Raw genomic sequence first — 72,089 nt, 5'->3', positions numbered from 1 at the left:
CCTAGCAACAAATTATAAGTTGATATCTTTGGATTTTAGTCACTTCTGAGTAACCTCTTTGCTTTACACCACAAGTTAGTCCCTCATGTTAAATACCTGAGAAATAACTTGTCCATTGTGCCTGCAAGAGGAATACCCAAGTCGACTGTGCCCATTCCTGTCTTACTTTGTTTGGGAATGGGGTATCACAGACGGGGGTGTCAGGGATCAGGTGTCTGGAACCATGATGCTAAGAATTATGGGTAGCAGAAAAGAGTAGCAGAGACTAAGATACCAGGGAAAGGGTAATTGTGACTGTAATTGCAGGGTTGCAGTGGCAGGATATTAGGTAGCAGCAACAGCTTTGCAGGGGTTGTGATAACTACTACAGACATCCAGAACAGTTTAGCAGGGAAAAGGAAGCATAGATAAACTGAAAGATAAAAATTGTGAATATTTGTAGGACACAGTCAGGGTAACAAGGTCATGGGTGTGCAAACTGGGTACCCAGTACTAGGGTAGAAGCATTTGGCATGGTGGGCTGATGTAGTGCAGAGCTCTGCGTTTGCCTTTCCAGTTTTGGCTGTTAGATCTTTAGGGAACTACCTCTAGCAGCTCATTATCAGCTTGTTGTGTTCAGGTACGTACCATCTATAAATGTCTATTCCAAGAAGATTGCATTCTTTGACATCAGCTATAGGATCTTTGCCCTAAGCATCCTGAGAGACCACACTCCACAATGCTGCAGAACTGGCTCCACATAGTGAGCTGCAATCACCTTATACAACTCTCGCTGCTCCTCTCCAGTGTCAATTATCATGGTAACAAGGGATCTGAGATGTGCTCAGTAGCGGTGGGAAGCTACCAATTCTTATCCTGGCATTCTGAGAGTTCCCTAGAAATGGGCAAGATCACTTGCTGGTCTGGTCTTCCAACCTCTCTCTGGCTCTGGATAGTCAGACTCTTGTAATTCAGATGGGTTACTTTGATGTCCAGTTGGCCTCAAACTTGCTCTGTCTTCTCTCTCTAGGTGCTCATCAGCTTCAGCTGCCTCTCCTTTTCCCTCCAGGTAGCTCACTTCATCGCCACATCCTTTGAATTGTGCTTCATGTCAACCTGTGTCTTTCACACCAAACGTTCCACTTTCTCATATACATCTCTAGCTGTGATTCTGGCGCAACAAGCTCATGTAAGGTCTGTATCTGTTTATCAAGATTTGAACTGGATTCCAAGGTGGTACTAGCTAACTGAGAACATGGGAAGCATCTTAAATACTCCACTGCCATTCACTGCTCATTGAGAAAGATGTAAATCTGTTGTGGTCAGTCTCTCCTTTTCCATTTCTGTTTCAGCAGAATAAAGTGAATTCACAGTGGAGCTACCAGACAGCTGCTCTGTCAGCAAGTGACCCAACCAAAGATAATTTAGTGAGAGGATACTTATCAAATATACTAGGGTAAATGCACATATTTGTAGGACACTACTAAGGGCTTTCATCAAACTAGTTATTTTATGTCCCAAATGGCAGACCAATCTTAGGCTCTCCCCTAGATCTTCCTGTTCTGAAGTCCCTGAGGACTTCTAAATACAACTCACACTAGTAACATGGGTGAATAGAAAAGTAAGTGAGTATGGAATTAGTATTCTGAGGGTGTGATAAGGTGTTGTTTGTCATGACTACCATGAAATCAATGTCCTTTCTCTGACTTTCACCATATCTCTTTATTTGGTATAAGTGGCAGGTTTCTTTGTGTGTCTTTTTACCTGTTAGTTCAGTGCACAGGTTAAAACATTAAGCATGCCAAACCATGGGTTTCCATTGTTCTAGTGGACATTTTGCATCCTAGGACCTTTCTTCCAAGTAACTCTCTTCTTGAGCCCTCATATGCATATCCTTACAGAAGTGAATGTCTCACAAACCATGGAATATAGTTGCTCAATGATGATTATCTCACACAAATACTCAAGCAGTTTTGGTCTGGAGCCTTTCTAAAAGGCCTTGGACAAGGTACTGTGGGCAACATTGACAGTAATTTCTCAGAGCAATACCACTGACAGCAAGTGAGCCTTGATTACTATTTAGCCCTTAGTAGTCCTACCTAGTGTATGAACACATGAAGAAACCCTGTTTAGCTTATTGCACAGTGTCCCCGTCAATGAAATCATTCTGAGCCTAGGAGAAAAATCTCCATTTGTAAAGCAGTACACATAAGAAGCAGATGATTCCCCATACTCAAACTCCAGGAGAACAGAGTATAAGGAGGTCTACACAGTTGGGAAATATGATTCTGAGGGGTGGGAAGGGATGAGTTTAGATAGCCAAGAAGTAATTATAAGTTTCTGAATTCCTTACCTAACTTCCGTCTTCCCCTCAGATTCAATTCAAGAAGTTGTGGAATGTTTATGATCACAAAATGAAGTTTTTAATCCCAGGTGCAAACTCTAAGCATTCTTGTTACTTCTTCCCACCTGCCCCTGATATAAAGGGTTAGAAGGGCAAAGGGGAAGGAAACCCATGCTCAGGAATATAAATGGAGCTTAAAAGCCACTGCAGTCTCTGACTTTCTTTGTTGAAGGTAAGATAAAAGGCAGCTTGAGTTTCTAAGAACTCAGTGTCTAGGCTATATGGCTCCTTCAGAACTTCTTTTCCTCCTCCTGTGTTTTGAGAGCAACAGTTAGTAAAGTGCTTCTGTCTTTTGGGGCAACCTTTCTCTTCACACAATGCTTAAAGTAGACAATAGGTGGAAGGTGTCATTAAATTTAAAAAAGTATGAAATAGCACACAGTGTGTGCTTCCCCTGAATTCCTGGACCTAACAAATTCCCAATTGTGAAGACAAAGTGATTATGGGTGAATACTAACAACCGCCCCTGAATGGTGAACCTAGAACACTTTTCCCAAAGCAGGTTCTGTCCAGTACAGTAGTTACCACCTATAATCCTGGTTATTAGGATGGCTAAGATCAAGTGGATCAAAGAACTTATAGACCATGCAAGACAGAAAAGCCTAAGATATTGAGTCCCAAAAGAAGAAACTGGGCCAAGGAGAGAAAACTTATCATTGCTGGAAAAGGAAGACTTAACTAGGAGAATGTTTCTCTGAATACAGACATGGGTATAATTATAACAAAGTTCTAAGTTGTGGCTCATCAGTAGAAACTATCAAGTCAAGCCTCACTAAGGCTAAAATAAAACTTACAAAAATAAAAATATCTATTTGCATTTCAGTAGTAACATCTTCTTTAAGGAGAGAGAGACAGAGAGAGAGAGACAGTGGGTGCTGTCTGAGATTATGTATGGGACAGAATTGGTATTTTAAAATCATCATATTGACACTATCCTTTAGTTTTCCCATTCAAGTCTGTTGGCAATTTTAGCTCTACCACTGGAAACACTCAATTCTCGCTTTCTCTGGTTAACTGGAGATAAACAGGTAATGTATACATCAACCTGGGTTGGTTTCAAACTATCATCTTCAGATATGAGCCATTATTCTCAGCCCAGTATTTCCAGTAAATTACTTAATTTTTCTGACTCTCAGCTTCTTCCTGTGTGGAAAGTGAAAAGAATTACTTTGTGGACCTTAGAATCCGGTGGGAGTTATGATTGGGTGCAGGAAGTATAAGTGTTCAGGATGTGTGGACAGAGTCTGACACTCTGATAAAACTACTGATGTTTATATTGAAATGAATTCCAGGAATTGGAAACAAGATGGATTTTTCTGTTCTTTATCCATTTATGGGCATTGAGGGAGCCACAGAAATTCAAGGAGAACAGGGAAGCAAATTCAGCAGTTGTACTCTGTAGATGATATATTCACAATGAGCTATACCTCTTGTGGACAGGGACTGGAGGAAAAATCAGAGAAAGCAAAGTAAGTGATGAGATTGTGAAATAAGAAATGAACTCATCGACTCATAAAATGGTGAACTGTATGTACACTACCTTAACAATAACAAATTTAAAAATCTGGGTTGATGATCCTCTCCTCCAATTTTTGTAGGGGCCCTTAAGTCTCAGGCCCACCTATGGAATTTTTAAAGGTCACATTATATGATAATTAATGTAGAGCCAGATTCTCTTAAGAAATGTTATAAAAAGTATTTCATTCTTAGTACTTGTTTCTCTTTGAGTGGCGATTCTATATGTTGTTGTCAGAGCTAATTTTTTTACTTTTTGTTTTTAGTACTTGTTAGATGTTGACATCCTTCTTAAAGCTTTACGACAAAGGTCTACTGTATCTGGGCACCCTGCCCCTCACTAAAATGGTAGTCAATCTATGAAATTAATGTACTTCAGTATGAGTTTTATTTATTTATTTAGTTTGTCGGAGGTGGTGAACTCTGGGCCTGATTGCCATCCCTCAGCTCTTCAGCTCAAGACTAGTGCTCTACAAGTTGAGCCACAGTACCACTTCTAGCTTTTTGTGCTTAGGTGGTGCTTAGGAATCAAACCCAGGGTCTCATGCATTCAAGATAAGCTGTATACCACTGATCCACCTTCTCAGCCCCTATGAGTGGTATTTTTGTGCACTGGTCTATCAAACAAATGAATAATTTGCTACTAGACATATTCAAAATTACGAATTATCTGATATTTTAATGAATAAAAATGTTATCGTTGATACTAGGAAGTGTTTGTCTCCCCATACTAAAAACATGGAGGAGGGTATTTTAAACTAAAACTACAAAAGAAATTTTAAGATCTTGTTGCTAACAAATATGTCCAGGTGTTATTACATTAAACAGAAAATTCAAAATGGTTTTTCTTCATGAATACAGAGATCAAAGGTCTTATAATACTTATTTCAAAATGCAAACTAAAGAGGAAAATCAGTCAGGAAGTAAAATTTATATTGAATTTTAATATTTTAAGAAGAAAAGGAGATCCTAGATGGCAGAGTAAAGACAAAGCAATATCAGAACCCTATATGCTCAGTACTAAATAAGAAGCTTTAATTGAAAAATTGAGCTGGAATGAGCACATCAGGCAAAGGCAAGCAATCAGAGCCTACCACCAACAAAGAAACACTATAATGTATATCTCAGAAAAAGGAAACAAGTTCCTTATACTTGATTTCAATGATACACATAATCACCCCTACACACACACACACACATACACACACACACACACACACACACACACACACACACACACAGACGAATGTGTATGCAACAGCTCAACCTACTCACATCCTTTCAACATGAATCAAAGATCTTCTTTTAATATTTGAAACTTTAAATGTTTCAAGTCTTGTAAATAATTGATAACAGATGCATAATCAAATATTTTTGGAATAACACTCTGATATGGAAATGAGAGTTCATGATGGTTATAACTGTAAGGTCTGCACAGGTACACCTCCCTCTCTTTTGGCTAAGTTTCTGCCCAGTATCTGTTACCTAGGTAACTGGCAGACTTGGAAGCAGTCACCTTCTCCTCCAGCTAGGTCACATCCAGATCCAGTGTGGCCACACCTTTCCCCTACCTTGCCACACGTCTTTCTGTTCCTGGCCTTGATAATCCTGGCCCAGAGTTTGGTCACACCACTTCCTTTCCCACCCTCCTTTCCTTTTTCAGCCATGCTTCTCCACCATGCATGGTGGGGGCAGCTGTTCGGTAAATAGACTTTTCCTGCCTGAATAGCATGTGGTGTTCTCTTCATCGGCTACCTAATGAAACCTACCTATTTAATATACCTTACAATAACTACTTAAAACATCTCTGAATCGCAAAAGAATTAAAAAAGTTTCAATCTGCATTTTGGGACTACATTTCTACCAGCTATTTTGCAAAGGCTTAATAAGAAGTTGCGAGATCCAATCTTACATACCAAATTAATACAATTAATATATGTGTAAGTGAAGTGAAAGACAGTGATCAGAGACCTATGGTGCCTCCAATCAGCCAGCTGCACACTGTGACACCTTTGATTCGGCTGGGCCAGGCCCACAGTTGTCTTCCCCTTGTTGGGGTTGGGGATGGTGGCTGTGTGGGGAGGGAGGAGGCCTCATGGGAGGCCAAGCAGGGGTTGGTGCTGGGAGCAGTGCAGCAAGTATGGGAGGCCCTAGCAGAGGCTTTGAAGGGAAGAAGGAGGCAGTAGGCCAGCAGCTCAGGCAGCATCAGCCCTAAAGGCAGTTGGGATCTGGGGAGTGTCTGTGAGGTTCAGAATTTGAGGTGAATCTCCTGGGGCCTGGTTGCCTGGTGAGGAGAGGAAGGAGTCTCAAATCCCACCCAAACAGACAATGAGAAATGAGACAACCAGTGCCTAAAGAATTTCAAGAACAAAGGCAGGGACTTATAGGTAAACTCTGGGGGCAGGGAGGGCAGCAGCACTGGGGCTATGGTTGTCATGCCCTGTGGACGCCCTTGGAAGTGAGTGAGGACCAGCTCCACTGTGGGCTAGGCCTCTCTCTCGCCTTGAAGCAGGCACCAGGAATTGCCAGCACAGCCTTAGCCCATGGAGCTGGCCTGTTTTGGGTGCTGCAGACCGGACAGCTGCTAGGAGGCTATGAGCAGGAGGGCAGAAAAGTATGGCTGGTAGGGGCTGCTCCAGCCCAGCCAGGCCCAGGGCCACTGGGGAAGTTCCAGCTCTGGATCAGGACCAGGCATTGCTCCCCAGACAATTAGGGCCTCTGGGGACCTGCAGAGTGGCCGCCACGTGCGGGTTGTGAACTTCCTTAGCATGGCTGAGGAGTCTCCATGGAGAGGCGCATTAGTTCCTGTGCCTCTCCCATCTTCTGGATTCCTGCTCTCCTCCTGCCATGTCCAACTACAGGAGTCAACTTCTCCAAGCCACTGAGAGGCCTTCCCAGAGTTGCTCACAGGGCTTTCCAGGCTGCTTCACCACACATGTAGGCTCACAGGGTGCCATCCTCCAGGCAAAGCTTACCCCCATTTCAGCTTGACTACCCCTGCTTAGGGGACCATGAACTGCATTCTTACACAGAAAGCCAGGGGTACACAAGGCCATCCTGCAGGCTAAGGCATCTTTTCCTTCCTCTTGCTCAGATGTAGGGCAGCTGTGGAGCCAACTGCAACATCACATTTGATTATCTAAAAGGAAGAGGATAAACGTGTCATTGTCCCAGATATAGCTGCCCCTGGGGTTCTCTGTGTACACTTGCCTTGTGTTGAGATAAGGATCACCAAAGTCCTCTTGGAGCCAGTTCCGATGCGAGCACACAAGAGTCATTTATTGCAAGCTCGAGCATGGACTCACATCTGTCACCACAGCAGTGGGTCAGAGTTGAGAGCCCCAACCCTTCAGTTAACAGGGATGTTTTTTTAGGGTATAGGGTTGAGGTAAGGGGTTCCTACCTTGGCAGTTACATGATTAGTTGACATTTAGTGACTGAATCTTGTAACAATCTTATTGGCTAGCGTGCACAGGCTAAGCAGTAAGCAGCAAACTGTTAACTATCTTAAGAAACATCTGTAGCTTTATGTACCTTCCTGTCATCCGCTGATGGCTATTGCTAGGGAAGTTATGGGCAGAACATTATTGTGACATTTCACAGTTTTTACAGGAACCTGAGTTTTTACTTTCAGTAAAAGTCTTTATTTACAATGGGCACTTTCAGTAAAGGCCTTCACAATGGATACTTTCGGTAAAGGCCTTCAAAATGGAGTCTAAGTCCAGAATGCCTGTACTTTGGATAAGGCCTCTCACTAGGGGTGTGTGTGTGTGTGTGTGCGTGTGTGTGTTTGGTGTGAAAGAGTCAGACACAGCAGAGGTTTGGGGTAAAACACTCCTTCCCTTCAGCATTGAGTTTTGGTATCTAGTTTTGGTATCCTCCCCAATTTTGAGTTCTAAAGTTGTCCTTATAAATATAAATACTTTTATCCGTTGATCTTCTTGATATTCAGATTCCTAAGGTCTGCTTGTGAACTTCAACATTTGCTTCATGAAGGTGTTGCATTTCTACTAACTTGTATGAAGCAATTTGCTCTCTTTAAGTGCAGTTTGTGCTGTGTTAGTGGTTTTACTTAGCTCAGACTGTTGTGGCCCAGGCTGTGACTATTAATTCTGAAATTAGTTTAGGCCAATATGAGATACTATCCTTTCAGTATATCTCGTGAAAGAAGTTAGGCATCTTTATTGGAAAAATTTCCTGCTGTAAATACAAACAAAAACATCCAGTGGTATAAATGTATAATCAGTTGTTTTTAGTTAATTGTACACCATTGTAATGAAAAAATCTTTTTACTGAAGTATTTGGAATGGGAAAATATCAAATATTATAAAACTTAAAAATTGATCAAATACCAAAAGGAAAGACACTTATCAGGAATGAAATACAAATGTAAGTGTTTAATGATTAAGTGAAATATTTGAGAGTCATATCCACATAGGAAATACATAGGAAAATAAAGAGGAAAGTCATTGAAATCCCATCTTACACACCAGAATATCTATCACCACTCAGATAAATAAACTTCTGTATTTGGTTTTGTAGCATTATAAGCTAGTGCAAGCCATAGGGAAATCATAATGGAAGTTTACACAATACCAAAAAGACACGTTGGTGACCTTTACCGCAACTAGATACATACTGAAGTAATACAAATTAACATGAACATCCATGTCCATGGCAGAAGCAACCAAGCTGTGTAATCAACCTAGATGCACCAGAAAGAGGGAATAAAGAAAATGTGCTATTCATAGCTTAAATATGTTCTGTTATATAAGAGAAGTGAACGTTTCTACTGTATCATTGGTAAATATTTCTGGATATATACTTAATCTTAATTTCACTGGGTTTTTTGGCATTGTGTTTTTGCTTTAATGAGGGTCCTCCCTATTTATTTTCATAGCAGTTACAATAGGTTGAAGATATTGTATAATATGTGGATATTAGATCAAAAATTAAATATATCAACAGAACATACAGGACCATCATATATAGTTTGTAAGTTGCAATTTTAAGAAGGCAACAGTTGAGGAAAAAGACAATGTTAGAAGCTTAATAACAAATACACAGACATGGAAAAATACAAAAAATGTGCAAATAATTAGTGATAATAGTAACAAAACAAAATAGTAACAAAATGTTTTAAAAATGAAACTATTAAAATAATACTTAATATCATCAAATAAATATGCCATGGAAGAAAATTTACCATAGACATATATTTCCACATAATTTGTTTTACTTGATAACAAATGGATTAGAAGAAAATGTAATTACATGTCTGAAGATGATAACACTTTCAAGTGTCATTGACTGAATCCAGCAAAGGAAAGTAAAAGATGTACAGAGTAAGAACAACCTGGATGAAGATACTCTGTAGAACTTTGTGAGGAAAGAAGGTGCTCAGTTTTTCTCATCAAAATAGAATTAGGACAGCTACCTTTTCACACAACAGTTGTAATGTAGAGTAGTCGAGTTACTGATTCAGATAGTAATTTATTACTTTTATTCCCTAATCTTATGATGTAATTTCCAAATGATGTGAGTGATCCTAGATTTTCTGAGCCCTTCTTTCCCCCAATATTTCTAATTCCTCTCCCTGCCAATGATTCTTCTGCTACTCTCATTTCTACTTGTTTCTGAACTCAAATCCTGTAACCTTTTAGTTCATGAGAAAGAGCTGGAGAAATATGAGGATGGCCTGGAGTCTGAGCTAACATACATTCCAGCTTCGAGGATCTGGTGAAGAACTTTCACCTGGGCCTTAGAATCAGATATTAATTGACCTCTTTGGAATTGGAGAAACTCATTCCCTCAGACAGAATCTGTCATTCCTTGACTTTCTCTGAAAATATTTGGTAGTAGGGCACAATTCAGAGAATGAGCTTTCCCAATGTCCGAAGGAACAGGTTCAAAACTAAAAGTGGCCTCAGTTCCCACAGGGCCAGTCAGAAGCCCAGAGATCACACTTTCACACTTTCTTCCTCATCAGGGACCTACTGGTAGGAATAGACTATGAGCAAAGTCTAAGATGGAGATTAAGTGAGACTGGGTCTAAGGAGGACACAAAAGAATTACCCTCTCTTTGACTAAAAGTAAGTTGTGTAGTGAAATATGACAACTTCCTTCATCTATGAAAATTCACTAGGTGAGTTTTCTCACTGCCACTTTGCAAGAGGTCAGTTTCTCCAAAGGAGAAGTTATTAAATGTTGTGACTGTCACTTTGCTCTCTAGGCTGTTGTCTCCATCACCCCTTCCCTTGCCAGGAATGAATTGCTTCTTTCAGGCACTCAACTATATGTCCTGACTCTTAGGCAGGAATACTATAGGTTATTATCTTGCTAACCTCTTGCATTTGAGGTAGAATAGACCCAGGCTCTGCTCATGCCAAGAGGTAGATGGAAGAGGTGAGTATAACCTCAGGTTTGTACTGAAGAACAATCATATTGAAAAAAAATTTAAATGAAATTAACAGTTGAGTGATTTAGGGTTTATAGCCACAAAATTTAGGTAATTATTAGTAACAAATCTAGAATCATGGATTAGGAAGAGAACAGTGAAGTTGTTTCAGGATACAATGGAAGAGACACACCATAGCCATAACAGGAGATGAGAGTTTGAAGGAACTATTGGCATAGGTGCATTTACTACATTAAGAGCGACCTTGGATAGGAGGCTTTTAGAATAATATCTAAAAGAGAGGGACTCGCTGGGCACTGGTGGCTCACACCTGTAATCCTAGCTATCCAGGAGGCTGAGATCTAAGTATTATGCTTCAAAGCAAGACAAGGCCGAAAAACCCAAAAGTAGTGCTGTGGCGCAAGTGGCAGAATATTATCCTTGAGCTCAGGGACACTGCCTACGACCTGAGTTCAAGCTTCAGGATCAGCAAAACAACAACAACAAAACAATAATGATAAAAGAAATAAAAGAAGGACTTAAAGATATGACATGAAATGATGATCGTGTGTAACTGTTTAGGGAACATAAAAGGAGACAAAATTTGGAGTAAAATGGTGCTTATTCATTACTAATCAAGGATGCAAAGCAAATGCCAAATTCCTCTTCTCAAAAATTTCCAAACTTTGGCTGGGAAGGTGCCTCAGTGCTAGAGTGCTTGACTTGCATGCATGAGGCCCTCGGTTCGAATCTTCAGCACCACATACACAGAAAAAGCCAGAAATGGTATTATGGCTCGATTGGTAGAGCACTAGCCTTGAGCAGAAGTGGTGAAGGACAGTGTCCAGGCCCAGAGTTCAGGCCTTTTGACAGGCCAAAATAAAAACAAACAAACAAACAAAAACTTCCAAACATCTTTTCTCATAATTGAGGAGCGCCTCCTTTTACAGGAATTCTCCTTATCTAGCTCAAGGTCATCAGAACTTCAGTAGATTTTCCTGTTGAGATGTAATGCACCTAACTCTACTGAACCTAATCATGACTAGGAAGGTATGGACATTGATACATTTGTTGTATTTTTTCTTATGAATATATAACACTGTCAGCTATTATATATAATATATATTATAACATACAATATATTATACATTATATATTAAATATATTATAACATAAAATATATTATATATTAACAGACTTCCTAATTTTAGAGTTAGGAGCAAGCAATATATTGAAAGAAAAATACTTGAATCTCTGAGTAATTTATCTTCCACAGGACAATACCAGGTTTCATTCTTATTACCCAAAGAGCAACATATAAAGCGATGCCCATGGATGTGGTTCTCTGCATTTTTTAAAGTGTGATCAGAATATACATATATATATGTATATATATATACATATATATGTATATATACATATATATATGAAATACTGTTTTATAATAGTGAATGTGTAAAACTATAGCAACAGATAAATAAGTGAACACCTATGTGCACACACACTCAATCACTTTCAAGTGTAAGAATTTCTATGCTCCCTATCCACCTACACAGAGAGTACATGAGGTGCCCTTGAATTGTCCAGGAAGTTCTTTATCTGGCTAAAGTCGCTTCACATCCTTTGTTCTCTAAGTAGCCAGATGTTATGTATTCAACAATACCTGCTACAGTCAAAAGTATCCACCCTCACACACAAGAGGAACTTGGATTTCAGAAATGCCACAAATAAGTAGGAGGTACAGCAGTATTTTTCAAAATTGAATAGATGACATATTTATTAGAAAGCTTGTAAGAAAAAAACGCTAGTGTAGAATAAAATACTTGAAGAAAAATACAGTTTAAATTATTTATAGCCAGGTGCTGCAATAGAAAATAAATAAAAATAAAAAAAATTACATATAATTTATTACCAAGTTTGTACAAGGAAAATAGGATATGACACGTGGCCACATATGACTTCAAGTTACAAAGTTCCAGGGCATTTCCCCACTCTTGAGAATTAGGAGTAATCCATATTAAAAAAAAAGACGAACGTTTTATACCAAAACATACTATATGTTATACAAAGGAAATGCAATAAGAATGTATTTCAGAGTCTAGTAACATCATATGGTATAAAGAATCTGATTAACTGATTCATAAAAATGGATACAATGCAGTTAAAACATCCAATATCTCGTGTCAACTTAGCAGAATACTTTCAATCTATGATGTCTATTTTGTATATTATCCAGCACTATCCATCCCATAATGGCAGAAGGATCTTCCTGAGAAATTCCAGAGACTTGTCTACTGTGAGTGCTCAATATAGACCTGTTTCCATTCTCTATTATTTGGGCATGTGATAGACTGAATATCTGATAACTTGCCAAAGGCAAAATTTGGGACTGGTTTCCAGTAATGATATTTTGGTTCTCAGAAAAAAAGGAAAATTGAAGACAGATTGAAAATCTACCAGATCCCTGAAAGATTTCTATCATTGTGCTAAAACTGTACCCTTCTACTGACACTTGAACAAACTGCAGTAATTGTTACTCCAACCACATGTCCAAAAATTGGCTTTCCAAATATTGGCCTGTTTTCACTTTGGTAAATCAAGACATACTATTCTGGCCCCGTTTTAGTTAAACTGTCAGCTATGGTTGCCCCAAGGGATAGTTGACCTTACCAATTTCTTAAATTTTAGGTCATCACACAATCACTTCATAGGCCTTAAACATTAATATTATCTATCCATATAAGTCCGCATTACATACTTCTTACTGTTTTTCTTCATTTGTCATGTTTTTCATATTTGTATCCCAGGGTTTAGTTCTATAATATTCCTTCTCATGTTTGTTACCACTGAGTATATGTAATTATTTGTTTTTTTCTCCAGCTCTGTTCTTTGTTTTTTTTTAAATTTAATTTTATTTTATTTGTGAACATACTGTACAGAGGGGTTACAATTACATGGGCAGGATAATGCGTACATTTCTTACCAAGCATTGCAGCCTCCTCCTTTGGTTTACCCTTCACATCCCTTCCCAGCCTCCCCCCTCCCCCCCAATCCCAATCCTTCTCCTTCCCCCCCTTCCCCCCCCCCCACCCCCGCACCGACATTGCAAAGCTCGTTTTGTACATGTCAACTTGTACTTCTTTCTTTAATTCAAGTCCTTAATAGCATCCTGTTTACTGACAACTCCTAGCTACTGATTTTAACAAACTCAGAAGATCCCAAAGTGAGCTTTGATCTTTATCTACAAATCAATCCTTCATTATATTAGATTAAGTGATAACACTTCCAGTTGTCTTGTCAAAATACCTCGGAGTTATTTCAGACTTACATACTTTTGCACAACTCATATTTAATCTATGACCAGGTTTCGTATATTTTAGGAACCATATAAGTATGGTATATGTGTCCTAGTACTATGATTTAAATTTGGGGCTTAGATTCTTTTACTTTTCTTTTCTGCTCAGGCTAGCAGTCTTCCATTTGAACCACAGCTCCACTTTGACCTTTTTGGTTCTTAGTTGAAGATAAGTGACTCATGGTCTATTTATCTGTTCTAGCTTGAAACTATGATCCTCTGTTTTCAGCCATCTAAATAGCTAGATTTAAAGGCATGCACCACTAAAACCACCCCTATTTTATTTGAATTAAAAATAAACTTAAAAAATTAATATTTGTAGTATTTTCAAATCAGTATGTTTTCATTTACCGTAAAGCATATTGCCTTAAATGTTTTTCATTATTGTAGCTCACTTGCCAAGAAAGGAAAGGAAAATTTCACAACCAAAGAACTTCTGATTGTACCAATGCTCAACCCTGCTAGTCACAATTTCTTTGCTGGGAAATAACAAAGGATGATATCATCTACAGGCTAAGCAAGAGAAAATGTCCTGCACTGAAGTTGCTGAAAGGCTGATGAGGATGAGGACAAGCAAATTTATCCAGAAAGTATCACAAAGTGTTTGCAGTGGTAAGCTGACTCTAGAGGATAAGTATAGCCAATCTTAGAAGATGTTCATAATGATGAAGATTGAACATGTGATTTCAGAGGTGTGCTTTCTTGAAGATATATGTTTATAGCATCGTTTTTCTACTGTTGAAAATGAGACAGTTAAGATAGGGATATTGTCATTCCTTGTATCCTTCACAGTATAATATTTAAACTAGTTTTATACATATATTATTTATAGTAATTATAGAATATCACTAATTATGCATGTATTATAAATATATCAGTCACATATTATGTAATATAACATATTACATATATTATGAACATTTAATTTAATTGTTCTACTTGTCTGTCCAGGAATTAAACTAGCAATATCTTTGAAAATTGATAGTAAAGTAGGGTCCTTACAATTTCTATTGCAACACATAGTTTTACACAATAAGTAGTTATTTATTATAAATTGGTTTAGAGATGGAACACTATAATATACTTGAACATTCAAAAATAATTATGTAAGAACATGCAAAGGATGGAATTAAAAAATATAATATGACTCATGTCTGCAATCACAGCTAATTAGGTGCTGAGATTTGAAGATAGATATATGAAGCCACTCTGAGTGAAATGGCTCAGGGACAACACCCAGACCATAGTTCAAGCCTCAGTCCTAGCACAATAATAAATTATGTAACTAAAACATACAAATATATTTATTTAAATAAAGTTGGCATTCCTTGTATCCTTCACAGTATAACACCAAAATTAGTTTTATACATATGTTAGTATAGTAGTTATAGAATATCAATAGTTATACATATAAATACATCATTTATATGTTATGTAATATAATATATTACATATATTATGCATGCATAATTTATGCTGACAACACTAATATCCATTAAATTGATATATGTTTTAGAATAGGGAATAGATTTTTCTTTGGTACAATGAGGAAGTAACTAGTCACAAAATGTATTCGTTTTGGATGATATATACATAACAAACTATTCCCTGTGTATTCAAGGTACTCAATGATAAAACCTGTGTTCATCAGCCCAGGTATATTTGACATGGATTTGTTCTCCTTAAGTAATTACTCCAGGATACTAAACAGTGGAAGCTGAATGATGTTCATTAGGGTATTTCTTTAGAAATGAAACCGATCTTTATTTGGTATAAAGATCACTTACAATGTCATTACCCACACCCTTTTCATTTAAAGATATTTATATTCTGTAGCAACGTTATTGCCCTTATAACCATAATTAGGAAGATAATGTGGGTTCAGCTCCTCCATAGGTCTTGAAAGATAATGAATGTGACACTTACAAAATATCCACAGATATGCCTGGTGGAAACACAGATTTGAATTATGGCTCTACAACTGGTCAGTATTAGGTACTTGGGAAATTTGTTTGGCCTTTTTGCCTACTTCTGTTATTAATAAAATACTTAATTCATTTCCTAACTTGAAGAACTGTCATGAGCACTAAAATTTCCCTAAAGCAGGTGCAGTTCTTGGAATGGTGTCTGCACATTGTGTATTAGGTTCCAGAGAAGTCAACTTCCAACAACATGGTCAGAGCATCCTTCCTGAAGGCCTTAAGAAATATATACCCAGTTGATGTTATTACCTGTGAAAATTTGTCTTTACTAATAAAAAAGTCTTTTCTTCATATGAAACAATGAAAGTAATGTTGAGGCTGTCCTGTGGCTTTTACTATGAAGTAGTTTTGCCTAAATTTCATTCTTACTCTATTAGGGGTAGCAGTAGCTTTCTTTAGTTCTACCCTCCATGTTTCTATTTCTGTGTTCCATTTGGAATACTATGGTAACTTAATTTATAATCTTTGTTATCAGAATAAACTACAACTGCTGAAGTTTTCAATAGTCAATTTTAGGTATGCATTACATTTTATGTGCTCAATAGTTTACTGAAATTATTCCTTTTAGGTTATATATACCTAGCAAACTATTTTTAATGATTTCTTATGTGATTTATGTAGATTTCTCATATTATTCTTATATGATTTCTTCGAGATCCATAAATAAAACAGCTTAGAACAGGAAAAGAGTAGGTAAGAAGTGATAAAAATGCTATTATGTTGGTCTTAATGGCTAAGTGTAAAGAACATATAACAAAACTGTTGAAAGATTCATTTTCTCTTTTTGCTATTCTCTCACCTTCCTTTGTAGAAAGGTTCTCACTATGAAGTGCCAAGTGGTCTGGACCTTTCAAGGCTTGTCTCAGTGACAGAAGTGATGGGATTAGGGACGTGTATTCCCATGATTGGCTTTTAGGAAATTCACAATAAAGCAATACCAGTACATATAAAGAAACATTTGAGTGTTGTGTATTCACTTCTTCAATTACCAAAATTAAACTCATATGTCAAAACATCAAAATGCTTACATTATAATGTATGCAGCGCAACTGGCATCATTAACACCTCCATAAATCAAATGCAAACTAAAGGCTCTACTTCAAAAAGCAACATCTAAGGAAGTTTTGTAAATACAAGAAGATACACAATAAATCTAAAGTAGTGAGATCTTTAACACTGGCAATGAGCAATGATAGCTGAATTTTTAACCAGGCTTGAAAAGTTCAGTTGTCCACTAAGTATGTGATTAGAGTTGCAGGGTTGACCTTGTGATCAAGATTGGAGGTAAAATTCAAAGGCAGCTAAGATTGCTGCAGTATTGTAGCACGATACAGGGTGACCCTCCCTGATAATGGTAAAGCATAGAGTAGAAGCTAAGTCAGTAAAATGTATGGGAAGGATTCTCCACTGAGAATAATTGCAGGGGGTGATCATCACTCTGGCGTTGAAAAGGTACAGCCCATCATTCTACTCTAAGCTCTAGCATATTTCTGATCTGAAGACAATTATAAGACACCAATGTGCCGTGAGTGCTAAGCAGTTTAGGTGTATATTACTGTAATATATGTAAAATCTTTAGAGGTATGGAATGGCAACAATGAGATGTACAAGTCATTATGTCGAAAACGAACTTTAGAACTTTGGTGCGGGGTGGGGGAATCATTGGGTGGGGTGATGGGGGGAGGATGGGAAGGGATGGGAAAAGGAAACAAAGAAGGAGGCTGCAATGCTTGATGAGAAATATACTCATTATCTTGCCCATGTAATTGTAACCCCTCTGTGCAGTATTTTCACAATAAAAAAAGAAAAGAAAAAAGTAATTATCAAAAGTAAAAATACTCCTGAATTATACTTTCTTGCTAGAAGATCACAGGATGACTGCTGATGTGTGGTACCTTTCCATGTGCTCCTATACGGTTGTGAATCTTCTCTGAGGAAGTGTTTTTCCATAGTTTGTTTTGAGGTGGTCAGAATATCAGCACTGTCACTAACAGCACCCATGGAATAGCAAAGATAATGGGATACCTGGTTAAAAAAAAAAAAAAAAACAACGAGAAAACACAGGAAGTTATAGGAAAGAAGACATCAGAGGACCCAAAGCCTCATTGCCAGCTTCTGGATCCCCAAATCCTGCTTAACATACTTTATATTCATTCCACTACAGGGGTGGGGGGGTGAGTGGCTACAGGTATGTCCACAAACTATGGCATCAATCTAGCTTGTGGTTACAACTATTAAGATGAGGTATTGTTCGTATACACATTGATAATTGCATCCCTTATTTTTAGGGAGCAGAAGGGACCATTACAACCGTAGCACAGACATCCATCTTGTCTTCAAAATCTTAAACTTTTAGTGTCTAACAGCTCTAACTTAAATACTCTTGAGATAATAACACATACCCCTGTCTTCTTTTGATTGTTTGACCCTTCCAGAGCAGAGTGTTGTCTTTTCATTGTTGTTTGAGATGGCTTCCCAATCTATCCCTTTTCAGATTTAACAGCATAACTCTGGAATCCCTCACAAGTCATATTACAGATGTATTATTTGGAAAGGGTATTTTTTCTAGGGTAGGTTCACTTCTTTAATTTTTTTAATTTAAAATTACTGTACAGAGTGGGTACAATTACATGAGTAAGGTACATTAATTGTTGAATATTTTTATCCACTCCATTGTTGTTCTCCTATTCCTTCGATCCCTCCAAACCTCCCCACCCCAAAGTTGTAAAGTTCATTGCCGATATAGTGTCTTGTGAATATCATTGTTGCAATGGGTCACTCTTTGTACTTCTTTCATCATTATGTTATTGCCCTTTCTTTCCCAAATCAGATAATGTATGTACAAGATGGAAGGTACCAGAATCAAGACAGAGATTGCCAGGGATAAATCAATGGAAAAAGACAAATAAAATAAAATAAGATCTAGATACACTACTTTACTGACATCAAGGTTGACATCTGAAAAAAAAAAAAAGACTTGTTTCTATGTCTTGCAGTACATTTCAATTAGCATCATTTTGTATGATCAAAGGTACATAGCTCTGTAGCCAGCAATCCCACTCCTGAGCATTTGTCGAAATGAACTCAAGCTAAAACACACTAAAACTACCAGCACAACTATTACTATAGCTAAGATATGGAACCAATCCAGATACCCCTCGATAGATGAATTGATCAAGAAAATGTGGTATATATGCACAATGGAACTTCATGCTTCTATCAGAAAGAATGACACAACCCCTTTCTTTTTTTTTTTTTTTTTTTAATTTTATTTTATTTTATTTGAGAACATACTGTACAGAGGGGTTACAATTACATGGGCAGGATAATGCATACATTTCTTACCAAGCATTGCAGCCTCCTCCTTTGTTTACCCTTCACCTCCCTTCCCAACCTCCCCCCTCCCTCCCACCCAATCATACCCCCCCTCCCCCCCCCCCACCGACATTGTAAAGCTGGTTTTGACATGACATTTTGTACTTCTCATTGTTGCAACAGGTCCACCTGAATCCTTAAACGACTTGTTTGTCCCCATCTCCTCCACATGTTATACTGACATCAAATATAGTGAAAGCGGGGGTTACACTGTGGGGGAGGGACATACAAAGCAACAAAGAAATAATCTTATAAATGCGTTAGAAACACATGCATGAAAGAAACAAAAACATTAAAATACATATTTGAGGGTTCGTTTTCCTAACATCACATTATCTGACTTTTTCCGCTTGACTCATACCTATACTAGATATTGCAAATAAGGGAAACCATGGGACCTATGTTTCTTTGGGCCTGGCTTACTTCACTTAATATAATTTTTTCCAAGCCTTTCCATTTCCTAACAAATGGGGAAATGTCATTCTTAAGAAAATGGAAAGACTTGGAAAAAATCATATTAAGTGAAGGAAGCCAGACTCAAAGAAACATAGGCTCCATGGTTTCCCTCATTTTTATTAATTAATATATGCTTAGGATATTCCTGGCAGATAGGTTCACTTTTTAAACTCTTAATATGCCCTTTTCTCTCTCTCTCTTCCTCTCTCATTCGATATGTGTGTGTGTGAGTGTGTGTGTGTTTGTGTGTGTGTGTGTGTGTGTGTGTTTGTGTGTGTGTGTGTTTGTGTGTGTGAAGTAATGAAACTTGTATTGGAGCCTCAAAATCTTGCTTTTTTCACTCATGACTGACTAAGTCTGTACTATTTGAACCAAGGTTTCACTCTGTCTTCAATTGAACATTTGAACATAAATGTCTCCTGGATTGCTACCCCAGCAATCTGTGAACCATGATTTTCCAATCCCAGCCTCGTGAGATGACATACTGGCATCAAGCTCTATTGCCAAGTGTCATTTGCTTTGTTTTGTTTTGTTTTGTTTTTGTATATGCAAAGTCTGTACGGAAAATGAATAATTTATAATCAAGACTATTCACATAAAATGTGTGTTGTTTAAAGATTACCTTAATAATGTTATCCTTTTTCATCCACATTATGTAATTTGATTTTTTGAACTCTATTGTTGCAGTCAAGTCACTTATATATAATTGGAATCTTCTTGTCTTGGTTTTATAGTGTGTTAGGTATTTCAAAACAGAATTTATCAAGTTTTAACAATGCACTACTGAAGCAGGACGTTTATGATTATTCAATGTTCTGTAAATCCTAAGTTTATCACTTCTCGTGGCACTATTTGAGCACAATTAGTTTCCTATAATACCTCCACATATTTTAGACCTCAATGCCATGCACTCTTCTGCCAAATATGCAAGGGCATCCTTTGTAATTTTCCATGCATTTTCACTGTTCTTCTCTCTACTCTCCAGTGTTAAATCCTGTGTTGGTCATGTTGATTTTCTCCCCTGTTATATTAATTATTGCATCTTGGGAACTACAGGTATGCATTAATGTACTTCTGTCCATTGTCCTTGTGCTTTGGCTTGTACCCCTCTCATCTCGAGGGGCCAGAAATTAGGGATATGTTCTTCACTCTTTATGTCAGACATCTATCTTTATTTTCTAGCAATACCTTCATTGAATTTTTTGTGTAAATTATAATGCCGTGAAAATGATAATTGCATTTTCATGGCTTTATTATTTGGCATTAGGGAATAACATAGGTCACTAATTGTAACTTAGATGAAAGAAGATTGCAATCATGCCTCAATGATATTGTTCATTGGATAATGTTTACTTCAAGGTCTGCCTGCCTGCTTCCTTTTCATTGTTTTGTTTATTTTTCAATGCAGCCTTTTCTTCTGGAAAATAGTTTTGGGCCTAGAGAAAATCAATTCCTACTGTAATTAGTAATTAATTTTATTCCAACATCATTTCACAGATCCTTCTGTGTCTCTTCAGGGTCTCTATAGAAGTGCTTCACATTCTTAGATATGTTTAAACATCGATGCATCCAATCATAAATACATATTGTTTAAGTCACCATTTTGATGACTGGAAAAAACCATGCTGCAATCTCACTATATGGCAATTTTATTGTTTTAAATTCTTTTAGATTAAAGTTGATGCTGGAGAAAGAACAATCTGTGTACAATTTTATACTTTCCTAATTATTTTTATTATAACTTCCAATATTATAAAAAGTTAAAACATTACTACTACTTACTTAGTTTTAGGATTTCTAAAATGGTCAGAGTAAAAGTTTTATTCATTCACAATTTTAAGACAATACAGTGTCCATTATGACCAAGTGAGACATCTAAAAATTTGTGGTTCTTAAAAGTTGTGCTGGGGAATCAAGTCCAGTGCTTCATGGGTCTTAGCCTACTGTGTGCCTCTGAGCCTGATGTGACCTGTGGTTTTATTTTCACTCAACTGGAATAAAGAAAATTTTCACTAGGAAGGAATTATTATTTGGTTACTTTCTCCAATATCTCTTGCATACATAAAAGTAATATAACTCTATACTGACAGAAAATTGTGCTCCTATTTGGAGTAACTTTATTTTTTGTCGCCCCACTCTTCACTAAGTCTTGCCACTTTCCTAACCCCTTCCCAAAGAACATGACTGGATCCACTGGAAACCCACTTCCAGTCAGCCTCCTCATTCAAAAGCCCAACCTTAACTAACCTACCCCCTGGTAGTCCTGCTGTAAACTTTCAAAGGCCTGACTGCAACCAGACTACTTCCTGAAAGCCCTCCTCTGCTACAGGGAAAGCCTTCTTCAACTCCACTCCTTCCTGGAATCCCTGCTCTGTACCACCAGAAACCAGGCCACATCCACATCTCCTCCTTCTGTGTCCCTTCTTGCTGCACCAAGAACCCAGCCTATATCGGGCTCCTCTCTCGAATCTTCCCTTCATCCACCAGATACCCAGCCCCTAACTACTCTATTTCCTCATAAACCCATTGATCCCATAACATAGTACCTCCAAGCTCCTCCCTTCCCTTTCATACCCCACCCTCAACCAGACTTATCCCTCCAGCCCATTCTGGTTTCATCAGAAACTCTGCCCATTTCTGTCTACTTCTAAGTGGCTTAACTTGTCTAACCCAGCCCCGAACCTACCTCTTCCCACAAAGCCCATCATGCTACTCCAAAAACCTCCATCTTCGTATAACTGCCCTTGAAGCCCAGCATTGGTTGGCCAGAAGCTTCTCATGTAGCCCCTCTCCTGCCTGGAAAGCCAGCCCTGCTTCAACACAAGTCTCTCCACCTCCCATAACTATTTTCTCAATTCCTTGCATTGCTCCCCAGGTAAACCCGACCCTATTGGATCCTCCCTCAGATCCACACCCGACTCCAACAGATACCCTGTCCATAATTATCCTACACCTTTGTAGACATTCCACTCCTTCTCAAAGCTCCTCTTCCAATTAGCCCCATGGCTCTAAGCTCTGACCTCCTCTAGAAACCCCCCACTAAAAAACCCCTACCACACTTTCCCATCTCTCGACCCCCACATTGCTCAACTGGAAACCACTGCTCCAGTTGGCCTCCCTCTGGAAGCCTCACCATGCTCAACTGTAAATCCCTGTCCCTCCATAGTCCCTATTTGAAGGTTGCCTTGCACTACTGGAAACCCTGTACAAAGTCCTTGTCCTGCCTTGCAACACTGAAATCCCCACTCAACCTTACTCCTCTTTTCGAAGTGGTGACTGGCTACACCAGAAACCCGTCTTAACTAGTCTAGTACATTGGATCCTATCCCTGCTTTAACAAAGCCCTGGTCCTGAAAAGTTTCTCTATACATTTTAAATACATCGTGCTCTGCCAGAAACTCCACCTCCACCCTAACACACTTCCCAAAGGCCTGCCATTCTCCACCAGAAACCATGCCCCTTACTAGCCTACTTCTTCCTAGCACTGCCCTGCCCTCTTAAAGCCAGACCCTGAAAAGCCTCTCCCTCATAGCTGCGTATTCCTGCACCAGAAACCCCACCTTCTGTCAGCCTCTTGCCTCCATTCCATTCCCTGCCTTATGGGAAACCCCACCCTACATATCCTACTAGGGCTCACAGTGCTCCACCAGATCCCCTCCTCTAAATAACCTCTTCTTTGTAGCCTGGTTCTTCCTTCTCCAAGCTCTTCCCCAAACAGCCTCCTCCCCAGAGACCCAGCCTTCTTCCATTGAAAACCCGTCTACCTGCCAGCCTCCATCCTAAAGTCCCATCTACTCCTAAAGTCCCATCTACTCCAAAAGTCTAGTCCTTCCTGTCCCCTCCTTACTAGATCAAAGTCCTACACAGACTGGCCTCCATCCTCAAAGCCCCACCCTGCTCCACCACAGGGGCTGTGCCAATACCAACTCCTCCTTTGAACCAGACAGGGCTCCACCAGAAACCCCACACCACCTCATAACTTTTATTAGATTCCTTAGTCTAGTTGGGGGTTCTATTACCAAGCAGATAAACATTGTGTGAAAATGTGTGAAGATGAGTACTCTAATTGGAAAACATGCTTTGAAGTATCAGTAAGGTTTCATGAGTGATCATTTTATTTCTGGAAAATTCGTGCATATTTGTGCCCATTAACTTAAAAAATATTAGTTATTTTAAATCCTCTGGCTTTGTTGAGGAAAGAGTTAGTGTGTATAAAGATGAATTTCAACTCATCTCTCTAATGAATAATTTTGGGGTTGCTTCCCTCACTATATACTGGAGTTTTTAGTAACAGAAATTGTCTACCAGAATCAATGATTTTCCTCCTTCCACTAAAGTGCCCTTTGGAAAAGATTGAAGTGAGATTAATCAGGTAAAATGCCAGAAATAAAGACGTATTTTGAGATCATAACAAAATTATTATGAAGACCCCACCCACTACACATAGATTCCTATTGGTCCAACAGTGTAAGCCACACCTGTATTTTACCAAAGCTTTGTATGTGGTATGCTATGGCTTATTCGGGCTTGATACAAAATGTCTCTGCCCAGAATTAAATGATGACATTTATAGCTAAAATTACTTAGGGTCATTATTAACATCTAACGCATGGTGAGGTTTTTGTTTATACTTCTCCTTTTCCCTTTCTTTCTTCCTCCTTCTTTCTTTCATATATTCCTTTCCTTCTTTCTTCCTTTTTCTTTCCTTCCTTTTAGGAAATGAGTATGAATTTAGATATTTTGTTTGCTGAACAAGTATTCTACCATTAGAACATTCTTTTTTGATTTAGTTACTTTGCTCATAGTTTATCAATTTTGCTGAAACCAAACATAGGCTAAGTTCCTCATTTCTGTCTGCCAAGTAGCTAGGATCACAAATGCATTCCAACATGCCAGGATTTAGGATGATATGAGACTCTTATTACTTTCCTTGCACACTGGTTCTGAACTGTGATCGTCTCAAGTTTTACCTCTTCAATTAGTGATGTGAGTTCCAGTAGCCTGCCCTCAGTATAGATTGTCTAAATGAATGATTGAAGGCAATTTCAATTTAATATTTTTCTTTGCCAGTCCAGGGACTGTTAGAGTTTTATTTCTAGACAATTTTTGTGTATATGTGCACATTAACTCTAAAATGTTATTTTTTTCCTTTTTTTATTTGTCTTGGTCATGGGGCTTGAATTCTGGGTCTGGGCATTGTCCCTGGGCACTTCAGATCAATGCTAGCACTTTACCACTTGAGCCACACTGCCACTTCCGGTTTTCTGGTGGTTAATTGGAGGGAAGAGTTTCACAGATTTCCTGCCAGGGATAGCTTTGAACTACCATTCTCAAATCTCAGCCTGAGTAGCTAGGATTACAGGAATGAGCCACTGGCACACAGCTAAACTGGTACTTATTTTAAGTTCTATGATTTAGTTGAAGGAGTAGCATGAGTGTGTAGAAAGGTAACTTTCAAGTCATCTCTCTAAATAATTTTTTATTTTTGTAATATTTATTTCAGTGTTTAATAACAGAATCTCCCAAAGTAACAGTATGATACTTCATTTTCTCCTTCCCATAGATACTATTGGAAGAGAATGAGTGAGATTTAAGTCTAAGACAATATGTACTTGAAATTATAAAAAAATGTTTTGATGATACATAAAGAGCCAGATAACACAACGTGCTTTTCATTTTCCAAAGAAAGCAATGTCAAGTATGTTTATTGGCAGGCTTTTTTCACCTGAAAAACAAAGAAAAAAACAATATCCCAAAAAAGCTGATAGCGATCAGCAACCATGTAAATGTGATATAGCATTGGAGACTTCAAGACATGAATTCATTCTGGTAAAATCATTATTTGAGAAAGGTATCTGTTCAATTAATTTATTCATTGTAATTTTTAATTTTTATTTACATGTTACTATATAAATACATACAAGGCTGTGTGTGTTTGTGTGTGTGTGTGTGTGTGTGTGTGTGTATCAGCAGTATCTGTCCAGTAAACTCTCTGGTTATGTATGATTAGGTAATTTCATCATATCAAGTTCATATAAAGGATGGACTTCCATAAACCTTAACAACCCTGCAACACCACTGCACATGCAAACGTGTGTTCACTGCACATGCAAACGTAAGTGTTCATCATTGTAAGCTAGACCTGTGTTTTACCAAAGCTTTATATATAGTGTGCTATTTTTCATTTAGGCTTGACACAAAATGTGTTTGGCCCTAGAAATAAATGATGGCATTTATTACTACGATAATTTAGTGTAAATCTTTAAATTGAACACATGGTCAGTATGAGTTGTTCTTTTTTTCCTTTTCTTATTTTATCTTTAGGAAGTTGATTTGAGTTTTGATGTTCTATTTGCCAGACAGGTACTACACCACTGGAGCTACTCCATCAACCCTTTCTCATTTAAGTTATTTTACTCATAAAGTAGCAATTTTTGCACCCATTCCAAAAAGCAGGGATTATGATTGCATTCCAATATCCCTACATATTAGGTTGATATGAGTGTTTATTTTCCTTCTTAGACTGGTTCAGAACTGTGATCCTCTCAAATTCTACCACTTTATTTTATGGTGTGAGCTCCAGTTCTGCCTACCTCTAGGAGATATGACAGAAATAAATCATAACAGGTAATTTGAGTTAATCATTGGTTAATACAGGTGATTTGATATAAAAATGTAGGGTAAGTTTGAAATTATAATCACAATAGTCAGATATTTTGCTAAGTAATTTTGTTTCACATTAAAAACACATCTCGACCAAAATTAAGGACTTACTTTTGCTGTCTGTCAACTTGTATGTCATTTGGTAAAATAAACTTCATGTCTTCCATGTGTGATAAAGGACTTTGAGTGGTCTGATGTGTTAGTTCACATCTATAATCGTGGATAGCAATCAGAAATAAATAGATCACAAGTTGAACATAGGCTAACCAAAAAATTAGGAAGTCCCAATCTCAACAAATTAGTGGATCATATTGAAGCATGCCATTAATCTCAGAACAACAAGAGGCTAAGTCTGCCAAGTACCTATACCACTTAGGTAACTGGCTCACATGGAGGCAGTCACCTCTCCTGATGCAGAAACTGGGCTGAGATTGCCCAAGAGGAGGGAGGAGTCTGCCACACTTTCCCAGGTTGGACCTCACAGAATGCAGTGAGCATGCTTGCTTTACTCCCCTAAATGCCTTAATATGCCATGCTGCTGAGTGTTCATTATTTGATTCCAGTGATCTGTGGTAGAGGTATAAGGGAACATTAAATTAAAGTTCATATTCACTAATTGAGCTGCTCTTCCCAGCCTGTGAGTTCAACTCAGCAAGTGTTCATTATTTGAAAATTGAGAATACTGAGGTAGGGGAGAGAGGGAGGGTGAGTGACAGAAAGGAGAGAGAGAGAGACAGAGACAGAGAGACAGAGAGAGAGACAGAGACAGAGAGAAGGAAAGAAGGAGGGAAGGAAGGAAGGAAGGAAAGAAAGAAAGGAGGAAGGAAGGAAGGAAGGAAGAAAGAAAGAAAGAAAGAAAGAAAAAAGAAAGAAAGAAAGAAAGAAAGAAAGAAAGAAAGAAAGAAAGAAAGAAAGAAGGAAAGAAAGAAAGAAAGAAAGAAAAAAAGAAAGAAAGAAAGAAAGAAAGAAAGAAAGAAAGAAAGAAAGAAAGAAAGAAAGAAAGAAAGAAAGAAAATGATTGAGAACGAATTTTTTAGAGTCTGGGGTCACATGGCAGAGGTACTACCTTTTTTTAATATTAGGTCTGCCCCAGGCCATGCAGACCCTATGCAGATGCCTTTTCACGTTGTGGCTAAGTTTCCACCCTTTATGTGTTATCTAGGTATCTGGCACACCTCGAGGCAGCCACCTCCCCCTCCCGCTAAGTCACGACTTGGTCAGCCTCTGATCACACTTTCCATCTAACCGGAGGTGAGTCCTTGACCCTGAAGTCACATCTAGATCCAGTATGGCTAGTCTTTCCCCCCACTTGGCCACACCTCATCCGATTCTTTGCCTAGATACGTCCTGGCCCGAGATTGGTTCGCCCTATTTTTTGTCCATGCCTTTCCACCATGTATGGTATGGGAAGCAGTTCAGTAAATAAACTACTTTACCTGGCTTAATACCCTGTGGTGTTCTCGTCATTGGCTACCTAAGGAAATTCAACTAATTAGTCTGCTTTACACTTCAGAATTTCTAGTTATGAATCCATGGATATTTTTGTGACACATGTGAGTTCAGTATCTACAAAACACGTGCATTAACTCATCATTTAACAGTATAATTCTGCCAGGAATCTTTAATAACAGCTTAATTAAACATAAAGTCTATTTTGTTTGCTTTTTTTGTTTAAAGTAATAAAAGAGTTGTCGGGACAATCTAAAAGGATCTCTGGTTCCATATTTTCTAATCACCCTGGGCTACAACCTGTGTGCTGCCAGCTCAGGTGATGGTACTTTGAAATCCTAGAAAGCAGATGCACATCATAAGGGCCAATGGCTACGGGATTTCTCAGATTTTTTTTAAATGTAATTGTAACAAAGATGGGTACAGTGAGGTTACCATTTCACAATTCATGTAATGTGTAAATTTGTCTTGTAGACAAAGCCATCCTTTCCTGAGCTTTCTCCCAGTTTCTTTTTTTTTGTTGTTGTTGATTGTTTTTGTTTTTGTGCCTGACCTTCTGCTTGAACTCAGAATTGGGTGCTGCCTCTGATTTTTTTTTTTGGAGGGGGGTCCGATCGTGGGGCCTGAACTCTGGGCCTGGGTGCTGTTCCTCGCTCTGCAGCACAAGGCTGGCTAGTGCTCTACCACTTGAGCCACAGCACCACTTCTGGCTTTTTTTCTTTTTGCTTATCAGGTGCTGAGGAATCAAACCCAGGGCCTCATGCATGCAAGGCAAGCGCTCTACCACTGAGCCACCTTCCCAGCCCCCACATCTGACATTTTGTAAGCAAGGCTACTCTACCTCTGGAGCCCCAGCTCCATTTATGGCTGTTTGGTTGTTAAGTGGAGAGAAGAGTCTCACAGATTATCTCACTCCAGCTGGCTTTGAACTGTAATCATCAGCCTCCTGAGTAGCTAGGATTAGGCCTGAGTCCCCAGTGTCCAGCTAATAAAGAGTTGGTTTCATGCTGTTCTGGTTGTGTTACAATTTTCCTCTCCTCTTGACACTAATACAACATATTGCCTGGCTCATATCTGAATTGGTGGAACATGCTTGTATTTGAGGAAGGCAGAAATAGGAAACTATAGGCCATAAGGACATATAAGCTAAACAAATCATTTGGAATATCGCATAAAGACAAATAAGTTTACTGCAAGTTGACTGTGTCCTGTCTTTACTGTTAATTCTGCATGGCCTGTGAATGATGTCATACATATCCAAATAGCCATTGGCAGAAATAAGGTTTATCATCCTGTCCTAAAAACAAAACAAAAACCAACCAAAAATATTATGAATGAGTCGAGCAATTTCCTCTAATTAGAGACCAATCTGCCCTAGTTTATGAAAAAAATGTCCTCTATTCAAGTGCTGCTTCTTTTTCTAACCACAAATATAATGAAATCTGTAGTAGACTGCAGAATTGCATACCAGAGCTGTCATTTTAATTCAGAAGAAATTCAGACATTTATATGTTTATATTTTTGTCAGTTGTGGAGCTTGAATTCAGGGCCTGGGCACTGACTTGGAGAATCTGTGCTCAAGTTAGTTAGCACTGGGTCAATTGAGCCATGGAGCCACTTCAAGCTTTTGAGTTGTTAATTGGAGATAAGAGTCTTATGAGAAAAACAAATCATTTAAATAAGGATACAGGTGGACCTGTTGCAACAATGAAGTACAAGTCGTTATGTCAAAAAAGAACTTTACAACTTTGGTGTGGGGGTGGGGAGGATTGGTTGGGGGTCGGGGTAGGATGGGAAGGGATGGGAAGAGGAAACAAAGGAAGAGGCCAAATGTACTCATTATCTTGCCCATGTAATTGTAACCCCCCTGTACAGTATTTTCACAATAAAAAATAACTTTTTTAAAAAAAGAGTTTTGTGGGGACTTTTCTAACTGGGCTGGCATTGAACTGCTATCCTCAGATCTCAGCCTCATGAGCAGCAGGGATTACAGGCATGAGCCACTGGCACCTGGCTTCACATAGACTTTTTTTTTATTGTGGAAATAACATACAGAGAAGTTACAATTAAATGGACAAGGTATTGAATATATTTCTTATCAAGCATTGTTGCCCCGTCTTTTGTTTCCCCTTCCCATACCTTCTTATTGCCACACACCTCCCCACCCCCCACTCCCACACCCCACCCCTCCTGGCCAAAGTTGTAAAGTTCTTTTTTCAACATAATGACTTGTACATCTCATTGTTGCAATGGGTCCACCTGTATCCTTATTTAAAAATGTGCTTTTTCCTTCCCCTCCACAAATTATTCCAACATCAAATACAGTGAAAGCAGGGGTTAAACAGTGGGAGAAGGACACACAAAGCAACAAAGAAATCATCTTATGAATATGTTCGAAACAATCACAAGAAAGAAAAAATATTTGAATCCTTCTCTTGGGGTTTATTTCATCCAACATCAACTTATATGACCTTTTCTGCATGTGGGAAACCATGGGACCTATGTTTCTTTGGGCCTGGATTACTTCACTTAATATAGCTTTTTCCAAGTCTTTTCATTTCCTAACAAATGGGGCAATGCCATTTTTCTGATGGAGCCGTAGAATTCCATTGTGTATATAGATCACATTTTCTTGATTCATTCATCTACTGAGGGGCATCTGGGTTGGTTCCATATCTTAGCTATGATAAATAATGTTGTAATAAACATAGTTGTGCTGGTAGCTTTAGTATGGTCTTGTTTGTGATCATTTGGGTAAATGCCCAAAAGTGGGATTGCTGGGTCATAGGGGAGCTCTATGTGGAGTCTTTTGATGAACCTCCATACTACTCTCAAAAGTGGTTGAACAAATTTACAGACCTACCAACAATGCATATACCATATCCCTGCCAGCATCTGTTGTTATTAGAGTTCTTGGTTATATCCATTCTATCTGGGGTGAGGTGTTACCACAATGTTGTTTTGATTTGCATTTCTTTCATGGCCAGGGAGGTTGAGCATTTCTTCATGTGTTTATTGGCCATCCTTCTTTCCTCTTCAGAGAAGTTTGTCTTTAAGGCTTTAGCCCACTTATTTATTGGGCAGTTGTTTCCTTGAGGATTTGTTGTTGGGGGATTTATTTTTTTTAGTTCCAAGCATATTTAGATATGAGACCCTTGTCGGTTGTATGGCTAGTAAAGACCTTCTCCTAATCTATGGTTGATCTATTAATCTTGCTAGCTATGTCGTTTGCCATGAAGAAATTCTGAAATTTCATGCAATCCTATTTGTCTATCCTTTCTTTGATTGGTTGTGTTTCTGGGTGTCTTTTAAGAAAGTTTCCGACTGTGCCAAGAAGACATATGTAGTCTCTTATTCACGGACTCCACTCCCAAATTACTCACGGTGATTCAAACCTTTGGCAAAGCAGCAGGGTATAAAATTAGCCCTCAAAAACCAATGGCTTTTCTGTATGCCAACAATGAGAAAAGCGTGGCTGAAATTAGGATTGTAACTCCATTCATAATGGCCCCACAAAAAATAAAATACCTAGGAATTAACTTAACCAAAGCAGTGAAGGACCTCTATGATGAAAACTTTAAAAACCTGTTAATGGAAATCAAAACAGAACGTAGAAATTGGAAAAACCTCCCATTCTCCTGAATTGGAAGGATCAACATCATAAAAATGGCAATACTTCCCAAGGCTATCTACAATTTCAATACAGTACCAATTAATATTCCAAACTCATTCTTCAAGGATATAGAAGAGGTACTCCAAAAGTTCATATGGAACAATAAAAGACCCAAAATAGCAAAAATTATCCTTAACAGAAAGAACAGTACTGGAGGAATATCAATACAAAATTTCAAACTCTACTACAAAGCCATAGTAATCCAAAGAGCTTGGTAAGGGCAAAAGAATAGAGTGCAGGACCAATGGAATAGAATTGAAATCCCAGAAATGAACCTACAGACATATAGCCATCTCAACTTCGATAAGGGAGCTAAAAAAAATGGAAGAAAGACAGCCTCTTCAGTAAATGGTGCTGGTAAAATTGGTTAACTAACTGTAGAAAACTAAAGCTAGATCCTTATATATCACCCTGCACCACAATCAACTCCAAATGGATCAAAGACCTTGGAGTCAAAGCAGACACTCAAATAGTCATTTTATAATGATGAACTGCTTAGTGCCTCTGGCTCACATATATAATCCAAGCTATAGTTAGGTATAAAGGTATGAGAAACAAACACTGAGTGTGTGTTGTTCATGATACTTTGCATTGACATGTTTTAATATTGTTTGTCTCTTATACTAAAATGATCTTATTTTTATTTTTACCTAGGTGGGGGAGATAGATGCTATGTGGAAGTTCTGGCCTTGTATGGCATGGAATTGAAATCCTCCTGCTCTCACCTCCCCATGGACCTGGGTGATAGAAGTATTCCATCATGCACAGCCAGGGGTTGGGGATCATTGCAGGTAAAACTTCACTGGTCTTGAACTGATGTCCCAAATAGCTAGCTTTACAGCGATATGCCTTCAAAACCTTGTTGTATTCCGTTTCACTTTGAAGTAGTGTTTGTACATACTTAGAGATAAAATGATAACACACTACATGTTTAATATATAGAATATTCAATATAATTAGCAAGTTTATTTCCTAAAACATTGCAGCTAATGTATTTTGGTAACCTCCTGACTCTGCTAGTCATTTTTTCGAATATACCATAAACATGAATACGTTGATAATGTGCACTAGAAGATTGGATGTTGATAGATATAGACAAGTTAGACTATGTGTAGTGAATATATGTTTATCTATTGCTGCTCTGAAGAATATTATCATATATTCACCACAACAATACCACCATATATTCAGCATGACAAAAATTTTCCTGCAGTGTAGAATTTTCCATTTCATAATCTGCCATCTTTTTATCTTTTTACATTCTCATTCGTATTAATTTTTTCTTGTTTCTCATAATGTTTTGAAATTATTAAGATGGAATTAAAAAATTCGTAGAGTCTCCTAAAATTAGCTTATTTTGTTTGGTTTTGTGTTACTAAATCATTAAAACCAAGTTTTCCTGAAAGTTATGCTAGTAGACTATATCACTAAATTGTATTGTTATTACACCTTATTATTGTATTTTGGTATAGGGTTTTGCTGTTGCTGTTTTATGATATAGAGTGTTGTGAAACCAGACTGAAACTTGCAACCATACTGCCTCCAGTAACAATGATTTATCACCAGGTTCTGGAGGCTCATAATTATAACTCTAGCTATTCAGGAGGTTGATACCTGATATTTAGTTCAGACAGCTTGAGCAGGAAATTTTATGTCTCTCCTCTCCAGTTCACTAAAAAAAGCTTGCAGCTGAACTGTAGTACAATTGGTAGAGCACTAAGTTCAAGGGAAAGATGCTTGGGATTGTCATATAGTCCCCGAGTTCAAGCCCTAAGACACAAATATGCACAGACAAAATTCATACACACACACACACACACACACACATTCCCACACACATGTACACGGACAAAGTCCCAGGCAATGTTATATCTTATATTCTTATCCAGAAATTGGACAACAGCCTACTTATTTGTGAAGGTTTTTCCTTGATTATTTTGAAGGAGGAGGATAGTTCATGGGACACAGATGACAAGACTTTAGTGAGGAATACTTTATAAATGACTAGCTTCTAAAAACAACAGGAGCACAGTTTTTATCTTTAAATGTTACCTTCCTTCAACTATATTATTTTTAAAAAATAATCATTGAATTATGAGAAAACAATGCAGCATCTCTTCCCTTCTCCCTTTCCTCTCTGTCATAAAATATGACAAAAGATTCGAAAATACTCTTTTATCTTACAAGAATGCACACCTTTACAAATGTCTGACTATATGTGTAATGTTTGTTTTCCAATACTTGTTTGATTTTCCCACCGCTAAGAACTTGCCTTTTTTTCCAGATGACAGCACACTGGGGCTTCAAGGGCAAACAAGATTAGGAAACAAAAACCTAACAATGTCTTAGGAAGTAGATGTCCAAAATAGATGCAAGAAGCACATGGCAAGCTGAGGGGGCCCTGAGAGGCAAAATGATTTGTGCAGGATGAGAGGAATAGTGACAAATAAGGCCTGGGTCTGACCTAGGAAGGGTTCTTTGAGGCTGAGACATGCCTGTATCTAGGCCTAGCTGAGGATATTAGGATTTGACAATGTCCACATGTGTATAAAGGGATGTAGGAGGGGAGATTTCAGCCTCCAGTTTGTCTTTGGCATGGTCTTATGTGAGCAAGCAGCTTAGATCATTGAGCTCTGAGAGATGACACTACCTCCCTCACAATGGATTAGAACATAGAACTCTGAGAGCCACGCAACTATAACCTACAGTCAGCTCAAACCAACTCACTTGGCCTGTGGCTCAGGACCAAGAAAGATGTTCCTGTGTTGTTGTCAAAGTCAAGAGACTCAGGTCTCAGGCATGAGAGGTGTGAGTGCCTGACTCGATGCTGCAGACATTGGATCATTGCCAAACCACGAATCCAATGTCTCAGGACCTTTTATAAGAAGAAACCAAGGAAATCACAAGGCAATTCAGGCCAGGTATAACTATGACAGAAAACCTATTTAATCTCACCCTAGCCCACACTAGAAACTTCTTCTTATGTGTTTTTATATGTGTAGACAGAAAATATTTGCTGTGCACTTTTCAATCCACTCTATTACAATTACTCAGTTTGAAGTGTACTCCCATTTTCATGTTCCATAGATCCATTCTTTTTTACCACCTCAGTGTGACAATGAGTCAGCCCAAACCCTGAATGTGCCTTATAATATATGGAAACTCGACACAGGCTTTCTGGAAATTCTGGTAATGGACTTGGTCCCTGTCTATCAGAAAGGTGATCCCTTCTATATTGGAAACTTCCTCCACCACTACACAGAGTGGAGGACAATGGAGCAGTTGCTGGATATTCTGTTTAAAAAGAGTGTTCCTGGGCTGGGAAGGTGGCTCAGTGGGAGAGAGCTTGCCTTGCATGCATGAGGCCCTGGGTTCGATTCCTGACCACAACATAAGCAAAAACAAGCTGGAAGTGGTGCTGTGGCTCAAGTGGTAGAGTGCTACCATTGAGCTGAAGAGCTGAGGGACAGGGCCCAGTCCCAGAGTTCAAGCCCCATGAGCGGACACACACACAAAAAGTGAGTGTTCTTAAGCCAAGCACCAGTAACTCACACCTGTAATCCTAGATACTCAGGAGGCAGAGATCTGAGGTTCATGGTTCAAAGCCAGCACTGTCAGGAAAGTCCATGATACTCTTATTTCCAATAAACCACTAGAAAACCAGAAGTAGTGCTGTGGCTCAAGCGGTAGAGTGCTCGCCTTGAGCTGAAGGGCCGAGGGGTAGCACCCAAGCCCAGAGTTCAAGCACTATGACCAACAAAAAAAGTGAGTGTTGCTCCTTCATACCCAGGGCTGATGAGACCCCTTGGTAGAGTATTCGAATACTTGGTACATCTCTGAGACAGTTTCACTGGGGTCTTATCAAAGGAGCTTGGCTTGAGACAAAGAATTGCAGTCCTTGGCTAATTCCTTAGGACTGGGCTACCAGAACATTTAATTTGCCTCATAAGCTAGTGGACTCTTAACAATTTGCTTGCTGAGAGACTAGGATTTAGGGAAGGAGCCAGTGGCACACAACGTCCATGCTCACCTAGGAAATCACTATCTTGGAGGCCTTTGAAGGAATATAGACAGAAGAAAGGAGGCAACTTTAACTTTAATTGGGGGCTTGAGTGCTGTCCCATTTCTAGCACTCTACCAATTGAGCTCCAGGTCCAATTCTGGCCTTTGGCTCGCTAATTGAAGATAAGTGTATTTAGATTTTTACAAACTAGACTGGGTTCAAACTGTGATCCTCAGATCTCACCCTCCTAATTAGTACGATTAGAAGCATGAGCCATTGTGCATTTATTTGGACAGATGCACATAAGCATCTTCACAGAATTACCATGAAGTTGTATAGACATATCTCCACTTTTTGTCTGTCATGTTTACATTACCATCTGGGACTTAACGAGTCCCTTGTGTGTCCTGTTAGTTCAGAAAAGGAGAAGCATAGATTTAACTTCCTTCTTTCCTCCCATTGGAACAGATCCTTCTACCGTAACTGGGAGGAAGATGAACAAGTGAAGAAGTAAGTGGATGCTGGCACAAAGAGAAGTTCTATCCTTGAAAACTTGGTATCTTTGAGGTTTCTGAATCAAACTCAACTTTCTTCTTTGCACACCAGTTGTGATTTTCACCAGGTGGTTGAGGCTTGGCACCTCAGTGGATAGCAGATTACACAGTTGTGGTTGTGGTTGTGCTCTTGGACTCTCATGGATGACAGAGAGGGCTGTGTGTAGCAAGTCAGATCCAGTGGGGAAACAAATTTCTCTTCCTGTTACAGGGAGAATTTCAGAGGATTATATTTGAGAAATTACTAGAAGTGGGTTGTGAGGAGCATCCTGCTTGAAGGATTCTCTTCCCACTACCCAACATGCAAGTCCTGCCAGAAAGAGGCTATAATACAAGGTTTAGGATGGGAGTGTGGGCTCTCATTTTCCTTGTCATCAATCTGCCCACAGCGTTGGTTGTTTCATCCTCCCTATGTGGATTGACTTCTACCCTGATGAATTCTATGAGCCCAAGAACAATGACACCCTGAAAGAACTTACACAGTATATCAAGCTCAACATGCCCTCTTTAGACCTGCACTTCCGCTTACATATTTTTCTGGACCAGCTGGAGGAACCCATGAAACCAAGAAAAAGAAGAAGATGTCCTTGTTTAGATACCTCAGAGATTGTGAGTAGGTATGGAACCTGAGTCTCTAGGGATGTGCCTGATTGGCCAAGAGCCCTTAGTACTCCCCAGCTTGGACAAATGTCCTTTTATAGACATTCTTTCCCAGGTAATGTCTGTTCTCCTTTTGAAAGAATTGGAAGTAGACACTCGTTAGCAACAGCCTACTTCCTCATTAGTGTTCAGTCTCAACTCAAATTCTACTGCTACTCCCATTAGATCCTCTTGGAAGTTCAGTGACACCTTAACTTCTAGGGTCTACGTAAAGACTCCTGTACCTATTTTCATTCTCAGGTTTGCATCACCTTAGAGAAGCTCCTGCAGAACTCCAGATAAAGAACCCATCAGTGATGTCATCTATGGTGACGGATGGAGATCAGAAGCCATCGCTGATCTCCAGAAATCATGTGAAGGTAGAGGGTTTTTTTCAATTTGTAGAAAGGCCCAAGTAGGTTTTGAGTCCTGTGGACATCCCATTGATTCTGAACTCCACATGTGATGCAGGTGTATCTACACATACCACCAAGGAAGAAGACGATACAGAATGTCTTCCATTGATGTTCACAATCCAGCTAGATCAGCTCTAAACCAGTCAAAAAAAAACAAACAAACATGGTGTGCAGGGTAAATGTGTGCTAATGGAAAATGACCCCAGTCTATGTTTAGGAAAACCAATAAGTGAGGTCCAAAATCTAGATTCAGTTGAGGAAAGGGAATCTTTCCTCACAGAATACCCAGACCAATCTCTCCTCTTGCAAGGGATCCAATTTCCAATTGATAAATTAGACTCTGTCCCTTCCTGGACTCAGGAAGAAAATCCTGTCTTTAATGAGGAAGTAGATCTCTTTGAAGACTCTGAGGCAGAATTTCTGCCTGAAGGCAACTTAGAGGCCAATCTAGATTTTGAGATTCCTTCTCCCCTTCCTGAGAAAATCCTTATTTTTCTTTTTGTCATTATTTTTGTAAAAAGTTCATTCTATTTATTTTTCTAACTTCATTAAAATGTCAATGTTTTTGACATATTCTAGAAATCATGAATCCTAAATATGTTTCTTTTTAAACCTACAATCTGAAGCATTGTGCATACTTGTTCTGGAGGTGGGGAAACAGAGTGACAGAGGGGTGTAGAAGAGAGCCTAATGGATATAACGGGAGCTGTTAAATGCAAAAAGAGTGGCAAGTAAGCCAGGCCATTCCTGCATGGGGTGATAAGGTGGCTACAAAAGGTCTAGGACATAGCAGATCAGATGTCCTAGAAAGCTATTCTGTCAATTGGGAAAAATACCACAATACTTATAGTAGTATGTGGGACTCTTCTCTAACAATGAGTTCAAATCTGTGTGCATTTTCATTGTATTCATTTGCTTTGGGAAAATATGGAAGAAAAATTTGGCTCCAATAATATAAAAAGTCTACTTTGGGCCGAAAATATTTGACAAAATATATAGGAGATATGTATGCTGGACAGTAAAAGCCATCATCAATAGAAGAAAGAAGGCTTACATAGATGAACAAACACAAAATCAGGAAAAATTTCCACAATTAAATCAGTTATATGTAAATACATGTTATATTCTTTATGTTATATATAGTATATTGTATAATATATAGATTCAATATGATTTTTCAAACTAAAAAGGCATTTAAAGTTTTAGAATTGAGTGTTTTTTGCACAAAACAGTGTAAATGTTATTGGAGAAAATAATGATGTAATTTGATTATAATTATATGAATATATATTTGTGTGTTTCTAGATATAACACTGATTATAAATAAACATTATATACATATATTTGTATATATTTGTCTATGAAGTGAATATAATGAATGTGTATATAATGAAACTGACTATAGTATGTATAAAAAAGTTGAGTCCATGAGACTCAGACCTGTAATCCTACTGATGTAGGAAGCTGGGTTTTGAGTTTTAGTATCTCTTATCCCCAAGCCTTAGATTTTTCCAGAGGAGGCATGGGACCTCCAGTGTAGCAAACAGACACATAAGTCATGGGATCACACTCCATGACCCCAGAGGAAAGTCAGTAGAAATCAGGACAAGCCTCTTATCTTGACTGTGTACTCAGTTCCTGTACCAAGATTGCCATCTGTAGAACACAATATAGTAAGTTGGCATTCCCTCCAAAAGGTTCGAAAAAGATCTTACTGAACGATATGCTGACTACATTGAATTCCCTTCACAAGCTGCAAACACAATAAAATATAACAAGAGCTCAAGAAAGATGGTCAAAGACTTACAAATACATAAAATTACATACTCTGTTTCAGTAATTCAATGACAAATCATCAAAGGCATGTCTTGAATTTTTATAAGGCAATAGAAATATACTCTGAGTTTATCAGGAACTAGGTGATATTTTGTTTGCTGAATTGTTGAATGCACTTCTGGGCAAAGGAGACACATATCTTGGGAAAAATGTGTGGGGTTGGTGTCCTCACAAAGCTTCACAATACAATGGCCATAACTTCTGGGATGTCACAGCCAACTTTGCCATAGCAGCAAATAGGTGTCAGACACTGATTTTGCCCTGAACTGGACTCAACAACACCAACAGGCACAATGAATGACTACTAGCCACCAAACTTCAGCTTGAATAGCTGTCCTGACCAGAAGCTAGGATAAATTGAGCTGGAGAAAGCTTATCTCCATGTAAGGCTCTGAGCACTAAGGACGTGTGTGTGTGTGTGTGTGTGTGTGTGTGTGTGTATGTGAATACTGGGGCTTGAACTCAGGGAGTTGACCTTTAGCTTTTTTAATCAAGGGTAACAGTCTATGACTTGAACCAAACTTCCATGTCTTGATTTTGAATGGTTAATTGGAGATCAAAGTTTCAGTGTTGCACATGTTCATTCTGTGTCCCTCCTTTTCTATGACCCCTTTAACTTCTGAAAGAGAGATAAATGTAAAAAAAATGACAAAAATGAAAGAAAATGAATATCATCTTGTTTCTGTTTCCTGGTCACTGATTATTTTTGAGATAGTGCTTCTTACTAATAAGAATTATTGGTAGAATCTGAAAACATATTTGAGTAATAAATAGACTAGGAAAAATGTTGTCTCCTATTTTTTATCACTACATTTCTTTTTGTCTATGTATAAATGCCAGACATACCCTAAGGGCCTAGAATAAACAAAATGGCTTATAGAGCTCAGATCATACTTTCCACAGAAGATGACAGCCCCAGAAGAAAAACAGGTCCACAACTTGCACAAGGAAGAGAGAGTTTGATGTCTCCTTAAATCTTAGGATCGAATGCTCATGAGCCCTGGGGCCTGATGACAGCATAAGGATCTAACATTTCCTGTGTCCTTCCATCATAAGAAGCAGTCACCAGTCTCCCATCACACTGTAGGTGGCACACCTGATTTGCGACCTTGGCTGTGTCATGAGAACGTGCAGCAGGGCTCTGTCATGGTCACTGGAGAGTCAGGATTGCACACTAAGAGGACATTCATGAAGATGGTAACAAGGCCTGAGTCAGGGTTTTTTCAGATCTAGATGATTTGTAACAGGCACTACTGTCTTCTGGCTAAGAATGTGGATATATCATCGGGGTCTTGCACAAAAATTTATCATGTTAGCTTACAACATTTCCGTATGAAAGCCAACAAAAGGTCATCAATGCCCTATGAACATATTCCCATCAATATTTAGTAAGTAAAAAGCTATAAAATCAAGTTCATCATGGGGAAAAACCCGATATGAAAACCAAATTGCAGGAGCATTTACAAAAAATGTTTTTATGTATGTATCAAATGTGACAAAATATTAGAAGTTAATGAAGCTGGGAAAGTTGAATTGATTTCTTTTTTTTACTATGATTGCAACTATCTTTTACATTTCAACTACTTAACAAAAAGAAGGTAGGCCAAGAACCACCGGTGGCTTACACATTTAACTCTAGCTATTTAGAAATCTGAGATCTGAGGAATGTGATTTGAAGTTAGACTAGTTAGGAAAAACCAGTGAAATTTTGATCTCCAATTAATCATTCAAAATCAAGACATGGAAGTTTGGTTCCAGTCGGAGACTGTAACCCTTGATTAAAAAGCTAAAGGTCAGCTCCCTGAATTCAAGCCCATGTATTCACACAAACACCACACACACACACACACACACACACACACACACACACACACACACACACACACACACACAATCTCAAAAATAACCAGTGACTAGGAAACAGAAACAAGATGATATTTATTTTCTTTCATTTTTTTTACATTTATCTCTCTTTCAGAAGTTAAAGGGGTCATAGAAAAGGAGGGACAAAGAATGAACATGTGCAACACTGGTATTCAATTGATACTATGTTGAAAATGACCGATGCAATTTGTTTTTGGGGAAGGACGGGAAAACGGAAAAAGAGATAAAGTGAAAGGGTAACATTGTTCAAAAAGAAATGCACTCAGGGAATTAGAGCTGTGGCTCAATATGAATGCCATTATTCAGCAAAAGAGCTCAGAGAGAGTGTCCAGGCCCTCGGTTCAAGCCTCATTACTGACTAAAACAAAAACAAAGAAGAAATAAATGTAATCATTACCACACGATTGTAACTAAACCCTCTACAGCACAACAATAATAATAATAATAATAATAATGATGATGATGATGATGATGTTGATGATGATGATGATGATAGAAGAAGAAGATTATGATGAAGAAGAAGAACAAGGAAGTTAAAAAAACCAAACCAGTGGGAAAAATTGAGAAAGCAAGGGAAGGACTGACCTTTCAAAAAGAAATATATCCATATCTGACTTATATGACTGTAATCTTGTGTAATTCACATTTATAATAATAATACAAAAGAAAAAACAGAAAATTAGTGCTGGAGCCATAACTCAAATGGGAGATCAGACTAATATGTATGTGATACCAAGGTCAAACTCCCTATCAATTTCTCCTTCAAAAATGGCTCTTCTCATCACTTGTGCTTTCCCTAGCTTATGAAAGCGGGTCTTGTTGAAAGAAAGGTAATCTGTCAGGCACAGAACTGTTCTTGCAAAGACCAGTACTCACTAGAACACATGTTTACTAGACTACATGATGATTCCATGTTTTCTGAAATAAACAGAACTAGTTGTGCTTGAATATATGCTCCACTGTATACTAGATGGGGACTCAAAATTAACAAAACTCTCTGGATCTCAAATTCTTTACAGGTAAAGTGAGCATAACAATACGTATCTCACGGAATTATGAGATCTGGTTGTCATCAAACATAGAGCAGGTTTTATCTTAGGTGTATGTGCAATACTCAAACACTGCTGGAAGGAGTATAAACTGGCATGATGTTTACTATATTACTTAACAGTAATACAACATGCCTGTAATCCTACTTACAAAAGAGGCTGAGAAAAGAGGATCAAGGTTTTAACTCTGGACAAGAAACTGGATCAGACTCATATCCAATGGTCTCTAAAAAAGCATAAGATGGAGTTTGGTTCAAGTGGGAGAGTGCTAGACTGGAGTGGTAGAGTGGTAGACTGGAGCATAAGCCTCAGGAACTGTGCCCAGGCCCTGAGTTCAAGCCCTAAGACCAGCACAAGCACACACACACACACACACACACACACACACACACACACACACACACACTAAATTTTGTGTGTTCCTATCAACCCGCTTAACAATATATTCTCTCTTCCAAGCTCACCTGATCTTTTTTTGTTTTAAAAGGGACTTCCTGTGTAGCACAGGCTGCTCCTAAACTGACAATCCTCCTGGGTACTGGGAGTACAGGCATGCCTACTACAATTGGCTTCACTCAGTAACTCTATTTGTAACATATTCACAAGAAATTCATTCATACTCATGAAGATATTTGGCTTAAAGCTGTTCACAGTAATATTCTACTGTACAAAATGTAAATATTATAACTGGACATGGTACTATCCTACCACATGGTAATACCAGCCAATACTCAGGAACCTGACACAGGAGAATAAGCAGGTTAGGAAAGCCTGGTCTACACTGCAAAACCTGGTCTCCAAAGGAAAGAAATTCTATAAATATTAATCTACTATGAAACATACAATATGTTAAATTTATATAATGTAACAAATAGATCATGGTTAATAGAAATAAAATCTTGGCAGAAATTTTAAATACATACACTTATTTACTGATACATTGATTTCTGTTTAGTCTTCACAAAACGCTGTTCTCTCACATAAGTACACAAAATTGTAAAACAAAAAGTACAAAACAAACATTATCATAAATACAAATGTAGTTTAATCCCTAACATAATAATTTGGAGAAAACATACATTAAGTTAATGGCATTGTATACTGCTCAGGAAGGGGAGTCTAGGAAAATGTAGATTGTGTGTGTGTGTACGTGTGTGTGTGTGTGTGTGTGTCTGTCTGTCTGTGTCTGAGTCTGTGTCTATGTGTTTTCCATGAGTAAATAATGGAGTTAGAATTAGACCTATTATTCTTGCATGGTCTTTTTGCTCAAAACTGACACTCTACCACTTGAGCCACATCTCCACTTCTGGATTTTGGTTTCTTAATTGGAGAAATATCTCAGATTTTCTGCATGGGCTGCTTTAAACCTGAATCCTCAGTTTTTGACCTCTAAAGTAGCGAGGTTTTAAAATATGAGCCACTGGTGGAAAGCAACTACATTAACATTTTTGCATGTTTGAATGAATTTTAAAGTAAGACATATATGTTACTTTGAGAATGACTGTAAATAGTAATTAACATTTAACAGAATTTAAAACATACAAAGCTGAGAATGGCAAGTAGCTGAGAACAGAATTGAATAAATCAAAATTACCTATGACAGTTTTCAGTTTGTGCACAGAAGTGATTACATTGTTGTAGCCCAAGGCCATCAGATAGCTGAGCTCCAGCTGGCTGCTATGATCATGAGGCCAGCTGGTGCTATTCACAAGAATGTGATGTTATTGGATGGTAGGGATCAGCTTCAAGTTAAGAACCTGAAATATTTCTATTGATCTAGAAGGGAAAACATACCAGGACAAGAAATGTGATTAAAATTGCTGAATGCAAAAACCATCCAGTCAAAGGAAGACAGAATAACTCTTTCTATATCTGAAAAGAGTATTATCTCACAAAGAATCATGAGCTGAGTATGGTGGTCAATGTTTGTAATCTCTGAACTTGGGAGGCTGATTTAGAAGTTAGCTTGAGGCCAGCCTAAGTTTTAGGCCATCAGAAGGACATATATTAAAATGCTATCTTAAAACAACAACAACAACAAAAGACCCAATGACTGGGAATGTGTTTAGTGGTAGAATGCTGGCTTTACATGCAAGAAGCACTTGATTTGATTCCTCAGTATGACATAAGCAGAAAAACTGGAAGTGGTACTGCGGCTCAATTGGTAGTGTGCTAGTCTTGAGCAAAAGAAGTTCAGGGAGAGTGCACAGGCCCTGATTTCAAGCCCCAACTCTGGCAAAATTTTAACAAAAAAAAAAAAAAAGTGCAAAATGCTGTTTGCTGAAATCAATATGTTGAAGAATATTTATACTCACTAGAAAATTGTGCTGTTGGGAATTCATAATGAACTTTGTTAGGAAAAATTAAAATAAATTAATGAAATATTATCTGGCATTGGAAAGGACACAGTGAGATGTAAAAATGATTGCTGCCTATGGTTACTTGATACAACAATGTTACAGATACATTTGCCAGATGGTGATTTTTTTAAGTATACAATCATGGGTTTTTTTCTTTTTCAAAATAATTTTACTGCCGAGACTAGCTACTAAGGAGACTGGGAACTGTTCAAATCCAGCCAGGGCAGGAAAGTCTGTGAGACCTTTATATCCAACTAAAGGTTCAGAAAATGTGAAGTGGCACTGTTGCTCAAGTGGTAGAGTGCTAGTCTTGAGCTGAAGAGTTGAGGGACAATGCCCAGACCGAGAGTTCAAGCCCCACAACTGACAAAAAATAATAATAGTAATAATATTAATTTTATTGTTACTATTAAGGTGTGATATATAAAGGCTACCAATTCATAAGTTTTTTCTTTGCTAAAAGAAAATACATATCCATCTTCATTGCCAACAGCCCAGATTTGGCCATCTGCTTTCCAGCTGATCTCTGGGTATAGGGACAATGTGTAATACAAAGCAATTCAAAATATTTCTGAGTATAAATAATTTTTCTCTGCACATCTTAAAAATCAATACTGACGACATGAAATAAAAAATCCCTAAGTTTAAAACATCTTCTGGACAAGTTAAAGAAATCCTGATAACAACTATTTTCAGAATAATTTCAGAGAGCTTGAACTCAGGGCCTGGGTTCTGTTGCCACTTTGAGCCACAGTGCCACTTCCAGTTTTCTCGTGGTTAGGTGAACAGAAAAGTCTCACCAACTTATCTCTCCAACCTGGCTTTGAACTAGGATCTAGAGATCTCAGCCTTCTGAGTAGCTAGGATTATAAGCATGAGCTCCTGGCACCTGGCTTATTGCTTACCTGAGACAGAGGCCAGTTAATATTAAATGTCAATCATGTTCAACTTTGTAAAATAAAGTTAACTGAAATGCCTTCCACTAGAAATAAAGAATCAAATGTGTAGGTGGGTTACAAAGTTCTTACCAAAAGCTACATATTTTCCCTGTGTTTTTTTTTTCTTCCAAAATTGTGTGCTTTCCAGAATCATACCTTATCTTTCCTTGATGGTTTCTTTATTTTATTTCATAAATGTCCACAGCTTCTTCAGCCATCATTTATTTATGTGAAGAGCTTTAAAACATCTATTTTCAGCTCAAATTCCTTGTATGAACCTCTCATCTATATATTCAACTGCCAAAAATCTTGTGAAACAGTAATCATCTCTTATCATAATTGGATATTAATGTGTAAGTAAAATTTAAGAAAATAAAGAATAACATCAATCAATATAACATGATTTTAATAGTCATGCTAAACATAAATACAACGTTGATTATATTCTGAGCAATTTAATTAAAACCTCAAGGAAAAGAAATCACTTTTTTTATTGCTGATATTATGGTTTAAACTCAGGACCTTACCTTCTCACTTAAGTTTTTTCCCTCAAGGGTGGTGCTCTGTATTTGAACCACAGCTCCCCTTCAAATTTTATTTGGGGGATAATATAGAGATAAGAATTTGTGTCTGTAACTTGGGGTTCATTTCACATAACATTCTCTTATAAGGTTATATGGTGCCGTGTACTACTTATTGCAAGTGAGGTTAACCATGGGACCTATGATTATTTGTGCCTCGCTTATTTCACTTAATAAAGTTGTTTCCGTGTCTTTCCATTTCCTAGCAAATGGGGCGATGTCATTCTCTCTGATGGAAGCATAGAATTCCAGTGTGTGTGTGTGTGTGTGTGTGTGTGTGTGTGTGTGTGTGTGTGTGTGTGTGTGTGTGTATCACATTTTCTTGATCCATTCATCTACTGAGAGGCATCTGGGTTGGTTCCATATCTTAGCTATGGTAAATAATGCTGCAATATATAGTTGTGCCTGTAGCTTAGTATGGTCTTGTGTGTGCACATTTGGTAAATGCCCAAAAGTGGGATTGCTGGGTTACAGGGGAGCTCTAAGTGGAGGCTTGGAAAAAATTATATTAAGTAAAGTATGTCAGACAAAAAACATAGGTCTTATGGTTTCACTAATTTGCAATAACTAGTGTATATCTGAGACCAGCACAAGAGTTCAAAAGCTATGTACATACCACCAGATAAGATGATGTTAAGCGAAGTGAATCCCAAGATAAGGTTTATAATTTACCATGGGATTATTTTTGTTTATGTTTTTATATTTTCCCCCACCAAGGTATAACTCCTGTTTTCACTGTATTTAATGTCGGTGCCCTGCATCTTGTATACACGGTTTCTCTAGCTTGGGGAGAGCAAGGGAAAAAACAAAATGTTTAGATAGGGCAGGCTGACCCGTTATAACAATGAGATGCACAAGACACTATGTTGTTGAACAAGGAACTTTACAATATGGGCGGGGAAGCAGGGAAGGGAGGAGAGGGGAGTGTAGTTGTGGAGGTGGGAGGGAAGAAAGGGTAAGGGAAAAACAAAGGAGAAGGTAGCAATGCTTGATAAAAAATGTACTCATTATCTTGCTCATGTAACTATAACCCCTCTATACCATATTTTTACAGTATAAACTTCTTTTATAAAACAGAAGGTGTCATGTACACCAAGTATAGTAGCCCACATGTGTAATTCCAGCTGATTGGAAAGCAGAGATGACAAGGATCATGGTCTGAGACCAAGCCAGAGAAAAATCTGCCAAGACAGCAATATCAACAAATGAGCTTTCCATAGTGGTTCACATCTGTAATCCTAGTTAATTATGTGTGAGGCATAGGTAGCAAAGTCTCAGTCAATCTAAGATCAGACCGGGGCAAAAAGTTCAAGACCTCAAGTAATTAAATGGACTAGAAGTATGGTAAAAGTAGTTGAGCTTCTTGATGCTATACATCCAGAGTCCTGTCTAGCAAGCAGAGAACCCCTGAATAGAACCCTTCCACCAAAAAGCCTAAATAACTTTATCCTATTTGAACATCTAACTTCAAGGCGACTGACAGGTCAGAGATGGTGATATTCTCTTTAAAATTAGGTATTCAAAAGAGACAAAGTTATAAGGTTTTGAAAAAATTGAAAAGGAAAATGCATGTGATTTTTTTAGCTCTATAATTCTTGAAAACATAAAATGTACTCAAGTATTTAATACATATCCATATGTGTGCATATGTCCATGTATGTATGTATATTCATGTATATATATATATATATATTTACATACATACAAGTGGTTCCTCTCTTTTCTGTGTAGCAAATGGTACTAATGATTCTGTATAAACACTATTCAAATGCATGAATAGACAAATAGAATGAGCAGAGAACACATATTCAGGAAATTATGGCTAGCCCATAACCCTGAAAATCTTTTACATCAGTTTGCATGTTTCTGTTACTGCAGTACAGGGACAGTATGACAACAGTGGGATATCAGGCAGATGAAAAGAGAAATGAGAGATACAAATGTTAAAATATTCTTTCTGATGTGTAAGTAGAATTTCCTCTGTGTATGTGTGTGTGTGTGTGTGTGTGTGTGTGTGTGTGTGTGTGTGGGTGTGTGTGTGTGTATTACATTTTCTTGATTAATTTTTCTCTTGATGGTTATCTGGGCAGATTCAATAAGAATGGTTGGACTGAAACCTTTACGATATCCTGGTTTGTAATCTTTTGGGTAAATGCCCAGGAGTAGAGTTTCTGGATCATATGGAATTGGGTAGTCAAAAGAGGGGTGAAGGGTTAAAAGGTAGAAGAATGAACAGTAGATAAGGGGGAAAATGCAGAGAGGAATCCAAAAATATCCTACAATATTAAGAAGAGTGAAGGAAGAAGTGCATAGAAGAGGGATGGATGAGAATATTGAAAGGGTTGGCATTGATCAAGGTATATTGTACGCATAAAATGCTTTGTTTAATGATAATTCCTATGCTACTTAAAATAATTAAAAAATCATGTCCCTAAACTGTTATTCAATTAGAAGCAAAGAATGAGAATTTGCTCAGATCAACTCCAGGGCCTATAAGTCTTTTTTGTTAGGATAATTTTTAGAATAACACTAATGATACATATCACCTGAAGAAAATTTAATGATTTTCAGCTATTTAAAATAATCGTTTTTGGAGATATGGCTCAAGTGGCAGAGTGCTACTTAGTGAGCAAAGCTGTCAGATATTGAATTCAAGTCTCAATCTCGAACAAAAGTACAAACAATCAGTAAATTTCAGGCACTTTCCTTGGCAATGGTAGCTCATGCCTTTAATCCTACTTTTAATCAGAAGGCAGAAATCTTGGAATCTCAGTTCAATGTCAGCTTGGATAGGAAAATATGTGAGACTCTCATCTCCAATTCACTGCCAAAGAAAGTAGGACGTGGACTCATGGCTCAATTGGTAGAATGCTAGCCTACAGCAAAATGCTCAGGGGCACAACCCAATCCTTGAGTTCAAGCCTTAGAATAGTGCATATACATACACAAAGGAAGCAAGTCACTCAAGTTCTCAATCTTCCATTTCCCTAACCCTAACTCAAATCTTGGACAGAACCCTAAAAGTAACCTTGATGATAATAGTGACCCAATCCTAAAATTAATGGAAAATATATACTAACAGATACTCATTGTCTTTGAAATGATTTGCAGTTTGCTCCAAATCCTACAGATTCCCTGACTTGGACTCTGAAATCGTTCCCTATTATGAATCATTAACCTCAGATCTTCATATCATGAAAATTACCGTAGTTTCCACTGATCTTTACTTTTACTGAACTCCTCTATCTCCAAAAAGAAGTTGCAGGTTTACTTAAAATCTACTCTAGTAGTCTAGTTCCTAACCCTAACTATAGATTTAAACCTTACTAGAAACCTAACTCTAAATTTAACCCTATTGAACCCTGAATAGGAAACTTAGGAAAACTGGAGTTTTTGTTAAATTTCACAATTATTTTACTTGAAAGTGATAGCAGAAAACTCAGTTTTACCTTAAAGCTTACCCTTCCCTAAGCCTAGGTCTAACCTGAACTAGAAAAGCAACCCTAACTCTAGAACTAATAGCCTTTGGATTCTAAAAGCTATACAAATACATTAGTTTTTATTCATCTTAACATTGATTCAACTCATCTCTCTAAAAATAATTTGTAGTTTTACTCATTATCTTACTATTTTTGTAACCCTAACCCTAACTGGAATATTGAGGCTAACCCTCACACTAACCATACCCTCATCTTAATATTATTAGCAGTTTCTTATTTCACATACATCCTAATTGTAACTAGACTTGTTATTCGAAGATTTACTTTTAGTTTGACCATAAGTTTTCTGTTTCCCTAATGCTAACACTAACTCCAGCTGGAACTGAAACCTAACTTTCAACATAAAGATAGTCCAATTCTAATGTTTAAGAAAAATACTCTAGTTTTTATTCATTCTAATGAATACTCCAGTTTTCACTCTGGAAATGAGTTTCAGTTTGCTCTAATTCCTACAAATTTTCTGACTCTTCCTCTGAAGTTATCTTGTTCCCTAACATGAACATTATATTAGTTGTCCTCACATTCTCCTATCAGGAAAAATACTGTAGTTTCCAATGATCTTACCTTTTCCTGAACCCTTGTGCCCTAAAACAATTTCAGATTTACTTACCATCTAGTCCATTAGTTAACTCTAACTCTCAACCTAAACCTGGCTGGAAAACTCTCATTAATCATTACAAGAATGATCACTGAGAAATAAATATAATGGTAATGCTCTAGTTACTGTTCAGTCTCATATTTTTGCTTCTACTTGTTAGTGCAAACTGAATATTATACTAAAAACTTTCCTATTCATAACACTATTCATAATCAGAACAAAATACTGACCCTAATGTTAATCCAAATTATATGTCAATACTAACACTAACACAAGTACACTAGTTTTCACTCATCCTAACTTGATTCAAATAAGCCTTCCAAAAATAGGTTTCAATTTTTTTCCAATATATTAGTTATTTTCTAACCCTAAACTTAATCTTAACTAGAACATTGAGAATAACCATAACCCTAATTGCAAGTAGATTCTAATATTAATAGCAATACTCTATTTCACATTCATTCTAATTCCTGCCAGGTTTATTCTAAAATTTACCTTCAATTTGACTCTCATTTTTTTCTCCTTCACTCTAAACCCAATCATGGTTAGAATCCTAACCATATCCTTGACACCAATGGTATCTCACTTCTAAAATTTGTGAATAATTCTTCTTTTGTGTCATCCTTACTGAAATTGCACCTGTAATTCTTGAAATAAATTGCAGGTTTTCCTAAACCCTATATATTTTCTCACTCTTAACTCTGAATCTATCTTGTTCCTCAACAGGAATCATTATATCAATTGATCTCAAATCCTGATATTATGAAATACATTGTACTTCCACTATCCAAGCTTTTCCTGAATTACTAGAACCTAAAATAAGTTCAGATTTACTTAACATTTAACACATTTCTTTTCTTTTTGTCGAACGTGGGGCTTGAACTCTGGGACTGGGAGTGATCCCTGAGCTCTATGTCATGAACCCTGAGTGCTCTAGCTGTGCACTTTACCACTTGAGCCACAGCACCACTTTTGGGTTTTCTGGTGGTTAATTGGAGATAAAAGTCTCATGGACTTTCTGCCCCGGCAGGCTTTGAACTGCGATCTTCAGAAATCAGCTTCCTGACTAGCTAGGAAAATAGGCAGGAGAAACTAGTTTAACCAATTTCTTTATCCTATTCTCAACCCCCTTTAACCAGAAACCTAATCCTAATCACAATCTGATTTAACACCAAATAGTTACTGTAAGGAAAAGTGTCTAAATTCTATTCATCACACATTGTTTTTGCTTCTACTTCTTATTGGAAAACTAAATTTTACACTAAAGCTTATCCTTCCCTAAACCTAAGGAGAACAAAATGTAATTCACTCTTTAAGCCAAATTATGTCTGAATGTTCAAAATAACACAGTCACTGTTTTCATTCATTCTAACCTTGATGCCATTCATTCTTCTTAAAAGATGTTGCAGTTTTACACCTTTTCATATTTTATATCTTTTTCTTATGCTAACCCCAGCTCTTACTGGAACACCTTGCCTAATCCTAAACCTACATATAACCGAATCATAATGTTAATAGCAAGCCTCTATTGCACTTTTTTCTCTTGCTCAGCGTGTAGGTCTAAACTTTACTTGCATTTTGAGCCTACATTTTTTAAGTGTTTTTCTATTTCCTGTCAGGTTTTCTTTTTCTTTTTTTCTTTTTTTGGTCGGTCATAGGGCCTAAATTCTGGCATTGGCTGTTGTCCCTCCACTCTTCAGATCAAGGCGAGCCCTCTACCACTTGAGCCACAGCGCTACTTATGGATTTTCTAGTGGTTTATTGGAGATATGAGCCTCACAGACTTTCTGCCTGGGCTGCTTTGAACTCCAATCCTCAGACATCAGCCTCCTGTGTAGCTAGGATTACAAGCGTGAGCCACTGACGCCCATCTCCATTATTTTTTAAATTTTTATTTTATTGTAAAGATGCTTTAAAGACAGATTAGTTACACGAGTAAGGTAATGGGTATATTTCTTGTTGAGCATTGTTACACCCTTCTTTGTTGTTCTCCTACTACCCCACCTCCCTTACTCCTCCCTCCCCATGGTGTAAAGTTCATTTCAACATAGTGTCTTCTGAGTATCATTGTTGCAATGGGTCATCCTGTATTGAACCTATTTCACTAACCCTAATTCTAATTCTGTCTGGGATCCTAAACCTAACCATAATAATAATGATAGCTCAATTCAGAAGTTAACAAAAATATTCAAGTTTTTATTCATCTTGTTAATCCACTATACAAGTTGAATTAAATTGCAGTTTAGCTTAATTTTTTTTCCAAATTAGATTATATGTGCATATATAAAGATGTAACTTTATGTGAAATACAGAAGATCTTTGGAAGAAGAAGTAATGAAAAGAAAATAGAGGGAGGGAGTATAATCAAATGCTTTAAACATATTTTGGGATTGCCACTTCTGACAATTAATAACCATTAACAAAATAACTAAAAATTAATAAAGAACACACTGCCGTCTAGTATTTTTTGAGAGAGCCATGATATGTCTTGTGAATAAAATACTTGTGTTAGATAAACTTTTTTCATGCATATTTTATATTGTTATTGGTCAATTATTTAACTTAATGAATAAAAATATATATAATAAGATTCCATGAAAAAATCATAAAACAGTTTTTTAGTAATTGTTTGAGAAAAAGTTATAGTCATTAATTTTAGGAAACTAAATTTCTATTTCCCTATGAAGCAATGGTTTAGGTTTACTAATCTAGTTACTTTAGAGAACATAATTGGCATGAAAAACAACTAACTGTACATCTTGTTTCTTGAATAAGGGATATTTAAATATAGTCTTTCATTCATATGAATACTTAGGTTTACTTTTCAAAATAAGTGCAATTTTATATCCTTTCAGAACAAGTACTTACCCTGCAATTAAATGTATTAGTATATTCAGGTATTTAAAAGCTAAAATTTCTATGTTTTATATGTAGCTCTACATATTCAGAATGACATGATTTTTGTATTCGTAAATGTCTAACCTCTGGGATTTTGCTTCATCAATATAAAGTATCTCATGAGGTTGTTGGAAAGGCTCCAGTAACCAGTGTGGTCAAAAACATTTCATGAATTCTAAATTTTAAATCTAATCATTTTTTGTCTTTGATTATATCATTTATTGTCTCTTCAGAGCAATTAAGTTAAACTAAATACTGCTTTTTAAACATTTTGCTCACATTGTAAATATATCAACACAGGTCACAAAGAGACTGATTATTTCAGACTCATCATATTTGGTAAAGTAAGTGTGAAGAATGTAGAGAGCAGAAGGTTCTTATACTCAATAAATATTTTTGGTTAATTTAAATTAAATTAAATATCCGGATTTCTAATTTGGAGGTTAATCACATGGAAACCGGAAAATAATTTTTAAAAAATAATTACTTTGGTACCATTTTTCTTCTTAAAATATGAAGCAAAAATATCTCTAAGAAATATATTTTTTCAATAAAATGTTTCAACCCTTAGTAAAGTGCTTTATACTTTAAAATAAAGTCTGTTTCAAAATAGAAATTCTGCAACTAATCTAATGTATGTTTTCATGCACAAAATTCTGTGACTTCTAGTCTTCTGTGATTTTAATTATGTTTTATAGTTGTGATATGATCCCTACTTATATTTATTACAAACTTCTGTAATTATACAAATCATTCTGGTAATACTAACTTATGTAAGATAATATTCAAACAAAATTATCTTTTTTTCCTGTCTCCATCAGGGAAGGATGATGTGCTGAAGTATATTAAATGAAAGCACTCTAACAAAGAGTCATTATGGAATGGAAAATTGCAGCATGAGGATGGGAACATGAGCACTTTCTACTTGGCTGAACTGGTATTTTTGTTTCTACAGTAATTTCTTACCTTTTAATAACACAGGGAAAGCCATAAAATTTGAAATTCATATAAAGGAATTGCATTCCTCAAAGATGTGGCAACCCTGCTCAAAAGCTCAATCTTATCACGAGTTATTTGTTCTTGCTGGCTGATCTATTTCTCTATCATATGTTTCATATTATTAAACATATTAGTAATTCAGCAGTAAGTACATTACAGGAGATTCCTGAAAATCAGAGCTATTGGGGTTTAATAATCAGAAGACAGGAAAAAGATTATATTAATCTCCAATTTCTCCCTTTGGCCTTCAATTTGCCAACTAATTTCCAAAACAATCATGTAAGATGTTAGTTTACTTTTCCCTTTTTAATTAGAGATTAAGCAAGTGATATTTTTGCAGTAAAAAGTGATGACAGTGGTATCAGAGCTCTGGTAAGGGCACTTTCTCCTTAACAAGTAATGCTCTATGGACTATAAATATAGAAGCCACACTAAAATTCTCTACACACACACACACACACATAAACACACGTACACACACACAGCTGCCACCCAGACACATCAGAGATAAGTTCCATTCCCTTGTAATTATAGTTGATTGATGTTTGCTGCATTGCTTTATCTCAGCTTCAAGATCTTGCCTGGACCTTTATCTTTCCCCGAGATCAAGTCCCAAATTCTTCGTATACCGTGTGTCTGTGTATTCACAATAGGTTCCTGGTTGCTTCAGGGCAATTAATACCCTGAATACAGTATCCTCAAACATCACATCCAAGTCAAACTCCAGGAGTTCATACACCGTTGCAAAAATACTAAAATTTATTGGATGTAGAAACCAAGAGAACACCCACCTTGTTACTTTAGTAGCAATTGACATCATGAAAGTAGAAGAATATTGATCAAAAACTGATGTAAGAGAATGGGAGTATGTCTAAAATGTAAAATACTGGATGTGTGTTGCAGATAAAAAATCATCATTTATAGGCTTATTTATTAGAACGTCATCATATATTGAAAGCACTATTTACAAATACAGTTTTCCAGTTACTTTGCTTACCTATCACTTCTGATCACAAATCCGCTCATGAATTTTCATAGTATCTTTGAGTAAATGACACGATTTTCATGTATGTATCATCTTAAGGAAAGACAGTATGCTTTTACATCTTTCTTTCTATATGCAAAGCCCTTATTTTTTGTTTCCCTGTTTGCTAAATAAATGTATTCCTGGAAACAGAATATTCACATCAAATCTGGGTGTAATTGTTATTTTTTAAATTTGAAATATAAACTTTGTTGTGACTAGTCATTTTCTAAAGATGAGTGATATTCATGAACACTAATATGTTGGTGCCTTTAAATAAATTGAGACTTGAAGTGGTATGATAGTTCTTGTGTTTAATTTACTTAACCATTAGATGATTCAAGTATAAACATGTGCGTTGCACTTTTTTATTTTTATATATAAAATAGTTCCCAAGGATATACTTTAAACTGATAAAGTGGGTTGTCCCCATGTTCCATACTTTATATTTATTTCAGTAAAAATACTAGAAATAAATGATGTTTACTGGAACAATATAAAAGAACATATTTTCTTTAGAACATATTTCTAAAGATAATAGATTTATAGTTTAAAGTATAGAAAAGAGTAAAATAGGCTTCTTGCTTGAGACTGTATAAATTACCTATGAATGTAGCTCAAGATGAGACTCAGAGATAAATTCATATTAATATTACTGAGATTTATATCACAATATAAGCAATATAGGTATTTTAAGGAATGGATCATTCCAAGCCCTAGATACCGAATGGATGAAGAATGGTATTAAAAATAGCAGAGGAAAACAATTCAACATGCAGATGTTATGATTTTATAATACTAATATGAAAAATGGAGCATTTGCCTTTCTGAAGAAGAATGTTTAGCCAGTAATTTCAGTGAAAGCCATCAGCTGTAATCATTCCAAAGTCTTTTCCTCCAGGATATCCAAGATTACCATACTCATCCTCTGAAGAGTAAATAAGAGTTAATTAGCTTTGCTTATTATTAATTTACTTGTAGCAAATAGGTTAAAATGTCTGCTCTCTTTCTTTCAATGTAATAACTTAACATTTGTTTTACCTAGACTCAAGACCCCCGAAGACCACCAGAGACCTCGACCCATACAAATAACAAAGGAGTCTTTTATTTGCAAGCTCCAGGCTGGTACTGTGCAATCAGTAACCCATGACACTAAGAGACCCAAGCATAGAATCAGCACAGTGTTTATAGTATTGAACAAACATCTTTAAGGAAGTTTTACAGGAGAAATTACGTGAATGATTAACATTTTAAGCAAACTAAGCTATACATATGTGATTGGCTAATATTATTGATGTGTTATTGACAGAAAGTGTCTGGCTACTGGGTCATGGTGTCCTGCATGGCCACCCAATGTTTGGGCAATGCATTTGGAGAAAATTCCTGAGGCTTTCCCAAGGATTGTTTATGTCTCAGTTGTCCAGGAATTATTTTTCTTTTTGTGTCATTTCTGGGTCCAAACCATGGTTATTTTCATAATTCATACCTCACAAGATGGTTGCTAGCCTGTACTGGAGTTACTTAGGCCTTCATTGTGCCTCTTTAAGCTCTTCACATTTCATATTATTACTGTCTCTTCTTACAAGCCTGAAATCACTATTTCAAAGTAACACAAACAGAAAAACAAAAATAACTTCATACAACCATCACAAATCCTAAATTATGTGAAAAAAATCCACAATATAATAAATAAACCAGAGGAAGAGGAAAAACAGTGGCAGAATAACAACAGAAAATTACCCTAGATTTCTCTAATGAAACAGAGATTTAGAGTCCTAGAAGGTACTGCATTTCTAGAGTGTGACACCAAGTTAAGTATAATTATATATAGATATATAATTCAAACGAATATTTTATACTGTCTTCACAAGAAAACAGAAATCTATGAAAAGTTACCCAGCCAGGAAGGTGACTGCGGTGACTGTGTTGGCCAACATATTCAAAAACACAACTGCAGTGTGGAAATGAAAGGGCCACATGGGAAAAAATTCATGAACAGAGACAGTCACATATAAACACAGACACAATTCACTTTACCACTGGATAGTCGGAACTGTCCTTGGAACCACAAGTATTAAATTGACAACATCTCTCACAACTCATCTCTTCTCCTACACTTAATGGTCTAGACAAAAACCTAATTCCAGAAAAGCAAATCACAACAGAAGACCAAAGCAACACCTGGCAAATCATCCAAGAACATAGATAGTCACCTATTAACATCACAGATCCCCCAAATGAAAGGAAAGAAATACTTCAAATGGACACAACAAATCAGAAAAATATGAGAAAAGTCATGCAAAGGTAATATAATTCACACAGTAAATAAACAGGCATTAGAACAATCAATTACCTAGAAGATAGTTTTCAAAATACATTACAAATAATGCTGAAAATGTGATTAATGAAAAGATACAAAACCTCTACAAGGAAATTTGTGAACAAGATGAGACCAAGCAAAGATCAGCGAAATAATTCATGGAGACTCCAAACACAAAGAAAAATAAATTCTGAGAAGGCAAGAGAGTCTAATGGAAAAATGGATACCTAGTTTAAAATACGAGAGAAGACACAGCTAAAACACATACCTCCCAAGCCCCCACCCAATAAAAAGTTGTAAGGAAAATCCATACAAGACCTAAAATACAAGACCTTTAATAAAGAGATAGAAGCCCTAAAACAATAACCAATTGTAAGACAGGAAAATCAAAGAGATAGGCTCATTCAGATAAGAGAAGCCTTTAGAACACCAAACAGAGTATAACAGAACAGAACAAACTACCATCACATCATAATCCATTAGAGGATCATTAGACATCAATGAAGGGATTCTTAAATCTGTCAGGAGTAAAGACTGATTACTTATAAAGGAAATACAGTCAGAATAAATACAAATTTCTTAGCTGATACGGTAAAAAGGGGAGCCTCGCATGATATATGACAAACATAAAAGGCAAACAACTACCAACCGTGAATATGGTCTTAAGCCAAACTCTCCTTTACATTAAAAGGATATATAAAAATATTTCATGACAAAGAAATCTTGAAACAATGTATCTCCACCAAATCAACAGGATAGAAGTTAATCAAATATATCCTACATAGAGAAGATCATGAAGAACAGGAACTGGTTATATAAAATGCTCCCTACCAGTGAACAAGGTAAATATATTAAGAGTAAATGAGACACGGAGCCTAACAGCAGGTGAATAACATAGCAGGACTTATGAGATATTTCACAGACTTAACTCTCAATATCAATGGACTTAAATTTCCAATTAGAAAACAGACTAAATAGTAGTATAACAAACAAGACACATGCATGTAGTATCTACAAGAGACACATTTTATTGACAAAAACAAACATATACTCAAACTGAAAGGCTGGGAGGAAAATTTTCAAGCAAATGAACACCATCAACAGGCCACAGTAGAATTACTAACATAAAATAAAATTCAAAATAAAATTACTAGGAAGAGAAATTATATATTGATAAAGGCACATCTCCATTAGGTGGATATAGCAAGTCTAAGTATCAATACCCTGAATCCTGGAGCACCCCACTTCATCAACCAAATACTACTTAACCTAAAAACACATCTCAACCCATCATTGAAATTCATGGATAGGTCATCCAGGAAAAACTCAACCAAGAAACTGAAGACCTAAATAACTACATTAAATGCCTAGCCCTAACAGACATCTACAGAATATACTTTCAGCATCAGTATACACATTCTTCGCAGCAGCTCATGGAAGAGTCTCCAAAATAGAACATATCCTATGTCACATAGAAATTCTATCCAAATTGAAAGAAAAATTATTTGAATTCCCATATCTTGTCAGACCACAACAGAATAAACTTAGAATTAAAAAGCTAAAGCAAAAATAATTCCCAAACCCATGAAGACTGAACAGCACATTGCTGAATGACCAGTGAGGCACTGAATACATTAGAATGAAAATCTGAAAGTTTCTGCAATTTAACAAATTGAACGCACAAAAAAACCAACTCCTCTGGGAAACAGTAAATGCAGTACTTAGAGGAAAATTTATAGCTCTAAGTGCCTACATCAAGCAATTGGGGAAATCTGAAGTCTGTATTTTAATTATATACCTCAAAATTCTTGAAAACAGGAACAAGCCCAAACCCAAACAGAAGACAGAAACAAATAAAAAAATCAGAAATAACTAAATAAAGACAAACTAAAACATAAAAAGATCAACAAAACAGAACTGGTTGTTTCAATAAATTAACAGATTTGTCAGACCCTTAGCAAATTGAAGAAGAGAACTTACATAGAAAGAAAAATAGAAAGCCCACAGATTGGGAGAAGTTCGTTAATTGCTCTGCAACAGGCAATGGCCTTACATCTCAAATATATGTAGAGCCCCAAAAGTTAGCTCCCACCCAAAACAAATCTTCAAAGAAACAACCCTGTTAATAAGTGGGCTAAAGATTTAAAGAAAGACCTCTCTGAAGAAGAAATGAATGGCCAATTGAAACATGAAGAAATATGCAACATTTCCGGCCATAGAAATACGAATAAAAGCAACATTGACATTCCATTTCCCCCCAGTTTGATGACCATTATGAAGAAAACTAATAATAACAGATGCTGGTCTGGTGGGAATATAGCAAAAAAGGAATGTTACTACACTATTGGTTGAAAAGTAAACTTGTTCAAATACTCCATAAAGAAGTATATGCTTCCTCAGAAGATCTCCCCTATGACTCAGCAATCCCACTCCTGGGCATTTACCCAAATGACCACAGACAAGGCCACACTAAAGTTACCATCACAACTATGTCAATTGTAGCATTATTTACCATAGCTAAGATATGGAACCAAAACAGATGCCACTCAATAGATGAATTGATCAAGAAAATGTCATATATGTTCACAACAAAATTCTATGCTTACGTCAGAAAGAATGACATTGCCCCATTTGTAAGGAAATGGAAAGACTTGGAAAACATAATACATCAAACAAGCCACACCCAAAGAATCATAGGCTACATGTTTTCACTCATTAAAAAAAAGCTAGAATATGTATAGGATATTCTTATAAAAGGTCACAACAGCTCAATAGCTATATGCGTGTCACCATAGAAAATGATGCTTATTGAAATGAGGTCCAAGAAATGGATACAATATGATTGTATAGTGTACTGCTTTTAGTTATTTCCATTTACTTTTTCCCCTTTGGTTTATTCCCTGTAGTCACTGTTTTTGATTTCTGTACCCTTTGTCTTATATGTAAGTTTATTTGATTTGGGGAAGGGAAGGGAAATCACAGAAATGGTCTGACAAAGATTAACCAAAGCAACAGTGATATATACTAAACACTATGTTAGAAATGAACTTTACAACTTTGGGGAAATGGGATATTAGGGTTGGGGGAAGCAGGAAAAAATGAGGAAGTGGTTAACACTGTAAAAAAAAAAGTACTTATTACTTATGTAACTGTAACCCACCCCTTGGAATATCACCTTCATAATACAAAAAAAAAAAAATAGAGCTGACAGGAAGCTCGGCCTGACTTCTCTGCCATGCTCCCTAAGACAATGGGTGCTATTCAGTCCACTTCTTGTTGTGGGAAGTCCACTTCTTGCCAGTCGTGGGGCTTGAACTCTGTTCCTGGGTACTGTCCCTGAGCTCTTCAGCTCAAGGCTAGAGCTCTACCACTTGAGTCATAGCACCACTTCTGGTTTTCTGGTGGTTCTTTGGAGATAAGAGTCTCACAGATGTTCCTGTCTAGGCTGTCTATAAACCGTGGTCCTCATATCTCAGCCCCCTGTGTACTTAATATTATAGGCCTGAGCCACCAGCACCTGGCTTATGTGCAATTCTGACATGCGCTCTCTCTCTCTCTTCCTCTCCTCTCTCCCTCTCTCTCTCTCTCTCTCTCTCTCAAGAACTTATTGAATGGGTGCAGGAGGAGGTGGCCCAGCATCCCCATGTGGCTGGAACCAATGTGGACCTCTCATTCTGGAGGGGGGTTGTGGGTCAGGAGTTGTCTATCTCAGTCTGTTGTTCCAGCTCTATGAGGTAAGCCCTTCTGTGCTCTGGCTAGACTGTGACGGTTATTCATTGTCCGTCTAGCCTTACTGGACTCAGTATTGTGTTCAATGTCCTTTTCTAGCAAAAATGTCTGGCTAAAATTATGATACATAGTTACGGAATGAAAAAGTAATGCCATCTTAAAAACGTCCTTTAGGGCTCTGGGAATGGGGCTTCACAGTACGGTGATTGATTAGCATGCATGAGAACTTCAGTTCAATTCCTCAGTACCACATAAACAGAAAAAGAATCACTGGAAATGGTGCTGTGTCTCAAGTGGTAGAGGGTTAGCCTTGAACAACAACAACAAAAAAGCTGAGGAATAATTCCCTATCCCTGAGTTTAAGCCCCAGGCCTGGCAAAACAACAACAACCATTTAGTTAGTAAATGCAAAGTACACAACTCATATTTGGAATATATAATTGCTCCTTCCATAGTGCTACTTGACAATAGTCCCTAATTCAGGTACTTTACCTATATTAGTATACAATTTTGAAAAAAAAAACTTCTGTTCATTACATCATGGCAATTAATGCCATGAATGTGCTTAGATGTTAGGTGAAGTTTAATTCTGGAAATTCAAAGATTCCAGGCTTTTGAGTGGTCAGTGCTAATCACAATCAGAAGGGTAGTATATATGAAATTTGGAAATCTTTTTGGGAAGAGGCTAATTAATAGTTTTTACAGAAGAGAAAGAGTAACTCCAGATGGAAGGAATAAATGATAACTAAGTTATACCACAAGATGTTCTAGGGAACCATTTTTGGTTACTAAAGAACTAGTCATCAGTAGGCTTATTCCTCATTGCCTTTAGAATTCTAGTAATTAGGCTCATCCTTAATCTCTGTGGGATATGTTGTATATCCTTCTATGCTGTACTCTCATACCTGAACTCCTTTGATTTCTAAAAATCTCAGTCTTTTATATTTCTCTATGAACAATTTCTGATACTAAGTCGACAAATGCAGACAGCAGAGGATGCTAATTTAAGAGTCCTATAACACATGAATCATTAATGTAACAACATGGAAAAGGAGGATAAATTTATTGCTACCTCGATTTTTCTGAAAAGTTGTAATGTCATCATTTGATTCAAATTTCCATTCTTTGTCTACATAGTGTCAATAAGTGCACATAAATGCAAATATAAGACGGATGCTGGTGGCTCACACCTGTAATCCTAGCAACTCAGAAAGTTGAGACCACAGGATTGTGGTTCAAAACCATCATGATCAGGAAAGTCCATGACACTCTTATCTTTAATTAACCACATAAAACCCAGAAGTGGTGCTGTACCAAAAGTGGCAGAGTGCTCAACTTGAGCTGAAGAACTGAGGGACAGGGTCCAGTATCAGAGTTAAAGAGCCACGACCAACCAAAAAGTGCAAATATGACTTTAAGTTTCCCCAAAAGGAACGACAAAGTCAATAGTAATCTTCCCAAGTGGAAAAAATAATTCCAAAATGATTCAGTGCACCTACTTTTGTTGAGTTACTTAAGTTATGGTTTCTTTGCTGGACATATTCTCTTCTTTTGAAAATTGTCAGGTATTGGCTTTATAATACACTTCATCTAATATTTCTTGGTTAAAAAGAGAATTCCATACAGTTGAAGTCACTTGGATTTATTACTACCTCAGTTCAAAACCAACCCAGGCAGGAGAGTCTGTCTAACTCTTATCTGTAATTAAACACTAAAAAACGAGAAGTGGAGTTTAGGCTCAAGCAATAGAGTACTAGCTTTGGGGGCAGGTGGGCAGGAAAGACAACTCTATAGGGACAGGGTCCACCGTCTGGGTTCAAGCCCCCAAACCAGCACAAACTAAACAGACAAGCAAATGAAAAAAACCACATGTTTCTTTGAGACCATCCTTGAAGCACTGGTTTGAGAAGAGGCTCCTTTTGCTGATCATACTCACTGGATCCTGCTTTTTGGAATCCTTATTGCTATGGAGAACTCAGGACCAGACTAAAGAATTGGGTAACTGACTCCTGCAACAGGAGAATCATCTCATGAGTGAAATATCCCTACATAAGTCTCTTTAAAACCCCCATAACTTTGTTTCTTTGCATGAGAACACTTTTAAAACAAAGTTATTTCCTTTTATTCTATGCTGGCCTTCAAATGGCGTATTGTTTCCTTTTGTTATACTCTCAACTAGAAGTTTACAGACAAGTTTTATATAAGTAAAGGACACACTTGAAAAAGTCAGGGACAGAGTTTCCTTCAGGCCTTGGATTCTTTTCTTGTACCGTAAAAAGGACAGCACAAATTACCTTGAACTTTGTCATTTTTCTATGGTTAATTCCTCTCTTGGGATGTTTCCACTTGCAATAACAGTTCCTTCCACTTGCTTCCAATAACAATCTATGGTGCTGCTCCAGGTAAAATGAATGTTTTCTGGCTTCATTGAAATAGCACAAGTATATCTTTGGACATGAGGTAACATGTGTTTCAGAGATAACTTCATAATGAGAAAATATGGAATTTACATGGCTTATAAAACCTTATTCATGTACATATGGCCATATAAGATGATGTTAAGTGAAATGGGACCCAAGATAGGGACACAAGTTGCTTTTTCTTCCTTGCTATTTTTTTTAATGTATCTAACATGTACTATGTGATTTATTTCATTTCTCTTCTATTTTCTTCCTCCATGGTATAACCCCCGTTTTCACTATATTTATTGTCAACGACCTACATCTTGCATATACATTTTTATAATGTGGGGAGAGGAAGGGAAATAACAAAATGCTTAAACAAGTATACAGTATGACCTATTGTAACAATGAATTGTACAAGGTACTACGTAGAAAATTAGCTTTACAACTTGAGAAGGGAAGAAGGGAGTTGGGTTGGTTGGGAGGAAAATGATTGTAGGAGAAAAACAAGAGGAGGTAACAATGCTTGATAGATAATGTACTCATTAATTTTCTTATGTAACTCTAACCCCTCTTTAAACTATTTTTACAATAAAGAAAACATGAAAAAAACATCCTGGCTACTCTAAGTTCAAATTTCCTAAGTGCTCTGTAATTAAGACCAATTTTATGTGGGAAGAATGTTCTCAGAAACATTTTTTGTGAATGTGTGTGTTATGCATTATTTCCCAAGTGTACATAAGTTAGCAGCAGAAGAAACAATAGGAAAAATAGGAGAAAAAGAAGTTTTGTGCTTAAGTATAATGGTTCAATACACTACAAAGACTCTGCCCCATTTCTTAGGAAATGGAAAAACTTGGAAAAAATTATATTAAGTGAAGTAAGCCAGGCCCAAAGAAACATAGGTTCCATGGTTTCCCTTATTTGCAATATCTAGTATATGTATGAGTCAAGTGGAAAAGGTCAGATAATGTGATGTTAGGAAAATGAACCCTTAGATATGTATTTTAATGTTTTTTTTCATGCATTTGTTTCTAATGCATTTATAAGATTATCTCTTTGTTGCTTTGTATGACCCTCCCCCACAGTATAACCCCTGCTTTCACTATATTTGATGTCAGTATAACTTGTAGAGGAGATAGGAAAAACATGTCTTTAAGGATACAGGTGGACCTGTTGCAACTATGAGTAGTACAAATTGTCATGTCGAAAACAAGCTTTACAACGTTGGTGCGGGGCGGGGGGGGGGGGAGGGAGGAGGGGAGGATTGGTGGTGGGGTGGGGGAGACGCTGGGAAGGGATGTGAAGGGTAAACATAGGAGGAGGCTGCAATGCTTGATAAGAAATGTACGCGTTATCCTGCCCATGTAATTGTAACCCCTCTGTACAGTGTGTTTACAAAAAAAAATTATAAAAAAAAGATATAAAAAAAGAAGACTCTTCAAATAACACAACTTTGAAACAATAAATCCAAGGCCAGTATGTAGATCTATGGGAGTGATATACGGAAAGCATTACTACTAAGTGGAACATGAAGGATGAGGCCACTCTTGTTTTATACTAGATCTAAATCTTGGTAGCTAATCATGCAAATTTGTAAAAAGTAGAACAGAAGAGTAATTCTGGTTCCAAAACAAGTCACATCTAAGAGCATGGACTTAACTGGAGAAAAGGCCCTGTTGAGAGAGCAGGAAATATAGTAGCAATGCACTGGTGGATAACATCACATTTCCCTTTAGTTTTTAGTTTTTTTTTGATGGTTGTGGGTCTTGAACTCTGAGCCTGGGCGATGTCCCTCCCCTCTTCAGCTCAAGGCTAGAGCTCTACCATTTGAACCACAGTGTCAATTCCAGTTTTCTGGTGGTTAGTTGGAGATAAGTGCCTCAGAAAACTTTCGTACTGCTGCTTGATCTGAACAGCAATCCTCAGATCTCAACCTCCTGAGTAACTAGGATTATAGGCTTGAGCCACCAGTACCAGGCTTAAGATCACATTTCTAGCAGTGTACATGCAGAATATGTAATGTGTATGTTCATCTATCTTTGTATGAATTCTTGAGTTAAAAATCTTGGCCAAAGGTTAGACTTTACATTCACAAAAATGTTTGTAGTTTAAAACCATACTCCTGGAAAAAATAAAAACTAAGAATGTAAAAGTGTCTGGAAAGTTCAGTTTGCATCCAGCCTCGGCAGAACAGTCTTTGCAACACTACCTATAATTAACCAGTCAAAAGCTGCATTGGATGAATGGCTCAAGTGATGGGATACTAGTTATGAGCAAGAGTGTTGAATAATAGCCTGATGTTTTTGCATACATACATACAAACATTTACATATGCACAGAAGCACTTATATGTGAAAACACACATATGAAACAACCCTGACAATGTGTAGAAAAGTTGGAAAATAATAGAAAATATTTCCTGAGTAAGACTACAATCAAGTGATAATTTTTAGTATTAGAAAGCCCTCAAGTGAACTTTTCCCCCCAAAGCTTGAGACTATTACATAGGTAGTGACCAGAGATAGTAAAAGAGCCAAGTAATAATTATTAAAGGGATCGGATCCATAGAAGAATGAATCAGAGACCCCTGCCAGTGCATCTGAAAATGTTCATATCCTGTGTCAAATGATAGAACATCTTTGAAAATTGTACAGAAACAGTTTGAGTAGTAAGTCTAGTGGATAAGATCATCAGAGAAGTTCAGAATTACTAGTATGTTTCTCCATTAAATAAACCAACAAACTATGGAAGGGCAATGTGATACAAGTCTGGAATTCTAGCACTCAGACAAATACATGAGATTAGAGAGTGGATTAAATATTAATACCTTCCCTGGACTAGGTAGTATAATTTTGCCTCAATAAAACAAACCAAAGAACAAGAAAGGAATTCACAGTTGGAAGTTTGGGTTAATTTTGTCATTATGTTTTGAGAAGTCAAGTTTCCTATTGAAATGCAACTCACATATCATCCTCAGTCATGTTTTAAATGCTCTCTTCATTACAGAATGCTTTTAGATGCAAAATAGTTCATGATTCGGAACCAAAAATTTGAAACATTTAGTATCATTCTGTTGGATTCCAAAGAAATAATGAAGGGTTACAGAAGCTTAAGCTTGGAGGATCAGCAAAGTTATCTAATGTAGGACTTTATAGACCTTACTAAATTAGAATTTAGATTTAAAATAAATATCTTTTGCTTGTAATTTCATATTCTACAGGATACTACAAAATACTTTTTAAGTAGAAATTTTAAATTAAAAATTCACAAATGATTCTGGCATTTTATTTGTCTAGAATATTTTTTCAAGAGAGTTGAAATTAGGACTTAGTTAATAGATAATTCCAACAGTTCATGTATAACATGATAATGTGAATAATCTAGAAAGAGTTGACAATAAATGGATGCTATTAATTTATAAATTTAGAAAAAGAGCATTATTTTGAGACTTTGGTGTAACATGGTATGAAGAGAGTTATTGTTTGAAATAATTTTTCTTCTATCTGTACATAACATAGGAAGAAATTTCCTTAATTATATACCTCTGTATACAATGAGAAAAACACTAGGTTTGGGGTTTGTTTTCATTTTGTTTTTGTTGTTTTGTTTGTCCTAGGGCTTGATGTCTGGGCCTGGGCATTGTCCCTGAGCCTGTATTTTGCTCAAGGCTACTGATCTACCACTTGAACCTCAGTGCTACTTATGTCTGGCTTTTCCTGAACAGTTTATTGGAGATAAGAATCTAAGGAACCTTCCTGCCTGGGTGGGCTTTGAACCATAGTATACAAATCTTTGCTTCCTGAATATCTATGGTAGATGAAAAGATATGTATAAATAATATTTTCAAGTTTTCTGATCTGAAGAATACCTCTTGAGGGAAAACGATGCAATGAAGTTTAGTGTAGTGTTCTTTCAACAATCGAAAGGGCATAACATTAGCAGAAGTGTAGAATTTTTTCACAATAGTGATAAGCTAGTCATCCTGTGAATTTAAGGAATTTTAAGGTGCACCTTACAAGGTGGAAACTGTTGGGCTAGAATGACTTTACTGCATAAAATGTTGGGATTGATTGTCATTGAAATAATAGCTTACTATGATGAACAAATGTTTACTCTAGAGGAATTAATTATTATAGATATTTCATAGTTTTATCTTCTACCAGAATGTGGCTAGTTTCTCTGTTGACCTTTAAATATGTAATGCACCATTGGAAACTGCATCTATTGCAGAATTAAATAAAATGCATACAGGCACTGTTTTAAATGACTCTGGTATGGCATGCTCAGAATTTGAAAATGAGTAGTTAATAGAACACATATTCTCTTAACAAATATTCAGTTTTAAAAATTAGGAGTTTCCAGAGTATTGAACTATTTTCTATTTAGTGTGAGACAATACTAAAATAATGTTTTTTTAAAAATAATGGCAAGTATATTCTGAAAATTTTGTATAGTTTGATAGCATTCAAGTTGATGACCCTCTGAAAAAGAAAGGGGCAATTAATTCAAATTAGAAACCAAATGTTTTTCATTTTTTTAAAAAAATATTACACATAAAATATCATTTCCTATAGAAATACAGTGAAATTATAATTTATTTAGCTTATTTTTAAATTTAATTTTATTGTCAAAGTGATATATAGAAGGGGTTGCAGTAATTGTAAGGTAGTGAATATATAAAAAGTCGAACTTTTTATGCCCTCCCTCATTTTTCTCACACTTTTAGTTCACCCCAATACCCCTCACAAGTTGCAATGTGAATATCCTACATGTTGTCTTGTGAGTATTGCTATTGCGTTGGTTTGCCCTTTGTCCTTTGTCTCACCATTTTGTTGTTCCTCTTCCCTTGACAAATTAAGATAAATGTGTATATAATACACAGGATACTGAAATCAAATACAGCAGGGAATAAACCATAGGGGAAAACACAAAAGAAAAAAGAAATCACATAGTACAGTAAAAACAACAACCACAAAGAAAAACCTGTTTCCATGTCCAGTTCATTTTGCTCATCATCCTCTTATATGGTTATATGTACATAGCTGTTGAACCATTCTCCTCATCTGCTAGGACTATCTTAGACATTATCTAATTATTACACATGAGGAAAACCATGGAATCTGTTTCTTTGTGTCTTGCATATTTTTCTTAGTAGGATTTTCCCAAATCTTTCCATTTCCTTATGAATTGGAAGCATAGAATTCCACTGTGTGTGTGCTTAATGAATTCGTTCATCTTCTGAGTGGCATATTGGTTTAAATTATGATTGCATGTAAGTATCATTAGGGTCATTCAAAAATGACAGATGCCACCTCCCCAGATATACTAAAATCACGATTTCTAAGTAAGATAGTTTTTTTATGGTGGCACAAGTGTTGAGATACCTGGATAAGTCTAATGTATTTCTTGCAATGAGTTAGGCAGGAAGACATCATATAGGATAAAAATGGTAGTGACAAAATATTCCCTTGAGAAAGATTTAGGAGGCTTCCAGATATATGAAGAAATTCAGATAATTTTGAAGAATTTAGAAATGCAAGCTCAAGTATCTCTGTTTAAATAAAAATTATGTAAGTGGAAGTGCAAAAGAAGAGGAAGAGAAGAAATAACTGACAGCAGATCATTGTTCCAAGTTAGAGTATAAAAAGACATAATCTATAACTTCTAAGTCAGAGACCTATATAATATGTCCCTCTTAATTTAGGTACATGCAAAATATTTACTTGGCTTTTTCCTACTTTAATTCTCCAAAATAAATGAAAAATTATAAGAAAAGTTATGTAATTGCCATTACTTCAACCAGAACACTAACTGTGATGAGCCCACTTTTTCGCACTTTGAACTTGGAAAAAAGTCCCTAAGTTGATGATGTTCTGGCTGATTAGAGTCAGAGTTAGGGACTTCTACTTGTAGAATTATCCCAAATAGTTTAAAGCAGTTTTTCCCCCAAGATATCCAACCTCATTGTCTGAAGCTGTACTTTGAACACACCCTCAAACATGAGTACGTAATTTGAAATTATACTTCAGCATTTCCTTGACACACTATACTTTGTGCCTTTGTCTTTTTTGCACATTCCTTTTGAGTTCATAGTTGCTCTATTTCCATTTCATCTTTATAAACTACTAACAACATTGTACAACTACCACTTCTTGTTTGCACACACCCAGTGTATGTATCAAGGTACTTTGTCTATGTTAAACAATAGGGTAGTACTCCATTTCTGAAGAGAAAAGTTCCACAGTATAACCCTATGTCCACATTACAGGGTGTAGATTTTAAAGCATTTTGAGACAAACAGTGATATTAGAAGTGAAAGCCTCCCTAGGGACATTTGCTTGGAGCTCATTAGTTTTCCCAGGAGAAATATAAATATCCACAAAATTTGGGGCTAATTAGTAAGAAACCAAATTAACACTAGATCCTAGAAGTTGTCTTAACTAAAGTCACCAAGAGGTTAAAAATCATAGACACCAAGACCTAAGCATGAATTAAAGACTCTCCACCTTGTCAATACAATTGGTTTAAAAAGTCATCAATACTACTGCATTTTTAAAATTTTCTTATGATATGAAGATTCAATTATAAACTATTAACACTTGATAATAACTCATTTTCTTGGGAGTAGGACACAAAGCACAAGGTTAATCCTAATCATTTTAAAGGACCTTTATTTATACTACAAATTCACTCCCATAACTACAATGATACGAAAAATAACTGAAGTACAGAAACACAAAGGAAATAATTTAACTGCATCATCTACATTCAAAGGACTGTGTTAATAGAAAACAAAGTTAAACTAATAATTAGCTTACAAAATTCACTTACATTCTTTTATTCTATTTCATTTAGTTTCATAAAAACTGGATTTTCATAAGATGATGCATAAAAAAGCCTATATACCCACTTACATTTTCAGATCTTAACAATATTTAATTCAGAAATGTCTTTAGCTCTATAGTCAATGAACTGAAATAACACTAAAATATTCAAAGGGTTTTCAGAAATTGCAAGACTCGCTCTTGGATGTTATTTATACTGGAAAAGATATTCGAAAAGCCTTATTTGTTAAGTTGCGATAGTTACTCCCACAAAAGAGCCATTAGCCCTTTGCATGTACAAAACAACTTCAGATACATCCACTATCTGGAGATGACACATGCTTTTTGTTTGTTTGTTTTTGAAAGGAATATCTAACAAACATATCAACAATACTGATTTTCAGTAAATAAGATGGCATATTCAAACTTAATAAATATTGGGTTGATTACCTCTTAGTGTGAGTAGATATGATCTTACAAAGAAAGTTATTTTCAACAGAAAGCCAGAAAAAGTTTATTCACTTTGTGTTTCACGGGAATAAACAGAAAGCAATACCTATTTGGTCCAGTTGGTCAAACTCACTCCATGAGCATATGTGAAAAGTATAACAAATTTAAGAGGTCAAATACATATTTTGTACTGACAGTCATCTTACAGCACTAATTTACTACCTAAATATGTCTGAATCTTCTCACCTAACATATAATAAAAGCTGAAAGCAGTCTCTTTTATCTAACTTAATATTGTAAATCCTTTGATTCTGATATTATTTGACAAATAAAATGTACAAAAGGGTGGTCCAACTGAAATGACATGACAGAATATTGATAAATAAAAACATTGCAACAAAGTTAGCTCTTTTCAGCCTCACCTTGTCAACATTGGCAAGCAACATTGCCACAGCACATGAACATATATGCACATACACACATATGCACACATGTACACACACCTATACATGCATGCTAAGTTTATTGTACAAAAAATTTCAAATAAAAAATTAATGATTAGTACAAATGATAATTTGCCTTACTACAAAATAATACACAATCCAGTCACCACGGCTGTTATATTTTACCTGCCTATCCACATGTGACCACTTAATTTATATTTACTTACTTAGTTACTTAATTCAATCATTTGTTTGGTGCTAATACTAAGGCTTGAACTCAGGGCCTGTTTCTGTCCCAGAATTTGTTATTTTTTTGTTTTAGTTTTCTCAAGGATATCATTTTACTGCTTGTACCACAGCTCCAGTTCTAGCTTTTGTTGGTTTCTTTCAAATCAGAATCTAATGGACTTTTTTTTTTTTGGTCTGGTTTCAAACCATAATCCTCAGACTTCATCTTTCTGATTAGCGAGGATTAATGACATGAGCCACCAGCGTTGCTTCTACTTTTTCCTCTATAGTTATCTAATGCACATACTTAGATAGTAATTTAAAAATGACAGTATAGAAGCAAGATGTACAATGATGATACTGTCCTGTCAGAAATTCAAGTTAGTAATGTAAATTACTTCTTAAGAACATACACAATAATACCATGATATAGTATAAGAGAACACACAATTGGACATATGAGCTTTAAGAGCTGTCTAATAGATCCATTATGTATTGTTACCAACCATTAGAAAAAAAATGTATAATGTAGTACTAAAATAGAAGTCCTTTAAATGACTACTTACATTCTTTGTTTTTTAAAGACACTTGTTCTCATCTAAAAAAGTAGGCCTGTCTATTGTCTTCATGTGTTTCAATGATTGAATGAGAAATCAAAATGTATTAGTAGTCCTTTGCTATCAATTAAATCTCACTTTTTCTTTTTGGAGAATATAATGATCAAACCAATAGTTGAGAATCAGCAAGCAATTGTTCAGAATCATGCTTCCAGTGGAAGTGGATCAACAGTAAGTAATCCTCAATACCATTTTCCACAAAGTTTTGTCACAGATACAATCAGCCTGCCTTCTCTGGCTGCTTTCCTAGCCTGGACATATTCCTTCATTGTACATGAAAAGTGTGATTCAACTAATTTCATTCAGATCTGTTTCTAGAATAATCAAGGGTTTAGATTCTTGTCTGCAATATGATTAAACCTTTGTCTCTTCATGTAGGCTGCTAAAAATGTATTTACCAAATTCAAGTAAATACATAAATTCTATTTCCATCTTTTTTAAAACATAAAATTCTGCTTGCTCTATAAATTGATCAGAGGCATGCATTGGTGGCTATCTAGGTCATTGCATATCTGTCTCTCTTCCTCTCTCTTTAATGTTTCTCAT

Source organism: Dipodomys spectabilis, unplaced genomic scaffold (assembly GCF_019054845.1).
Source record: "Dipodomys spectabilis isolate Male_0828 unplaced genomic scaffold, ASM1905484v1 ptg000516l, whole genome shotgun sequence".
In the NCBI taxonomy this organism is placed as follows: domain Eukaryota; kingdom Metazoa; phylum Chordata; class Mammalia; order Rodentia; family Heteromyidae; genus Dipodomys; species Dipodomys spectabilis.
This window is presented reverse-complemented; position numbering follows the sequence as displayed.